The sequence below is a fragment of the Mya arenaria genome, chromosome 13 (assembly GCF_026914265.1).
Source record: "Mya arenaria isolate MELC-2E11 chromosome 13, ASM2691426v1".
Classification (NCBI taxonomy): domain Eukaryota; kingdom Metazoa; phylum Mollusca; class Bivalvia; order Myida; family Myidae; genus Mya; species Mya arenaria.
In genome coordinates this window covers 67,033,322-67,105,410 of record NC_069134.1, presented here as the reverse complement: position 1 = coordinate 67,105,410, position 72,089 = coordinate 67,033,322, and the positions used below count along the sequence as shown (strand labels likewise).

At 38.2% G+C, this 72,089-nt stretch overlaps 4 protein-coding genes across 5 annotated transcripts; 2 read left to right on the top strand and 2 right to left on the bottom strand.

Annotated features, from left to right (window-relative positions):
• Nucleotides 1-26,188: 26,188 nt before the first annotated feature.
• On the bottom strand, nucleotides 26,189-33,525 carry LOC128215493 (uncharacterized). The gene is made up of 3 exons (XM_052922176.1): nucleotides 33,344-33,525; nucleotides 33,156-33,208; nucleotides 26,189-26,829 (listed from the first exon to the last, which is right to left on the bottom strand). Exons 1-3 carry the CDS (start codon nucleotides 33,523-33,525, stop codon nucleotides 26,189-26,191), a joined length of 876 nt encoding a protein of 291 aa, XP_052778136.1.
• Nucleotides 33,526-36,395: 2,870 nt separating this feature from the next.
• LOC128214862 (uncharacterized) lies at nucleotides 36,396-43,556 on the top strand. 2 transcript variants are annotated; one of them, XR_008257984.1, is made up of 5 exons: nucleotides 36,396-36,451; nucleotides 38,388-38,467; nucleotides 38,887-38,950; nucleotides 42,541-42,668; nucleotides 43,427-43,556. XR_008257984.1 is itself a non-coding variant. In XM_052921550.1 (4 exons), the coding sequence occupies exons 1-4, from the start codon at nucleotides 38,361-38,363 to the stop codon at nucleotides 43,440-43,442; spliced, it is 315 nt and encodes a 104-aa protein (XP_052777510.1). In that variant the 5' UTR covers nucleotides 37,963-38,360; the 3' UTR covers nucleotides 43,443-43,556. The 2 variants fall into 2 exon arrangements, 1 of the variants encoding a protein (XP_052777510.1); XM_052921550.1 differs by lacking the exon at nucleotides 36,396-36,451 and having other exon boundaries at nucleotides 37,963-38,467.
• Nucleotides 43,557-47,293: 3,737 nt separating this feature from the next.
• LOC128215492 (uncharacterized) lies at nucleotides 47,294-49,131 on the bottom strand. The gene is made up of 3 exons (XM_052922175.1): nucleotides 48,649-49,131; nucleotides 48,258-48,353; nucleotides 47,294-47,896 (listed from the first exon to the last, which is right to left on the bottom strand). Exons 1-3 carry the CDS (start codon nucleotides 49,129-49,131, stop codon nucleotides 47,294-47,296), a joined length of 1,182 nt encoding a protein of 393 aa, XP_052778135.1.
• A 5,849-nt stretch (nucleotides 49,132-54,980) lies between these two features.
• Nucleotides 54,981-69,624, top strand: LOC128214433 (methyltransferase-like protein 27). The gene is made up of 6 exons (XM_052920903.1): nucleotides 54,981-55,149; nucleotides 56,022-56,181; nucleotides 56,539-56,667; nucleotides 57,093-57,228; nucleotides 60,516-60,608; nucleotides 69,025-69,624. The coding sequence occupies exons 2-6, from the start codon at nucleotides 56,077-56,079 to the stop codon at nucleotides 69,288-69,290; spliced, it is 729 nt and encodes a 242-aa protein (XP_052776863.1). The 5' UTR covers nucleotides 54,981-55,149; nucleotides 56,022-56,076; the 3' UTR covers nucleotides 69,291-69,624.
• The last annotated feature ends 2,465 nt before the right edge of the window (nucleotides 69,625-72,089 follow it).

Genomic DNA, 72,089 nt, shown 5'->3' with positions numbered 1-72,089 from the left:
CCCTACAAAAAGTGAATATAAAGATACTTATTTACGATTTTAATAAAAGGTTTTTAAAGACATACGCTTCCAATCACTTTCCAGGCATGTTTTAATGCCGAAACCGTCTGAGGGAAATGCATTTTTAACAATTTATTTCACTTTCTGATTCATGAAAATTACGTCAACAAATGACAATTCTACCACCATTTAAAGTTTAATAAAATTTTGACAACTGTGTGTTTGTTTTAATTTGGCTCCCGCTAAAAGTAAACGTATATAATTATACTGGGCAAGAAGTGCTGAATTTTATCGTGAATGACAGTGATTATCCAAAGTTTGAATTTGGTTCGGACATGTTTGACTACACGAGGCAACAACTGTGACACATGGCAACAACTGTGTAACACTGCAACAACCGTCACACATGGCAACAAATGTGTAACATGGCAACAACTGTGACACATGGCAACAACTGTGTAACATGGCATCAACGTGACATATGACAACAACTGTGTAACATGGCAACAACCTTGGCACATGGCAACAACTGTGTAACATTGCATCTACTCTGACACATGACATCAACTGTGAAACATGGCAACGACTGTGTAACATGGCATCTACTCTGACACATGGCATCAGCTGTGAAACATGGCAACGACTTTGTAACATGGCAACATCCTTGGCACTTAGCAACAACGCTGTCACATGGCATCACCTGTGACACATGGCAACAACTGTGTAACATGGCAACAACCTTGGTACATGGCAACAACTGTGTAACATGGCATCTACTGTGACACATAGCAACAACGCTGTCACATGGCATCAACTGTGACACATGGCAACAACTGTGTAACATGACAACAACCTTGGCACATGGCAACAACTGTGTAACATGGCATCTACTGTGACACATAGCAACAACGCTGTCACATGGCAACAACTTTTACACATGGCAACAACCGTGTAACATGGCAACTGTGAAACATGGTAACAACTGTGTCACATGGCAACAACTGTGTCGCATGGCAACTTTGTAACATGTAACATGGCAACAACTGTGTCACATGTCATCAACTGTATAACATGGCAACAACTGTGTCACATTGCAACAACTGTGTCAAATGGCAACAACTTTTACACATGGCAACAACTGTGTAACATGTCATCAACTGTGTTACATGGCAACTACGGTGTCACATGGCAACAACCGTGCCACATGTCATCAACTCTGTCACATGTCATCAACTGTGTTACATGTCATCAACTGTGTTACATGTCATCAACTGTGTTACATGTCATCAACTGTGTCACATGTAATCAACTGTGTTACATGTCATCAACTGTGTCACATGTCATCAACTGTGTCACATGGCAACAGCGGTGTAACATGGCAACAACGATGTAACATGTCATCAACTGTGTTACATGTCATCAACTGTGTTACTACAGTGGCCAAAGGCCAGAAGACCTTATGCGATGGTAATGTGTACGTAGTATGTGCATCCGTGCGGTCGTGCGTTCGTGCAACTGTAAACAATTGCTTGTGAACACGATACAGTCTTCAGTTTTGATTGTATCTCGATGAAACTTGTGAAGTATATAGATATCCATTAGAGCTCGGTTCCTTTCGAAAACTAGCCAGATCCGTCCATAAATGCCTAGATTATGGGCCATGAAAGTTTTAAAGAAATGCTTTCTATTTTTAGCCAGGTCTGCATGAGTGAATTCTATTTTTAGCCATGTACATGTTAATTCAAGTCTAGAGTCAAGGGAGACAATTTGCAAGTCTAGGATTTTGAGAGACAATTTGCTTTTTGCTTCTGTAGTTGATTTTGTGAATTACTCTGCCTTGTTCTTGTTGAAAGCCCAAAGGCCATTTTTTAGCTTTAAGTTCTGTAGTTTACACATTCATCTTAACAAAATTGGTTGTGAATGTTTAAGTTATGCACCTGGTGTCATTACTGGCCACACCCAGGGTTCACAGGTTTGGTAGACATAAATCTGGAAAGGTTTTAAAATCTTTTTGTGTGTTCGTGCATCCATCTCAGCACAATTGATTGTGAATGTTTGTTCAAATTGATCAATGTTGTCCTAGGATGCCCTTGACTTTGACCTTTTGACCAACTTATTTTAACTTTTAAAACTACGGAAATTTTTACTATGAGTACAGTTTTGAAAGCATTTTTATTTGTCAGATGACTTTTACTTGGCACATATTAAAATAGTTCATGCAACTAATCTGCTTACAATACTGCTTGAACGTTCTACGTTTTCAGGTAACCCAAACACAAAACATAAAGTATATGTCTGTTGCCTTTTACCCATGCATACATGCTCTGGATTGATATGACCACAAAAGCCATGCCAGTAGAGCATAGGCCCTTTTGGGCCTCTTGTTTAATTAACGTTATACATCTCACGCATCACTTCTAGTCAAACAAGACCACGATTAAGGATTGCAATTGTTTTCCACTCGCGACATGAACGGTCAACACGGTTACGGTAGAAATGCTTAGTTTGGTAAGCAACCAGTGTAGCACGGGTGTAATCTGCGACCTTGAATTGCTACGCTTCAGACGCTTCTATAGCGCAACAGCGAAGTATAGCGAGGACATTCCGGTTCCTAGCAGACCTTTGTCATCTGTATTCGGCTGATATGGACGAGTACCATATTTCTTCGTGCTCTAGCTTTTTCCAATGAAAGACTTGTCATTACAGATACGCCCAGAACTCCGAGCGATAGTTCAAACTTGATAAAGTTTAATTAAGAATTATGTCAAACAGATACTTTAACAAGCGATGTAAATGGTTCGCGGCTTTGAGAAATACGCAAACTCTTCTAGTATGCCTTAAGCAAATAGTACCAAATAACAATTGTGTATATTTTTGATAAAGCTCCTAGGATTTGTATGTATTTGTGTTAACTATAACAATGTAAAATATTATTGTTAAAAATTAAGTTAGTTCATACTAATGCTACGGTAATTGCCTTTTGAATAAGATTACTGATTGTCTGTTTTCATATATCTAACATACTTACTTACTAGTCTAGTTGGTACGACTTATATTAGAATCATGTTACAACAATGTATTAACTTCTTTTACTGTTTCTCCCCTGCACGATTAGATAGTTGTACTGTCGTTTTCTATCGACAGATACTAATACCAAAGTCCAAAATCGTATTATGTCAATGTAAAATACTTTTCTAAAACCAAAATTGCGCACTTTTGTGATGTTCTGTTTTGGCTAATGTCGACAATTACGTTTAAGTGACAGTCGCAAACTACACTATTGTTTACTCACATACACACACTTTATTTGAGTCCATGCCCATGCAATTTATATTAGTAAAATTGCATGCATATTTGACTGTTTTACTGAAACATATGCAGATGCTTACGTTTGCTGGGGTTATTACGGCAGTAGCCTGGCACAGGAACACGCCTGACACAGGGGTGGTTGGTTGAACGTAGGTAGCGCAATCACAGCTAGCCTGGCACGGGAATTCGCCTGACACAGGGGTGGTTGATTGAACGTAGGTAGCCAAGTCACAGCTAGCCTGGCACGGGAATTCGCCTGGCACAGGGGTGGTTGGTTGAACGTAGGTAGCCCAATCACAGCTAGCCTGGCACGGGAATTCGCCTGACACAGGGGTGGTTTGGATGAACGTAGGTAGCCCAATCACAGCTAGCCTGGCACGGGAATTAGCCTGGCACAGGGGTGGTTTGGATGAACGTAGGTAGCCCAATCACAGCTAGCCTGGCACGGGAACACGCCTGACACAGGGGTGGTTGGTTGAACGTAGGTAGCCCAATCACAGCTAGCCTGGCACGGGAATTCGCCTGACACAGGGGTGGTTGGTTGAACGTAGGTAGCCCAATCACAGCTAGCCTGGCACGGGAATTCGCCTTACACAGGGGTGGTTTGGATGAACGTAGGTAGCCCAATCACAGCTAGCCTGGCACGGGAATTCGCCTGGCACAGGGGTGGTTTGGATGAACGTAGGTAGCCCAATCACAGCTAGCCTGGCACGGGAATTCGCCTGACACAGGGGTGGTTGGTTGAACGTAGGTAGCCCAATCACAGCTAGCCTGGCACGGGAATTCGCCTGACACAGGGGTGGTTGGTTGAACGTAGGTAGCCCAATCACAGCTAGCCTGGCACGGGAACACGCCTGACACAGGGGTGGTTGGTTGAACGTAGGTAGCCCAATCACAGCTAGCCTGGCACGGGAATTCGCCTGGTACAGTAGTGGTTGGTTGAACGTAGGTAGCCCAATCACAGCTAGCCTAGCACGGGAATTCGCCTGGCACAGGGGTGGTTTGGATGAACGTAGGTAGCCCTATCACAGCTAGCCTGGCACGGGAATTCGCCTGGCACAGGGGTGGTTTGGATGAATGTAGGTAGCCCAATCACAGCTAGCCTGGCACGGGAATTCGCCTGACACAGGGGTGGTTTGGATGAACGTAGGTAGCCGAATCACAGCTAGCCTGGCACGGGAACTCGCCTGACACAGGGGTGGTTGGTTGAACGTAGGTAGCCCAATCACAGCTAGCCTGGTACGGGAATTCGCCTGACACAGGGGTGGTTGGTTGAACGTAGGTAGCCCTATCACAGCTAGGCTGGCACGGGAATTCGCCTGACAAAGGGGTGGCTGGTTGAACGTAGATAGCCCAATCACAGCTAGCCTGGCACGGGAACACGCCTGACACAAGGGTGGTTGGTTGAACGTAGATTGCCCAATCACAGCTAGCCTGACACGGGAATTCGCCTGGTACAGGGGTGGTTGGTTGAAGGTAGGTAACCCAATCACAGCTAGCCTGGCACAGAAATTCGCCTGGCACAGGGGTGGTTTGGATGAACGTAGGTAGCCCTATCACAGCTAGCCTGGCACGGGAATTCGCCTGGCACAGGGGTGGTTTGGATGAATGTAGGTAGCCCAATCACAGCTAGCCTGGCACGGGAATTCGCCTGACACAGGGGTGGTTTGGATGAACGTAGGTAGCCCAATCACAGCTAGCCTGGCACGGAAACACGCCTGACACAGGGGTGGTTGGTTGAACGTTGGTAGCCCAATCACAGCTAGCCTGGCACGGGAATTCGCCTGACACAGGGGTGGTTGGTTGAACGTAGGTAGCCCAATCACAGCTAGCCTGGCACGGGAATTCGCCTGACACAGGGGTGGTTGGTTGAACGTAGGTAGCCCAATCACAGCTAGCCTGGCACGGGAACACGCCTGACACAGGGGTGGTTGGTTGAACGTAGGTAGCCCAATCACAGCTAGCCTGGCACGGGAACACGCCTGACACAGGGGTGGTTGGTTGAACGTAGGTAGCCCAATCACAGCTAGCCTGGCACGGGAACACGCCTGACACAGGGGTGGTTGGTTGAACGTAGGTAGCCCAATCACAGCTAGCCTGGCACGGGAATTCGCCTAGCACAGGGTTGGTTGGTTGAACGTAGGTAGCCCAATCACAGCTATAATTAATGAAAATAAAATAATGATTGATAATGACAATAATATACACATGCTTCGAAATAAAAAGCTCACTCACATAGACAATTCTCAAGATGATGATTGTCTTGAGGCAAGAAATAAATGCCATGAATTTGCACCGCGATGAACAACAGGTTAGCAATGATAGACTGGTCGAATGAGGAAAGTTACGGCATCAGACTCCGGCGAAGCTTTTCGTAAACATCCGGTCGTACAAGACTTTGGTGGCACATACTGAAGAAGGACGGCGTCCTCGTAAATGTAGATGCATTACGGCGGTAGAGGGGAGAGGGGTGCGGGGGGGGGGGGGCGTATGCGTTCCGGTTTTCAACACTTGAAAATTAGACACTTTATTGACAGGGTCATAATCACTGAGCAGTGTGTGGCCATAAATATATATATAGTTGTGGAAAAGTTGTGCAAGCCTATAATCATGACTTTATGGTTATATTTATTTCATTTCTTACGTCGTTTCGTTGAGGAATAACGTACCGTTGTGTCAGACCTGTTATGACCTGTAATTACGCACTGTTTGTGCGAGATCAGTAGCATGTTGTATGTATTGTACTTTCCGATTAAGTTATTTGACGTCGTCCTCTGCGACATGGTAAATAACTGCAAATAAATTAATAGAAGTCCATTTTTACGTATGTTATATCACATTAAAAGGAGGTTCTTAGTAAAAAAGCGTTTTTACTAAATGTCGAAATTGTATGACTTTCTTTGATAATGACACAACAAATTTAACGTTCGCGTAAATCTATTAATGACGACAATAAGGTCACCTTAATGATTTGACAACAGCAACAACACAATTTTAAGAATGTTTGACGGAGTATCTACATTCATGACGTCAACGTCTGGCAACGTCTGTTAGTTAGTCTGTTAGTTAGTCTGTTAGTTAGTCTGTTAGTTAGTAATATGTACGTTGAGACACGTAGTCTACAAACTACGGTTATTAACAAAACTACGATTTCTAGCGCCCTGCCCAAAATGCGTGTGAAAGTCAATTGTTTGAATCCTGAATGAAACATCGAAGGGTGGGCGCCTGTGTCCGGTCTGATAATGGTTGTACATTGAAAGTGTATGTTAGCGCCACTGACAAACACAAAGTTGTCTTCCACGAGGTATTGGATGGATAATGAACAGTATATAAAGCCTATTTTTAAAGATGCATTCTTACTTTAAAAAAATATATTAACCACAATTAATACCATTGTTACAATATTCCAAAAATGATGAATAAATGTCGAAAACCATTGTTCTTTTGAAGAATACAGAGTTTAATTTACAAGAAATGCGCACAAAAAACGGTATTTCTACCTTAGGAGACTATAGCAGATCACAGTAAATCTTTTAGCATTTACCAATCATTTAATATTTTTTGCACTTTCTGCTATTAAATAAACGGTTACAATCTTGTGTAATTTTTTTTTTTCATAAATGCATTATTTAATAAAAAGTAAAAGGTTTATCAGTCAAAAATGATGTTTGTTATACATGTTTATGTATTGATTTTGAATAAGAGTGTCACTTAAACACAACTGTCCACTTTATTTTACAACTTGCAACGCCTTGCCACTAACACTAAATATTGCATAAACGAACGTAATCCATATTTGATGGAGCTACTTGTTTTAGATAATCAATTATGTCAAATAAAATGATCATTCGGAACTCTTCGGCCATTTTATCGAGAACAACTTCGGATGTGTTTGGACGGTTTACATACTCAAAAAGTGGTACGTTTAAGTCCGCTGCCAGTAGATCGCGTAGTAATTTTATTTAGCATGTAAACTTTGTGACTTAACTCTTCAGAATCTTAATGATGTTTGCAATAATTTACTTCATTGGCAATCAATTTAAACTTAGATCAATAAATGCAACTCTAAAACACTACATTTAATTAATGATATAATTCAAAAAATTACGAACTACTTCAACTGATGTACCGGCATACATCCGAGGTTGTTTTCGATAAAATGGCCGAGGAGTTCCGAATGATAAAATGATACATTCAAATAACCTCACAACCATGGTTTGGCTTTGCTGTTTTGATATTGAAATAACGTAGATTGTGTGTTGTGTGACTTTTTAACCAGAGCGTCACCTATATCAAGCATGTTTTAGACGCTGTAAATGGTAAATGAATATTATTTAACCTACATAGGGATGGTAATTATTTAGTTTAAAAGATGGATAAGTCTACCTATGTGCAAGTGCTACTGAAAATATATATGATTATATAATGTATGTTGAGCGCAATAATCCCTGAAAGAATCTCAAACCCCGGTCATTATAAAAAGTGACCCTGCAAATCAAAATATAGCGACACCCGGGTCATAATATAGCGACACCCGGGTCATAATATAGCGACACCCGGGTCATTATATAGACACACGGGTCATTATATAGTGACACCCGGGTCATTATATAGACACACGGGTCATTATATAGCGACACCCGGGTCATTATATAGACACACGGGTCATTATAAGCGACACCCGGGTCATAATATAGCGACACCCGGGTCATTATTTAGACACACGGGTCATTATATAGCGACACCCGGGTCATAACACTTTTATTCACAGTAAAATGCAATAATTTCGTAGGGGGACACTTTTTCTAAAGAACAATGACCGGGGTTCGTGATTATATGGGGTTTAAGATACTATATATGTTTAACTATGTTTACTGTCGCATAAGCTGTACGCATATTGATTCAGGCTCAGCAGAGTATATGGCACCTTGCTTAGTACATCAGCTAATTCTAGTAGTCCCCCCCACCCCAGCATGAAGCAGCGGTACACAATTACCACGACCTTGTAAGAGTATGTCAAACCAGTCAACGGTAACACTGCCATAGGTCTCAATGCCTAGTGTGACACGGCCATATTCTGCTCCATAGGTGACTTCACCGTTTGCACCTGGGTTGTGATTGACACACACTCTATGTCAGCAGTGTCCAAAATTTCTTTCACCGTAAAAACTACACAGTGTGCTGACGTGGACACAGACTGAACCATAAACTGTGTCAGCGGATTGTTTCATACCTGTATTGCTTGTAAATCTTTGCTTTCTTGTGTTTTAAGTTATCGTTATTATGAAACGGCAGTGTGGTGAAATCGTAGTAATGCCTTTTTGTGTGTTGTATTTTTTAACACAGCTTTGTGTAAAATAAAAAAAGCGATTTTTCCTACCTCAAATCCCTTTAGTTTGCCGTAATCCTACGCCTTAATCGTAGCATATCGCAGCTCAAAACTTTTGTGGTACGACGTGTTACACTGATTCATGTCTCGCACAGCATGACATTACGTGGCAGGGGTTCGTGATTGACGTAGCATACCGCAACACAACGTGTCAAGAGAAGCAACACAACTTAGCAACAGGAGGGAAGCCTTATATTCCCTTGTGCCACGTCTTTGCTACGCTCCAGCCACGTTGCAGCGCGTTCTTGTCACGTTGTTGCCATGTAGTGTACGTTATGTAGAAACTTAGATAACATTGGAACATCACCGGTGACAAGTAGGTACTGTGTCATAGACAGTGTACGACAGGCAATAAAACTGTTTCCATTATGTATTGAATGTGTAACATTGTGTTCTTGTGTTATTAGTTATTAACTTATTAGGCAATACTATTATTATATTCTTAATTATAGCTTAATAAGATATCAACCAAAATCAAATTGCATTTAAAAACAGTTTAAAAACAGATCCTAAACAAAAAAATTACCAATTATTCAATATTTTGGACAACCTAGATAAGTTTTTATTATGATAAGAACAACAAATTAAATTATATAGAAGTCGCCTTTTTCACACAGTTTTTATCTGTTCACTGTTTTGTCTACAGAGTGGAGATGGATGATGATGGGTCCCGTTGCTGCAGCCTTTTGACAAACACCCAGACCTTGTGAGTTTACACACTGTTTACCTCTATTTATAGCCGTGAATTAGTGCGAGCTACTAGGACATTTTATATTTTATACACTCGATATATGCTCTTGGTCCTTAATATACTTGTTTTTATATATCTATGCATAAAAAATATACCTATATTATAAACTAATGTGCATATATCATTTGACTCAATTACATTGTTTAAAGTTGGATCCCTTAGAGCATGCAAGAGGTATTTAAACTATGTTTGTAATGGAGGTCACTGGCAATACCATCCACTTCACATTTTCCTAGCTGAAGTGCATAAAAAAACATCAAAATGAAGTGCAGTATTTGTGTAACTTCAGTAACACAAAATATGTAAAAAAATCGTTTAATGTGTTTGGCAATTATTCAATAGACCACCTGAAGCTTGACTGTTTTATTCCATATATGAATATTTTGTGTGACTGATACAACCTGATTATTCCTGCAGGCTCAGAGAGGCATGAGGCTAAAGAGGAAAGTGAGGATCCCCTGGGTGGCGCCACGGAGAGTGAGGAGAGGCTGGTATTTGTGTTCCAGCTGCGTTCCTTCACATTCCTAGACCCCTACTGGCAGATGTCCCGACACCATCAGCCCCTTACTGCCATGGACCAGCACGCTCAGCCCATTCTCCCTGACAGGTTTAATTTAGATTTTTTAAGTGATAGTTTGTTAACCCTTATTGTGCTGAGTGCATCTACAACAAATACCTGCACTATATCAATACCATTGCTGTGAGTGACCTGTTGTCGTTATAAAGGGGTGTCCCATTTCAAAGCCTCCTTTCTATCGTGAACAAAGAAAGTTATATATATATATATATATTCGAATATTCAGTAATTCTGTCTATCAAATATTCTTGAGTACCAAAACAAATTTTGTAGTTAACTTTTTATGCCCCCCATCGAAGAAGAGGGGTATATTGCTTTGCACATGTTGGTGGGTAGGTCGGTCCGTCGGTCCTTCGGTAGACCAAATCTTGTCCGAGTGATAACTCAACAATCCCTGGACATATGGTCACCAAACTTGACATGAAGGTTGGGCCTGACCAGTAGATGACCCCTATTGATTTAAGGGCTCATCGGGTGAAAGATCAAGGTCACAGTGACCTTGAATGGTAAAATAATTTTAAAGCTTGTCCAAGTGATAACACAACAATGCCTAGACCTATGATCATCAAACTTGATATGAAAGTTTGGCCTGACCAGTAGATGACCCCTATTGTTTTTGGGGGTCATCAGACCAAAGGTTAAGGTCACAGTGACCTTGAATGGTAAAAGGTTGTCCAAGTCATAACTTTACAATACCTGCATCCATGGCCCTCAAACTTTACTTGGAGGTTGGGCCTGACCAGTAGATGACCCCTATTGTTATGGGAGGTCTTTGGGCCAAAGGTCAAGGTCACAGTGACCTTGAATGGTAAAAGGTTGTCCATGTGATAACTTGACAATGCCTGCACCCATGGCCCTCAAACTTGACTTGGAGGTTGGGCCTGACCAGTCGATGACCCCTTTTGTTTTTGGGGGTTATCTGTCCAAAGGTCAAGGTCACCGTGACCTTGAATGATAAAAGGTTGTCCTTGTGATAACTCAATAATGCCTGCACCCATGGCCCTCAAACTGGACATGAAGGTTGGGCCTGACCAGTAGATAACCCCTATTGATTTTAGGGGTCATTGGGCCAAAGGTGACTGACCTTAAAAGCAAACTCGACAATTCCTGGACCTATGGTCATCAAACATGACATGAAGGTTGGGCCTGACCAGTAGATGACCCCTCTTGACTTTAGGGGTCATTGGGCCAAGGTCAAGGTCACAGTAACTTTTAATGCAAAAAAGTCAACATATCTTCTCCCAGTGATATCTCAACAAAGCCTAAACATGGAAGTTGGGCCTGACCAGTAGGTGACCTGTATTGACTAAAAGATTTATCGGGTCAAAGGTCAAGTTTACAGTGACCTTGAATGCAAAAATGTTATGATTGATAACTCGACAATTCCTGTACCCATGGCCCTCAAACTTGACTTGGAGTTACATCTGACCTGTAGATGACCCCTTATAATTTTATGGGTCATCGGGTCAGAGGTCATGGTCACAGTGACCTTGAACGAAAAAAGCTTGTCTGTGTGATAACTTGTCAATGCCTGCATCCATGGTCCTCAAACTTGACATTTAGGTTTTTGGTGACCAGCTGATGGATTTTGAGGTCATAGAGTCAAGGGTCATGGTCATAACACTCTCTATCCTCACACTTTGAATGGTCCTAATCTTAAAACTGCCTCAATGGCATCCAATGTCAATGAATAATCAGCTGTCATTTCGGTCCATGCATATTTCAATCAATTGTCCATATAATCCTGACAACATTGCCCTCAAGGGGGCATAATGTTTTATCCTCTATAGTAATGTTAGGTTTGGAATTATATATAGAGAGTCCACACGATACGCGTTGTACTATGCCTTATTCTAATTTACAATGTAAATGCCAGGATGTTACTGTAGTGGCGCACTGCATACAATATGATCATTTATATACATGTATAACAAGTAATATCCATTTTTTTACCCATTGTTGTACCCGGTTATTGTGACAGACCCTGATTTCCACCCAATTAGCCTTTGAAATTCTCTATCAGAAGAAAATCCCTATAAAAAACCGAAATATTTTGCACAAAAACAAACAAAATTGAATTATTTCAATTCCATTGCATGTGTATTTGTAAAGTATGCGAAATTTGATCAACGAAGACTTTAAATTCCCGGTTGTAATGATGTACACAACGGAGGGTTGTTTTGTATGGCATGCAGCCTCATACTGGGATTGGCCTTAACTAAATCATGACTAAATATAACTATGGCAAGACCGAACCAAGTTGTGACTTAAGTAAAATAATAAAACGAAAAAAAAATGAAATTTGACACAACTATTGTAAAATAATTCCGGAAATATATCCTTGAAACATGTAAAACTGTTTATAGATCATAACTAGCACATGTCTCTCATTTGATCATTGCGATTTCAGCAATATTACACAGATTAATTGGTAGTCATTTTCATAAAATGGCTGAGGAAGAACAACATAGAATGAATGTTGATCAAGTTATAGACCTTATTTTTGAGGATAGTGATTTTAGTGACGAAAATAACGATGAATGTGGCGGAGCAGATGAAAATCAAGAACATATTATTGCATGAAACTGACATGCTACAAGCCCCTCGAAATGTGGATTTGACTCTGAGAATGAGTGGAGCTCACAAGATGGAGAAGCATTTGTCATGCCATGTCTGGCACAAGGTTGACTAACCTGCGAGTTGCAATGGGATGCAGACGCAATGGATTTGTTCAATATTATGTTTGACAATGAATATATAAAGATATTTGTCACCTAGACAAATTTATATGCTGAAAATAAGCTTACTACAACACTACTCAAACCACACAGCAGAATGCAAAAATGGACACCTGTCACAAGCAATGAAATAAAGGTAATTATTTTAATGTTACTTTGTAAGAATAATTGCAACTTGATTGATTTTAATTCAACAACAATTTTGGTTAAGCATGATAAGTGCTAATAGTGTACAATAACCTCAAAGTTATGGCCACTTCTCACATAAATTCTTTGCCATTTGTGGGTAGTTTTAAACATGGAGAAGTGAAACGTAAATATTTTTGAACATATTCATGAGCTCTACAAGTACAATTCAAGCTTCAATGTTTGCCTGGTAGCGTTTTACTATCTATTTTCTTGTATTCTTTTCAGGTAGGTTTTTAGCTTGACTATTCGAAGAATAGGTGGGCTATACTACTCGCCCCAGCGTCGGCGTCAGCATCCGGTTAAAGTTTTAGGGCAAGTTGGGATTTTCACTTATAAGTCCAATACCCAACATTCAATTTAGTTAATACTTCACGCAGTTGTTCAGGGCCATCACATGATGAGGTTAGATAACTCCATATTATTCTTTACACAGATTATGGCCCCTGATTGACTATGGAACTTGGGTTAAAGTTTTAGGGCAAGTTGGAATATTTATTAATTACTTCTATATCCTTTGTTCAATTGACTTAATACTTCACACAGTTGGTCAGGACCATCACACAATGAGGTTACATAACTCCATATTATCCTAAATACAAATTATGGCCCCTGATTGACTTAGGTTAAAGTTTTAGGGCAAGTTGGGATTTTCGCTTAAAACTCCAATACCATTCATTCAATTGACTTAATACTTCACACAGATGTTCAGAGCCATCACATGATGAGGTTAGATAACTCCATATTATCTCTTATACAAATTATGGCCCCTGATTGACTATAGAACTTAGGTTAAAGTTTTAGGGCAGGTTGGGATATTGTTTAATAACTTCTATACCCTTCATTCAATTGACTTAATACTTCACACAATTGTTCAGGACCATCACCCAATGAGGTTACATAACCTTAATACAAGTTGACTTAGGTTTAAGTTTAAGGCAAGTAAAAGGGCAAGTTGGGATTTTAATAAAAAAATCTTCTATACCGTTCATTAAATGCACTTAATAAAATTCAAAATTATTTATGACCATCTTACAACAAGAAATATAACTCCGTTTAAAGCCTTTGGCCCTTGATTTTTTTTTAATTTCCTTTGAAAAGCATATTTGTATATTCTTCACCACATTTTCATTATGGGAAATCAAGTTATTTGAATGACTTGCGTCATTGTTTGGGCGGGCTGGTGGGAGGGCAGCATCAAAGTCACCTTATGTATCAAATAATTTTAGTTAGGTTTGACATAAAGAGACCAAACTTGGTATTATTACATCGTTATTGTATTCTAAGTCAAAGCGGCGTAGTCGAGTGCGCTGTCTTACGACGGCTCTTGTTGCCATGATTATTGCTATGGGGTTCAGACTAAGATGACTGATATCTACGCGTATTGGACAAGCACACCATTCTTCAGCTTGGTTTATACTGTCAAATCTCAACATTTTTGACAATGACAAAGTGAATCCTTGCCATCAACTGGGACATGATGCCCTTCACAAACTTCGACCAATGATAACAATCATGAGATGCAACTTCATGAAATATGTGCCAGAGGAAGGTTTGATGAGGGTTTGTGCCTTTCATGTACATTTGTGAGTGTACAATCCGATGAAACCAAATAAATTTAAATATTTCCAAGTCTGCGAGGCAGCTTCTGGCAACTGTGACGGATTTGCTATATACCACGATACAACGGATTGTATCAAATATGTGGAAGCCCCTGAAACAGGTGATGAATCAACTTAAGAAGATCTTACGAGGACCTCAGAAATTGTGCTTGGAATGTTTGCCAAGTTTGGATTACTTTCCAACAGATACCAAGTCTACATGGACAATAATTACAATTCACCAGAGTTGCTTATGCAACTAGAATTATTGGGAACAATTTTGCTTGTGGTATGTTACGCATAAAAAAATGTTCCGAAAGCTTTTGGATTTGTAAAAAAACTCAAACATTTCCAGGCCATTTCCAGGACGAAGGTAAACCTTCTTGCAGTGACAAATGGGACGTCTATATGCTTACAACAATTCACAGAGCAAAGTTAGGAGTGAACAACAAGAATGACTGTCACACACAGCAGCCAATTATGAAGCTTACTGGCATCATCGACTATGAAGAAAATGGGGGGGGGATTAACACAAGCGACCAAAAGCAAAAACAGACTGCATTTGAATGCAAACAATGCATAAAACCAATGTGCCAATCTGTATGCTTTTTAAAAGGTTTCATACCTTGAAAGGCTATAAACTTATTCAGGAGGAGAAAAATTAGTGACTAAAACAACTAATAAAAACAACAACAGCACACACTATGTGGTAAAACTGACTCAGAGTTTCAGTGGATTGTTTATTTATATATATATTTGAATTTCATATGTGCTATAAAAAGCTTTATTCATTTCTTGTTGTTTATAACAAATGCTACATTGTTTATTGTAAAATTATATGGAATTTACAAGTATGAATATTTATGGCACCGCGCACCCCAGTTAAGTCGTGCAGCGTCGGGAACGGGCCAGTATATACACTCCGGTATAGTAGGGGTGGTCACCGAGCCCTAGCCACACTGTCTAAGGGGCACGTGCAGTTGGCCATTAATTTGGGGAATTAGCTGGCACAACTGCGAGTTACCGTTTAAGTTCAGATCAAGTCCAATTAAGATGTTTAAAAGTTGGTTCTTTATTAATTCCACATTTAAGTTGAATAGTTAACAAAGATAAATCCAAAGACTTATTTAACAAGAAACATTCAATAGTCCATGTGATATATTAAGTTATGAAAGTAAGTGAATTAATTATATAGTCACAAAAAAAAGTAGTTCAAAGATATTTCCTTAGTAAAAGAAGAAGTACAAAGTTCATAGTTTATATGTATCTCTAATTTATATATTTCTCCTCTTTTTTTCCTAAATGAAAAATATACATACTTATATACTAACTTAAAGAGTAGACGTTACCAATCAGAATTAAGTGATAAAAAGATAATGATCAAAGATTTTAGAAAGTGTCACTCAAAAATAATTATTGTCAAAATAGAATTTACAATTAGATTAAGTCTGAGATAATTGAGAAGTGTCAAAGTCTCAAAGAGTAAGGTTTATGATTATGATCTGAGATAACTAACTGATAATAATTAAGAAGAGGAAGCAGTAAAATCTTATCAGAAATGTCAAAACACTCAATTGCAATTAGAATGACTGACAAAAGTCTCTTTAGGAAATTATGAAAGTAAATATCATAGAAAAATAAGATGTAACCAAAAAAAAGAACAATAAATTTTCTAACAGAATTTGAAAGAGAAAGTCACACGGTGACAAATTCCCCCTTGCTCACAAAAAGTTCGTCCTGAACTTAATTAAACAGTTATATCATTATCATAAGTAGAATTTTTTTTTTTGATTTAACTAATTCTATAATTGAAGTTTAACATAACATGAAAATTATATGACGAATTTTCACCTATGTAACAATACAATACAAATGAAAAATAATGACAATACAAGTTGCTATAAACAATGATATGTACAGTGTGGATCCACATACAAAATAGCTTTAAAGAACATAGTGTACATGCGATAAAACAAACTTTTTGCGCAATAAAGTTGCAATATCTTTAGCATATTTTAGAATTTTGAGCGTTGACTCAAAAATTAAAAATTAACCCTTAGAAAATCGAAGACCAGAATATAAAAAAATAATAGTTAAATCAGCAGTTCTAAGATTTCTTTAGTGCAGCTAATATGTCCAAGGTTTTAGTAATTTTAGCACAATTTTCCAGCATACTTTGTATTACTTCTACCTGGTTGTAGCTTGCATGATTGTTATAGTGATCTTCTACCTGGTTGTAGCGTGCATGATTATTATAGTGATCGCAATCTTGAAAACATTCATTTTGGTTGGGTTCATCATAGTTGTCGTGGATTGGTGGATCATGGTAAGGTTCAAAGTTGTTGTGACATTGAGGTTCATAAGGAAAGTGGTTGTTGAAAGAAGGGTGTTGGTAGGTCTGGAAGTTGTTGTTGTAGTATGGTTCTTCGAAGGCCTGGAAATTGTCATCGAAAGGAGACGAGGCAAATGATTGTTCATGGATAATGTTAGCATATTGTTGATGATGTGGTTGGTTTTCGAAATGTGGTCTATTGTAGCTCCGGTATTTTTGGAAAGGCTGGTTGTAGTTTTGTTTTGATTTTTTCTTTCTATTGATTTTAGGGTTTTGCTGAAAACTTTGTTTTTGAATGTAATTAACTGTAGGTTTAACTTGATTGAAGAACTTGTGCTGGTGTTGCCGAAGTGGTCTTTTGCGTTTCTTTCCGTGCATTGCTTTGCTGGCGTGAAATTCTCGTTTGAGGTGTCCAGGAACTCTGCACTGAACATACCAAGCAAATTCCTTGTCTTGGAAACGAACTTTGTAGTAAAGGTTTCCATTTTGTCTTTTGCTAGCTTCAAGTTGAATTGTTGAAGTAGGTAGTTTGAGACAAACAGGTTCTTTGCAATCTGGGCATGTTGGAGTTTTGTTGATGTCACTCGGTCGTGGTTGAGGTGAAGATGCTTGAGGGTTACTGTGAATCTGATGCTGCTTAACATTAGGTTGTTTATCCTGGTTCTTGTTCATAGGTAGAGTAGCTTTAATGGTGTGCTGCTTTTGTTGAGGTTGAAATTTTGATGCAACAGTTTTGGTTTTGTCTGCTGTTGATGATTTGTTAGCTCTGGGTTTCATCTTTGGTTTCCCTGTTTTAACATTGATTGGATTTTGATTAGTTGCTGCATCTTGCAGTTGTCGTTGCTGTTCAACTTGATTGTCGGCTGTATGGTCATTTTGTTGAAGAGCTTGATTATTATGTTGAGGACAATTTGTAGCTGGTTGCTGCTGAATGTCAGAAGTATTGTCCGGTGCAGGATCAGTGTCTTCAATATCATCATCTAGGTTGTCATTTAATTGATCAGGATCAAGCTCATCTGCTGCATTATGTAGATCATCAGGAATATTGGTTGGCCTTTCTTCAGGATTGTAGTATGGTTTAAGCCTCTTGGCATTGACAAGGGACTGTACCTCTTTGTTAGTTGCCTGATGTCGCACTTTGTATGTATGGTTTGGTCCAACCAGAGTGATGCAGTAGGGACCAACCCACTTGCGGTGTAGCTTGGGTGCTTTTCCAGGTGGTACCTTAGTGCAGTAAAGCCAAACACGTTGAGCTGGTCTATAGCTGGGAAGTTTAGACCACTTGTCATACTGCTTCTTGTACTTGTCCTGTGACCGCTGTATGTTTTCGCCTGCAAGTTTGCGACATATCTTTTGGTTGTAACACAGTGTCGATAGGGAGCCTCATTTCTCGTCCAAATAACATGAAAAAGGGACTGTAATCCGTTGATTGGGTTGCAGGAGTTGAACGGTATGCCATCATAATTCCAGGAAGATATTCTGGCCAGTCATCTTGCCGATTTTTACAGTAGGCACGAAATGATTGAAGAATGAAAGAGTTTTTAGACTCTACCAGTCCATTGGTTTGAGTATGATAGGAACTGGTGTAGCTGCGCTTGATCTGGAAGAGTTCAGATAAGGCATTCACAAGATGGGACATGAAGTTCCTTCCCATGTCGCTGATAAGTGTCCTTGGAGCTCCGTATCTGGAAATGATTTCCCGGTAGAGGACAGCTGCAACTTCTGGGGCTTCTTGTGTTTTCAAAGGGAAGCACTCGCACCATTTTGAGTAGCTGTCAACCACTAAAAGAATGTGCTTATATTTCTCCTTTGTAGTAGGTAGTCCACTCAGAATGTCCATGTGCCAGCGACTGAAGATGTCATCCACTGGCTGTGGGTGAAGAGGAGGTGGCTTACTATTGAAAGCTCTCTTGGATTGTTGGCACACTTCGCAGGATTGAATATACTGCCTGACATCGGTATACATTGATCGCCAGAAGTATTTACTACGAAGGGCCTCATAAGTTCTCTCTGAGCCTTGATGTCCTCCTCCTATTAGACAATCATGGTAGGACTTGAGTAGGTCGTCGCGAAGTTTTCTTGGAATGGCAATGCATTTGACGATTCTTTCATGTTGTGGTCAATTCTTGTTGCGTTTTGTGTGGAAATGGTATAGAACTTGGTTTTCAATCATGTAGTTGTAGGATTCAGCTGCTACCGCTCTAGCTAGTTTTTCATTATCAGGGACTTCTCTGGTTTGCAGGTATTTGTAGAGGTGTTGAAGATCACAGCAAGATTGTTGAGCATTGGATATGGTGTCTTTGTTAATGTTGTCTGGTGGGTCTTGAATTGCTGTTATAGGTGAAACAACTACGTCTGGTTCATCAGGATACTGGAATGATGTTTGAATGTAGGTTTTTGTTGAAGCGCTTACAGAACCAATATGGTCTGCTAGGTCTGTAGAATACTTTGTTTGTTCGGAGCTGTATTCTTGACGTGAAAGGAAGTCTGCAGTGTGGTTGGCAGCACCAGCTCTGTGGCGGATTTCAAAGTCGTAGCCTTGTAGTAGAATGCTCCATCTCCCAAGGCGACCTTGACAGTCTTGGATCTTTTGAAGATATTTTATGCCAATATTGTCGGTGTAGATGATGAAATGTTTGTTTGCAAGGTAATGTTTAAAATGTTGTATTCCTTCCACTAATGCAAGCCCTTCTTTGTCTGTGATGTGCCACTTTAATTCGTTTTCACGCAGTGATCGTCCTCCAAAGCTGATGGGGTGCTCTTTCTTGTTGTATTCCTGTGTTAACACATATCCTATTGCATATTCTGAACTATCGGTTGAAAGTACAAATGGTTTGTCAAAGTCTGGGTATTTTAGGATTGGTGCACTAGTTAATTTTTCTTTGAGTGTTTGAAAGGCGATTTCACATTTTTGAGTCCACTGAAATTTTACATTTTTCTTTAGTTGATCTTGGAGGGGTTGAGAAAGTTTAGAATAGTCCTTCACAAACTTTCGATAATATCCAGCCATTCCTAAAAAGCGTTTGATCTCTTTGGCAGATTTTGGTGATTTAGCTTTCATTATTTTCTCAATATTTTCTGGAGATGTAGTTAACCTGTCTTTTGAAATAATATGCCCAAGATATTTAACACTGGTTGTTGCAAACTTACACTTGGTTGGATGAAGTTTCAAATTTGCTTGTCGCAGGTTATTGAAGATGGTGTCTAGATGATGGATATGTTCGGCAAAGGTTTTGGAGAAAATCAGGATGTCATCGATGTAGACCAAAGCAATCTTGTAGTTGAGGTTTCGGAGTACTTTGCTCATCCGGGCCTGAAAGGTCATTGGAGCATTGGTCATCCCAAAACTTAACCTATTGAATTCAAAGACGCCTCTGTGCGTGATGAAGCCACTCTTGTGTTTAGTTTCTTCCCCAAGAGGAACCTGCCAAAAGCCTGAACGGAGGTCCAAAGTAGAGTAGATGGTAGCCTTTGACTCAGCCAAGGTGTCGAAGACGTCTGTCATATGAGGAATGGGGTATGACATTGGCTCGGTGATTTCATTGAGTTTGCGATAGTCAATGCAAACCCTCCATTCCCCATTTGGTTTCTTCACCATGACAACGGGGCTATGCCAGGGTGTGTTACTCTCAGTAATGAACCCGTTCTTTTTCATCTCATCCAATTCACCATCCAAAACTTTACTCATCTCTGGAGACAGGCAGTATGGACCAGAGCTCACAGGTCGAGCTCCCTGCTTGGTGTAGATTTCGTGTGTATGAAGGGTTGTCTCACCAATTTCAGATAAATCCTTGGCAAAGATATCCCGATTTCTTGCTAATAAATTGTAAGTTTGTAATTTTTGGGGTTCAGTTAAATTTCCATTATTGTCCAGGTTGATTCCCAGTTCATTCACCAAGTTTTTGTCATATGTAAGATTTAAGTTTGAATTTGCTGTATCTATATTGGAAATGTTAATGTCATATGTTTCCTCTTCAAAATCAAAACACAAATCATTGTCCACTAATTGAGCTTTGCCTATTGCTAATTTACTGCTTAGAAATACAGGTAGTTCAGTAGGGTTTAAGACCCTAAATCGAGCTTGACCATTGTTTACTGTACAAAGTGTCTTGCATCCAGATAATTGGTTCTTTCCTAAAATGTTTGACATGGGCTCAATTAAAATAGTTGAACCATCTGCAAATCCATTGATTTTCACTTGAAATGAATGTTCACTGTGTGGTGGCACTATGTTTTGTGAAACTGGTCTTGCCAATTCAGTTTGTTGATGAAGCACTTTTTCTGTGGAAATGGTAGCACATGTAATTCCATTGTGATTTTCAATTGGAACTTGAACTTCACCAAATTTTACTGTCACACTATTCTTGATCAGAAAGTCCACGCCAAGTATAATTTTGGCTTGTAAATGTTCAAAAACGTGGAATATTTGCTTAAATGAGTGTTCCTCACAGTTGAATTCAAGCTCCACTGTTCCAAACACAGGGTGTCTTTCCCCACAAGCACCAACTATTGTCATCAAGGAGGACCGTTTAATCTCCACATTAGGTGCAATTGATTTTAGCAGAAACTTGCTGATGCAACTGATGTCAGCTCCAGTGTCAATTAAACATTCCACAGATTTGCTGTTTATTGAAATGTTTATCTTGTTTTTCACAAGCACTGGAGTAAATGGTCTTGTAGGTTGTTCTGTTGAATTAATGGCATATTTCTTGCAAATTTTCTTAGAGCATTGCCAAGAATGACCTATTTTCTTTCTGGAAGCCATCTTCTTGGAACAAAGAAGTGTGATTGGCTCAACCAGCAACTTAGAACTTGTACATTTTCCTAGAGTTCAATCAGCAGGATGGTCTCAGGATAAAACAGGAACACAGTGGTTACCAAACAACGTTTAATTGAAGGGTTGATGTCCAGTTTTGATGACGCAAATCAGCTGTTGTTGAAACTGAAGGAATTTTCTCACCAGGAACGTTGAATATTGAAGCTTTTATGGTTGATTGTGTAGATAAAATTAATCCATTTCATATTGAACACTTATATCACATTTAACTATTTAATTTAGCACTTGACACTCACTATACACTTAAATCCAGTAGAATTCTTCTGTTCAAGAAGACTTGTTTCTAGCTGAAATGGTTTACGTGAAGTTGTCTCAGCTGATGATGTTTCCGTTGAGTTGATGTCGGTGATCGAATCAATGTAGAAATTGATTACCAGCTGTTCTCCACCATATGGCACCGCGCACCACAGTTAAGTCGTGCAGCGTCGGGAACGGGCCAGTATATACACTCCGGTATAGTAGGGGTGGTCACCGAGCCCTAGCCACACTGTCTAAGGGGCACGTGCAGTTGGCCATTAATTTGGGGAATTAGCTGGCACAACTGCGAGTTACCGTTTAAGTTCAGATCACGTTTTATGGTTCACTTTGATTAACAACTCAAGTCCAATTAAGATGTTTAAAAGTTGGTTCTTTATTAATTCTACATTTAAGTTGAATAGTTAACAAAGATAAATCCAAAGACTTATTTAACAAGAAACATTCAATAGTCCATGTGATATATTAAGTTATGAAAGTAAGTGATTTAATTATATAGTCACAAAAAAAAGTAGTTCAAAGATATTTCCTTAGTAAAAGAAGAAGTACAAAGTTCCTAGTTTATATGTATCTCTAATGTATATATTTCTCCTCTTTTTTTTCCTAAATGAAAAATATACATACTTATATAATTAAAGAGTAGAAGTTACCAATCAGAATTAAGTGATAAAAAGATAATGATCAAAGATTTTAGAAAGTGTCACTCAAAAATAATTATTGTCAAAAATAAAATTTACAATTAGATTAAGTCTGAGATAATTGAGAAGTGTCAAAGTCTCAAAGAGTAAGGTTTATGATTATGATCTGAGATAACTAACTGATAATAATTAAGAAGAGGAAGCAGTAAAATCTTATCAGAAATGTCAAAACACTCAATTGCAATTAGAATGACTGACAAAAGTCTCTTTAGGAAATTATGAAAGTAAATATCATAGAAAAATAAGATGTAACCAAAAAAAAGAACAATAAATTTTCTAACAGAATTTGAAAGAGAAAGTCACACGGTGACATATATATATTATGATAAAATTACCAAATAAAACTGGTTTATGCATTTTCAATGTACATTTACTTCAAAATAGAAATAATGTGTTTAAACTTATATCATTGTTTTCTTCTGATTTTTATCTTTCCAAATAATATAGTTTATCTCTGGTTCAGATGTTAATTAATACCACTTTTTAAGCATCAAAGATGATCACTGTTAAAATAAACCAGATGACCAGTAGAGTACAGGCAGGGCTTATCACCAGATAGGAATGCAGCATGATAAGGGTTAAAACTGTGTTTATTAAATTCATGTGCACAGGAAATTGTACTGACTGAACAATCACTCTTTGTAATAGAATGATGAAATGTAATCAATCTTTTTAATTCTTTATTACTTCTTGATTTACAACAAGTTGTTTAATATGAACCTATGGGTTTTCTCGCATGTCTTGGTTCTTGATTTCAATCCTTTTGTTATACCTTATTAAACTCTAAATGATCAGTTATAAAATTGATTTAGCATTCACATATATAATGGGTACTAAGTTTATTTTCCTAATGCCCATATTGATGGCACTGTTGAGATAGCAGTCAGATGATTACTACTGTTTGCAAATGAACTAAGCAAGTTTTAAAGTATTGGATGGTCATGGTGTAAGACTTCCCTTATCCATCAAGTGAATCTCAAATCAAGTGCAAAATCTATGGCCGGTCAATCACTTTCAACATCAAAGAAAGCCATTATTCAACTGTTCAGCAAGTGGGAATAATGGTTTTCACCCATTTACTTAAGGCTGCTACTTTTTTCTAACTTATACAAGAAATTAATTAGCTATAATTTCTTATTGCCCAATTTCAAAACATGTTTTTGTAGCATTGCGGCATTTTTTCATTTTAACCAGATTTTCAACGAAAACCGGGTTATCAGAATGAGGTTGTCATTTTCGGGCGTCAAACATTGGTTTCTGTTCAATAACTTTAGCATTGATAGATATTGATGAAACTTGGTGTGTAGGTAGCTTATGGGAAGAGCTAGCTTAGAATTGCTTTTGAGGGGGGGGGGCTAAGGACAAGGTCGCCTGTTACTAAAAATAGAAAAATGGTTTCTGCCCAATAACTTTAGTTAGGATTGATAGATATTGACGAAAGTTGGTGTGTAGGTAGCTTATGGGAAGAGCTAGCTTGGTATTGCTTTTGAGTGGGGAGGGGCTAAGGTCAAGGTCACTGTTACTTAAAATAGAAAAGTGGTTTCTGCCCAATAACTTTAGTTAGCATTGACAGATATTGATGAAACTTGGTGTGTAGGTAGCTTATGTGAAGAGCTAGCTTAGAATTGCTTTTGAGGGGGGGGGCTAAGGACAAGGTCGCCTGTTACTAAAAATAGAAAAATGGTTTCTGCCCAATAACTTTAGTTAGGATTGATAGATATTGACGAAAGTTGGTGTGTAGGTAGCTTATGGGAAGAGCTAGCTTGGTATTGCTTTTGAGTGGGGAGGGGCTAAGGTCAAGGTCACTGTTACTTAAAATAGAAAAGTGGTTTCTGCCCAATAACTTAAGTTAGCATTGACCGATATTGATGAAACTTGGTGTGTAAGTTGCTTATGTGAAGAGCTAGCTTGGGATTGCTTCTGAGTGGGGAGGGGCTAAGGTCAAGGTCACTATTACTTAAAATAGAAAAATGGTCAAGGTCGCTGTTACTTAAAATAGAAAAATGGTTTCTGCCCTATAACTTTAGTTAGCATTGACCGATATTGATGAAACTTGGTGTGTAGGTAGCTTATGTACAGAGCTAGCTTGGGATTGCTTTTGGGGGGGGGTTGGGCTAAGGTCAAGGTTGCCTGTTACTAAAAATAGAAAAATGGTTTCTGCCCAATAACATAACTTAGCATTGATAGATATTGATGAAACTAAGTTAGCATTGACCGATATTGATGAAACTTAGTGTGTAGGTAGCTTATGTGAAGAGCTAGCTTGGAATTGCCTTTGAGTGGGGAGGGGCTAAGGTCAAGGTCACTATTACTAAAAATGGAAAAATGGTTTCCGCCCAATAACTTAAGTTAGGATTGACAGATATTGATGAAACTTGGTGTGTAAGTAGCATGTGAAGAGCTAGCTTGGGATTGCTTTTGAGTGGGGAGGGACTACGGTCAATGTCACTGTTACTTGAAATAGAAAAATGTTACTGATAGATATTGATTAAACTTGGTGTGTGGGTAGCTTATGTAAAGAGCTAGCTTGGGATTGCTATTGAGGGGGGTGGGGCCAAGGTCAAGGTCACTGTTACTAAAAATTTAAAAATGGTGTCTGCCCAATAACTTAAGTTAGCATTGATAGATATTGATAACACTTGGTGTGTAGGTAGCTTATGTACAGAGCTAGCTTGGGATTGCTTTTGAGGGGGGGTGTAGCTAAGGTCAAGGTCACTGTTACTAAAATAGAAAAATGGTTTCTGCCCAATATTTTTAGTTAGGATTGATAGATATTGACGAAATTGTGTGTGTAGGTACTAGTAGCGTATGTGAAGAGCAAGCTTGGAATCTCTTTTGAGGGGGGTGGGGTCAAGGTCACAGTAACTATAAATAGAAAAATGGTTTCTGCCCAATAACTTTAGTTAGCATTGATAGATATTGATGAAACGTAGAGCGAAGGTAGCTTATGTGAAGAGCTTGGGAGGTGGGGTCAAGGTCACTGTTCCTCAAAATAGAAAAATGTTTTTCTGCCCAACAACTTAGTTAGAATTGATGGATAGTGATGAATCTCAGTGTGAATATAGCTTATATGAAGCTGCAGATTGAACTTGCTCATACAACAAATTAATTGGCTATAATTTCTGATTGCCCATAACAAAAACCTGGTTTCGTCGCATTGCGGCGCTTCTAGTTTTTTACTTCAACCTAACAATTAAATGGTATCTTTAAGTAACAATTCTTTTTGAAAGCTATTTAAATGCTGTTCAAAGCTGCTGTAATGGCAGCGCAATTTGACCATATCTTAGATGCAAAATGGCAGTATGATCATGATTTATTTAACTGATTGACAAGTATGCTTTGCTTAGTGTATATGCAAACAGTAGTATATGCATCACTATCTAATAAGCAGTATTAGAATATTGTTTTCAATACAGACCCTAACTTAACCTGTTTTCTTTATGTTGCAGGATGGTGCTGAAGGCCCCCATTCAAGGGCGCATGCTGGAACTATGCCTGGGTCTTCCTGCTTAGGACTACCAGGTCTGCTTGGGACTTACAAGGTCTGCTTGGGACTTCCTTGGTCTGCTTGGGACTTCCTGGGTCTGCTTGGGACTTTCTGGGTCTGCTTGGGACTTCCTAGGTCTGCTTGGGACTTCCTGGGTCTGCTTGGGACTACCAGGTCTGCTTGGGACTACCAGGTCTGCTTGGGACTTCCTGGGTCTGCTTGGGACTACCAGGTCTGCTTGGGACTTCCTGGGTCTGCTTGGGACTTCCTGGGTCTGCTTGGGACTTCCTGGGTCTGCTTGGGACTTCCTGGGTCTGCTTGGGACTTCCTGGGTCTGCTTGGGACTACCAGGTCTGCTTGGGACTTCCTGGGTCTGCTTTGGACTACCAGATCTGCTTGGGACTTCCTGGGTCTGCTTGGGACTTTCTGGGTCTGCTTGGGACTTCCTGGGTCTGCTTGGGACTTCCTGGGTCTGCTTGGGACTACCAGGTCTGCTTGGGACTACCAGGTCTGCTTGGGACTTCCTGGGTCTGCTTGGGACTACCAGGTCTGCTTGGGACTTCCTGGGTCTGCTTGGGACTTCCTGGGTCTGCTTGGGACTTCCTGGGTCTGCTTGGGACTTCCTGGGTCTGCTTGGGACTTCCTGGGTCTGCTTGGGACTTCCTGGGTCTGTTTGGGACTACCAGGTCTGCTTGGGACTTTCCAGGTCTTCTTAGGACTTCCTGGGTCTGCTTTGGACTTCCTGGGTCTGCTTTGGACTTCCTGGGTCTGCTTGGGACTTACCAGGTCTGCTTGGGACATACCAGGTTTGCTCACAGCCACAGTCAACATTGAGAAGGGCATTTGACTCACCATTTGACTTCAGGAATCTGCTGTACTTACAGTCAAATTCCACATCTATAGGGCAAGTATCTCCTTATCTATTTGCTCAACTTTAAGAACACTCCTGTCCTCTCATTCAGTATTGCTGTTTTTCATATCAATTCTGCAATTAATGCAGTTTAAGATATGGCATATTGGACTAAATATTTTCAAAATCTTCAAAAACCATTAAAGGGTCAAAGTGTAGTAGAATGCCAAATCAATCTTTTTTGAATTTTTATTCATTATTATGTTTAACTCTTGATTGTAAAAACAAAAAATGTATGATTTATGTACAAATGAAAAATATACCAGTATTAGCAATATTTTGGTGCTTTCGTACATGGAAGTTTATGGCCTTGTAGTTATTGATTAAAAAAATTGTAATCGCTATTTTTTTCAAGTTGTTATAAAAAAGCGGCTCCCAAGACATAATGGCTTATATAAAAAGCTTGCTTACAAGACCATCATGTTGATGTTAAAATTTTTCCTGCAAGACAATGGTTAATATGATTAAACGGCTTAAAAGAACATGGTAAATGTAAAAAAATGGTTTATTCTGATAATCATACAGATATTTCCTACAAAATTTCTCGAAATTCCTTAAAAAGTAAATATAACACTTTTTATAGAACAACAGAAATAGTGAGATTAGCTTAATCCTGTTATAAGGGACTTAAGAAGTTTCAAGAAATTGGGGCCAGGTTATTAGAATGGGGATGTTATTTGACGGATGGGCATTCATTAAACCTTGGTTTACACCCCATTACTTTAGCTAGTATTGATGGATAGAAATGAAAGTTGTTGGTAGTTTTTGTTAAAGGGGCTATACACCGTATGATGAAATAGCGGAAAAAAAAGAAAAGAAAAGTGTCGAAAACTGACATAAACTTGGTATCGATGTGTACAATGCATTGAAACTAAGTAACTAAAGTACCACATAGTTTACAATTTATTTATTTTTACCGTTTTTTCATATTTTTTCATTAAAAAAGATTACTAGGTAGAATACCTAGTAGATTCATTCTTATGCGTGATTGGTTAGTCAATGTTATCATGTGATATTACAAAGTTAGGTATATTGAAATATTTCTGAATGTTCAGAGTAAACCTTTGTAGCACGGTGGATACGACACTGGACTGCAATTTTGTCGACACTGGTTTGAACACGGTCTCCAACTCATTTTTTTTTAACCTTTTGGTATTTTTGTACAATCATGATATCAAAGAATAAAACCTTTTATTAATTAATTGTCCAGAGATTCGTTACAGAAAAAAACATTTTTTTGGTGCCAATCTGGTGTATAGTCCCTTTAAGAGTTTATCTGAGAAAGCTTTTGAGGGGGCTGTGGTCAATGTCAAGGTCACTGCTACCAAAAGTAGAAAAATGGTTGATGCTTAAGTTAGAATTGATGAATAGAAACGAAAGTTGGTGTTTAGGTAGCTCATGTCAAAAGCTAACTTTGGATTGCTTTTGAGGAAGTGGGGAGGGTTCGCGGTCAGGGTCACTCTGACTAAAATTGAAAAATGGGTTCCTCCCGATAGCTTTAGTTTGTATGTATGTATGTATTTCTTTAGACCTTGCGGTCAAGGATAACCCTTGAAAGTGCAAGCACTTATTTCCAACGGGGTCCTTTGCTTTTGCTGAAGGGACAGCACACTGAAGAGACAGTGGTGGGATACAAGGAAGTCCGGGTGCGATACCCTAGTTCTTTTTCGAAGAGACCCCTTGGTTTTTTTTCGTGCTCGGTGTAAAGCACCGATACACGGGGTACAACTTTCCTGGGTTAAACCAGTACTGAGTACACCACTTTTCCAAGCACTACCCTTTAAATGCCGAGCGCCAGGCAAGGGAGCTACTTGTACCAATTTTTAACGTCTTTTGGTATGACGCGGCCAGGGATTGAACCCACGACCTCCCGCTCCGTAGGCGGATGCTTAACCACTAGACCACGGAGACTGTTAGAATTAGATGTATAGTTAGAATTGATGTATAGTGATGAAAGTTTCCAAAACTCTGTGTGGTCAGTAGCAATAGCAGAAAACGTCCCACACTTTCATATATGATATAGTAGGTGTTGCTATTGTGTCCAGCCACAGCATGTGAAATGCCTAATACTGAAGGTGCAAGCATTCAGTTGTGTTAAAAGATAACCAGAAATATGAAGCTGTTTCCAATTGCTGTCACTGGCCTGGAAGATGTCTGAAGATTTCAAAATTATTTCTCTGTTTGTGCTTTACCATTGTAATAAGAAGTTCAATCAATTCTATATATTTAAGGAATGAATTGCGGGGTTGATGTCATTATCGAGGTATGAACGCAATTGGGTTGGTCAATGTGTGTGGAGTCCAAAGGACTCCACGCGTACTTTGACCAACCCAATTGCGTTCATATCCCCGATAATGACATCAACCCCGCAATTCATTCCTTATATTTACACCAATAGTTAAAAAAAATACTTCATTTCATTTAAGAAAACCTTTCAGTAATCCGGTCTTACCCATTCTGTAACCGACCCGACTATAACCGGAAACATTTTTTTCAAATGACGTCACAATAACACGGGAAAAGATCAACCACTTGAAATCACTTTAAAACGTAAAATTAAAACAATTCTGGTACCAATGTATTTAAAATATAATAAACTTACACTTTTAAAAATGTTGATCTATATTTTACTGGACCTGCAGACACAATACAACCAATAACAAGATCAATAGCTTTCATGTACATTGTTATGCAATGAATTACGATCCGAACATATCCGAAGATGTTGCGTTCATCGATTGATGAACGCAATTGCCGAAAGGCAGTTCATTTAAGGAACGGAAGTTGAGGTGTAAATATATATATACATATAGGCTTAATAAACAAAAATAAATTTTTTTCTGCCCCCTGTGCAACTTGATATTATCTGGATGCATATTATAAAAAAAATTGAATGGTGAATCACAAGTAGAGAGTTCATTGTACAAGAATCATGACTTTTTTTTGCTTATTACACAGTAGTCGCCCTTTGTTACTTTTTCTTGTCTGAACCAAAACTATTTCAGCTAGTAACAGAGTTATTGCCCTTTTTAGCCCACCTGAGCACAAAGTCCTCAAGGTGAGCTATTGTAATCAGTCTATGTCCGGCGTCTGCCGTCCAGCATCTGTCATCCAGCATCAACAATTTCTTATAAATGTCATCTCCTAAACCACTTGGACAATCTTAATGAAACTTTACAGGAATGTTTGGGGTTGGTGCTCTTTCAAAATTGTTCAAATAAATGAATACCATGGAGATCTCTGGTTGCCATGACAAGGAAAAACTACAAAACTTTTCTTGACAAAAGCCATGAGGCCTAGAGCTTAGAGATTTGGTATGATGTAACATTGTAGTAGTTGTCTTCCAATTGACCTTACGCAAGGAATTTCATTGACGGGTCAATTGACCAATCAGATAGCCGCGCTGATAAGCCCTCTTCGGCTTTGTTACTATCTGCCATTTTTCCGACAAACAAGTTATATCCGTCAATAGTCGTCAATGTTTTTTCCGCTGCAAAAATGGTGAAAAGATGCAGTTATGGTACCTGCAACACAGACAGCAGATACATCAAAAGACTTGAGAACAATATAAAGTTCTATCCATTTCCAAAACTGGGCAGGAACCTGGAAAAGTGGATTAGATGGCTTCGATTATGTGGGCGTCCCAATGATCAGCTGAATTTGGAAAAATTGAAAAATCACGGGACAGCTAAGCATGTTTACGGGTATTCAAAGGTATTTTATTCTATAAGTTTTTTACTGTTCTGTAACCTTTTCAACTATATTAGGGCACAACATTCGTTTTTATGCAGTTGTCGTTCGTAACCGGAACAAGGAAGTATGCATTTCCTTTAATTTAATAAATTGTACAATGACAGCTAGCCTGAATATTCTAAACAAAACTCATTTATTATACTGGTCACCCTTTTTTCGACTCAAGCCAATGACTGAGGTAACTGTTATAAACATTGACAGTTCATGATACTGGTAGGAATTAATTTTTTCTGCGAACAATTTTGGTCTGCACTTGTTTCAACTTAGTTTGTATCTATATTTTTCTTCAGCACTTTGTTGATAGCCAACCTACAACGGCTATCCTGGTATGTTTAATCATCTGCTGTGTTTTTATATTTTCTTTGTTTGGCAAAGATAGATATGGCTTGAAATGTTTAATATAAAAAAGCAGGAGCTTTTTCAGCATCATCATCATTAATTTACATCTTTATCAGGGACCACTCTTTCTACGTACAGGTCTTGCCTGGTATATACAACAAAGTCACAAAAAGCAGCCCCTGAAATCATGAGCTGACCTTGCACTTGAAAGTAATGCTGATGATTTTGTTTAAGCCGGATTGTATCTCCCTCGTCAATCAGGAAAAAGCCCTTCAAATCTCTGACTGCTGCAGAAATTGTCATGTCTCTAGCTGAATATGGACACTTAACCTCCAAAATTTCACTTTCACCATCTTTGCAAATGATGCCATCTGGGCTGGCACCAAGAAATGGGAAGACTGGGTTAACAATAAGGCCAACATCGTGCAAGTGAGAATTTGTTTTGTTAATGTACATTTTTGGGGGCATTTTTCTCATTAACATGGCCATAGAAAGTAGGCTTGGTTTGCAGGTTTGGTCGATTGAAAGTGTTTTTCATGAATGACTCATTGACAGTCTTTTGCATTATTGCACCAAAATTTGAAGCAGTTATTCATTAATGCCTTTCTTTGTGCCATCGTATTGATTCTTGAATCACTCTGCGTTCGGGTTGTGTTTTCAATCAGAACTGCATCATCAAGTGAGACGGCAACATCTGTCCAGTTTATTTGCTTGCCCTGCAATGCATCCTGTATTTAGGTTTTTCCAAAAATGACTTCACTGTCTTTCAGTTCTTTCGGATAATTTATTTCCCCGCATCTGGAACATTGCTCTCTGGGTGTGTTTAGTGGCTCAAGGAGTGGCCCCTGTAATACATAACATTGACCTTACCTTTACATACATTTACATCTTACATTTAGAATGAGAGCCTGAAACAACACTTGGCCAAATTGATTCTAGAAAATGAAAAGTTGCAGCAGAGAAAGACCCATGCCAACAATTCTCATCATTCTTGATTTCTTAGTACCACCAAGAGTGCAAGAGTTGCCCTTTCATATGATGAAAAATATTGGCTGCCAGAAGAATATTGCAATGGAAGATCAGCTGCTTCTGGTCATGACAAAACTTCGCTAGACAAAACTTTGATTTTGTACACATTGGGAATTTGTATTTAATTTCTCAACAAGACGCGAGTGCATTGTTTAAAAACTGGATTTAGTATATGTTTTTACGATGTTCATCGGCTAAGATATGGCCTCATTGTGACATTATATTAAAAATGATGCCTGAAGGATATAGAAAAGAATTTCCAAATATGTTAGTTATTATTGATGGAACAGAAATAAAATTCAACGGCCTAGTTCACTGACTAGACAAAGCCAATGCTATTCTGACTACAAATCATGTAACACTGTCAAAGGGCTTGTTGGCATTGAACCAAGAGGTGGAGTAGTTTTCGCTTCAATGCTATTTCAATTTCTATTTCGTAAGGCTCAAATTCTAATTCTGATTTAACTGAAAAAAGTGGTTTTCTTGCTACTTTAGAAAACCTGAAAGCTGAGGGGAAAGTTCTGGAGGGGGATGGCGTCATGGTTGATAAAGGGTTCAGGATACAAGAACAAATAGAGAAACTAGGTTTAAAGTTAAATATTCCCCCTTTTGCTCGAAGTGGTGCACAGATGAGCTCAGCTGACATTCGATTGACTGAGAAAATAGCTCGACATAGAGTCCATGTTGAGTGAGTGATAGCCAGAATCAAGTCGTACAAAATATTAAGTCATCGCTTCGATTTAAGCCTTTTAGTTCAATTGATCAAATATGGTTTGTTTCATGTTTTGCAACAAATTTTATGAATCTTTTGATAAAACAGTGAAATATAATGTTGTACACCCCAACAATCTTGTGCATATACTTACGTGGTAGGATAAGACTGAACCCACAGGGACGCGGCCAAATAATGTGTCGATTTTAGGCGTATTTTGTGTGTTTTCCTCTATGAGATATGATATCGAACTTGACTTCAACTTCTTCAAAGCAGAGATATCATCCTTCTCAGCTGTGATTTTCCTAAATGTAAAGAATGCAATTTTGTTCTTATACATGTTATTGTATTGTATGAATTTGAAATATTCTAAATGCAAATAAAATCTTTCAAAAAAAGTCTGTTTAAATTTCGATAACATTGTCAAATTGTTATTGTACCTGTTGTCTACATATTGGGCCATGACAGGGCGTCGCTTTCTGTTCACATTTGTTGGTCGGGACATGACCATTTGGGAAACAGGCTCTGTGTTATTTTTTTCCCCACGCGGTTTGTCCCACTGCTGCGGCAGGCTGGTACATGTCAGCATTGATGGAATTTCTTTGTAACCCTGAACCTTCATCTGTTCTAAGGCCAAAATCACAGCAAGTACATGTGAACATGTTCCATTGTTCCTGAAATGTTAACATGTTAATTTTAAAGTAATAACACAATTGTATCTGTAAATAACAGATATAAAACTTACAGAATTAATATTAATCTTCACATAGTGTACAGCGTCCTTTGTTTCAAAAGAGAATATTCTATTAGTCTTTAAGTTGTTTATTAGACTTACGATTAATGAAAAAAAATATACATACCCTGGCTGACACTTGCAGTGGGCGTCTAGTATTGCTTTTTTTCAAAGTGTCAAATTCCAGATTGACTACATGGCAAGGACTTCACCTCGAATCATGACCGAATTCTCACTCCCCGCAAATACTTGTATTTCTCTAATGTAGCTGCCGGATAAAAAAGCAGAAGCTTTCTGTTTTTTCTTCAGCGATATTTGTTCTTTTACATATTCTAAGCTAATATTGTCAGGAATATCCCGGAGACCGAAACGCCTTTGTTTATCCACCATCTTTGGTCAGTGTCGGACATAAGCAGAGTAACTTCCCCTGATTATTGGGGGCGTGGCCTATCGAGCCATGGCGTAAGGTCAATTTTGTACAAATTATGCCCCTGGTGTCAAATTGGTTCCACCTTGTGGGTAACAAGTTCACTATAAATACATTTTGTTAAAATATTGATAGTTATGTAAGGTTTACTTTTGAAGCAGCCAGCAAATCCTGCTATATGGTCTCCCTTTCTGTTGAAGAGTGCATTGTCTATTTTTAGTTTTATCCAATGATGAATTTCATAATCATTGTTTTCCATTGAACAACATGTAGACCATTGTAATTTACAACCTTATCTTTTATATGGTTTAAGTAAAATTAATACACCTTATATAAACAAGACTTTAACTTTCTTTACAGATGGGAAGCCATGTTGTGTTGGATGGAAATTGAGACATTGGTTCTGTAGGCTGTTGTGTAGAGTTTTGAAAACAAATATCAATATTGTCCTCGGATGACCTTTACTGTGACTTTTTGACCTACTCTCATTTTTTTAAGGTGCAGAAAAAATATTTGAGACAGTTTAGAAAACAAATATCAATGCTGTGCTTGGAATACCTTTATTGTAATTTGTTGACCTTTCTTATTTTTGAAGCTTCAGTTCTGAAATTTGGATCATAATATTATGTACAGTTTGAGAACAAATATCAAGCTATATTGATTACAAAGGTTATACACTTTTACTCAGGTGAGCAATTTAGGGCCACCATGGTCCTCTTGTTTTCATGAACAAGATTGCTTTAAAAAGTAGACAAAAATGATACAATAATGTGATATTTAAATTTGCATCTTTAAGAATACCTCAAAAATACTTAAAGTAGTTTTTTTTTTTTCAAAACATAAAACTGGGGGAACAGACGGTGTACTTCGTCGACCACTGGCTTGCCCTTGACAAAGTTGATGGTTCAATCTGTAGAGGACTACCAGCAGTACGTAAAGGCACCCCTAGCCTGCCAGGTCTATATAAATATTCCTTGTACTTAAAGCTGCACTCTCACAGATATACCGTTTTTACAACTTTTTTATTTTATTGTCTTGGAAAGAGCAAATCTTTGCATAAATATCTGCATACCAATGATAAAAGAATGTTGAAGATCAAATCAGACTTTAATATTTCTGTTTCATGGCTTAAAGCGTTACTAACGGTTTAAGAAAAATGCACAAAACATCAATTTTTGAACTTAATATGAAAATCTGCGATCTATTTTTTTGTCAGGAGTCTTGCATAATTGGTTTCCATGCATTTTCGCAAAAAAGTGGCTCATTCCAAGACAAAAAATAAAAAAAAGTTGTCAAAATGTTCAATCTGTGAGAGTGCAGCTTTAAACTTCCCACATAATGTTGGGTATTAAGTACTGGTATTAATGTTAATTGCTTTGTATCAAGAAAGAATTCATTTGATTTTTTGGAGTTAGCTTGTGTCCTCTACTGCGTTTATACAGTATAAATGCTCAAACAAATCTTAAGTGTTAGTAAACAGGCATTTGTTGACAAGCCTGTTTGCGGTGAGTGAGACATAGTTATCACAATGGGGGTTCCGTGTTTTTGCGTGCATGCATGTGTGTCCATAGGTAAATGCAGACTGAATTTGTCGCAGCTGTTTCTTGACTGTGCATTATAGGATTTTCTAAAAACTTGCCATGAAGGTCCACCATGGTGAGGTGGTGTGTTTCGCGCACAAGAAGCAGGTCTGTATGTCAAAGGTCAAGGTCATGATTAGAGGTCAAAGGTTGAAATGATCCTTGTCTGGGCTGTATCTTGACCATGCATTATAGGATTTTCAAACAACTTGCCATGAAGGTACACCATGATGAGGTTGTGTGTTACACAAAAGACCAAGGTCTGTTCATTAAAGATTAAAGTCACACTTACAACTTAAATGTCAAAATGAGTACTGTTGATGGGACTGGTTTAGACTAATCCATATCAGGGCTGTAACTTTACCATTCATTATTGGATTTTCAAAAAAACATGCTGAGGCGTAGTGCCACAGGTCACATGTATTTTTCAACTCCATGTTAGTCTGTAATGCAATTGCATTGAAGAGAAATATCTGTGTCAAAGTTTCTTTCACATGTCGCCATTTAGCGTATAGTTGTTATCAGCCTGTGATAATTTTGATTCTGAAATTTAAACCATGACTTTCAGTGTTACGCTATGTGGTTGCTGTGACAACAGGAAGTTGGATGCTGGAGTGGACAGTGCAAATTTTTATACTCAATCTGATTGGTGTAGATGAAGATATTGGCTTGAGGGAGGGTACCTCACTGGAGCCATTTCTAAAAGTTGATTCCCTTGGCAACCTGGACAAACTGACATATTCATTGTTGAAGCCGTTTCTGTTGGGAAAAAAATGAAAATGAAGTGACCTTCGGCAGACTTGATCAGGTAACTACAAATGTATAGTTTAATATTCCTTTTTGAAAATAAAGTAATTAATGTGAGAAAGTGCTATGTACATCACTTTATTGGTGGATTCCTTGAGCTAGGTTGGTCTGATAAGATTTAAGCAGTATTCAAGATGACAAACATGAAGTGTTTATCCTGTCCAAGTTTAGCTCGACTATTCGAAGAATAAGGAGGACTTTACTACTCACGTCGGCGTCTGGTTAAAGTATAAGGGCAAGTTGGGATTTTCACTTAAAACTTCAATACCCATCATTCAATTCATTTAATACTTTACAAAATTGTTCAAGGCCATCACATAATGAGGTTAGATAACTCCATATTATCATTTATACATATTATGGCCCCTGATTGACTATGGAACTTAGGTTAAAGTTTTAGGGCAGGTTGGGATATTTATTAATAACTTCTTTATCCTTCATTCAATTGACTTAATTATCCCCCGCCTATGAAATAGGGAGGGAGATATTGAAATGGCGTTGTCCGTCCATCCTTCCGTCCGTCCAAAAATTTTTTTTGATTGGTCAATTGTCCTTGGAGTTATTGCCCTTGATTTTTTGAAAAATGCACATTCACAGCCATTTCTCAGTCACTAGCTGGCAGAATTTCATGAAACTTAAAATAAATATGAATTACTATACTGGGATGATGCCTGTTCATTTTTTTTTGGATTGGTCAATTGTACTTGGAATTATTGCCCTTGATTTTTTGAAAAACTCATTTACAGCCATTTCGCAGTAACTAGTTGGTAGAAATTCTTGAATCTTGAAATAAATATGAACCAACATACTGCGATGATGCCTGTTTATTTATATTTTGGATTGTGTAATTTCTATATGAGTTATTTGCCCTTGATTTATTAAAAGATCCATGTTGCAGCCTTTTCTATGCAAATAGCTGGTAGAATTTCATGACACTTCGAATAAATAAGAACCAACATACTGTGATGATGCCTGTCTATTTTTCTTTTGGATTGGTCAATTTTCCTTAGAGTTATTCCCCTTGATTTATTAAAAATGATTGTTTGCAGCCGTTTCTCAGTAAAACCAATGTGCTTATCTTATTCTTTTTGAGATTTTTTTTAACCTTCAAGCACAAACAAGCCATCAAGCACAAACAAGCCATCATTGGCGGGGGGATATCTTTTCACTGAAAATGCTTGTTAATACTTCAACAGTTGTTCGGGACTATTACACAATAAGGTTACATAACTCCATATTATCTTTAATACAAGTTATGGCCCCTTAAGGAACTTAGGTTAAAGTTTTAGGGCAGGTTCAAGTAGGGCAAGTTGGGATTTTAATAAAAAAAACTTCTAACAAGGTTACCTGACTACATTTTAACCTTGATTACAAATTATGGCCCTTGGTTGATCTTTTTTTTATTTCTGTTGCACATTTTCATATTCTTAACCAGGTTTTGACAAAGGGAAAACTATTTATTAAAATGACTTGTGTCATTGTTCGGGCAGGCTAGTGGGAGGGCAGCGTCAAAGTCACCTTATGTATCGAATAATTTTAGCTAGGTTTGGCATCTAGTCACCAAACTTGGTATATAGGAAGAGTTTATGGAGACCTTTGATGGGATTGCGTTTGAGGCCCCTAGGATCAAGGTCAAGGTCAAAGTTACTATTTATAGAAAAATGGTGAGTATTAAATAACTTAAGTAAGGGTCGACATTTTGCGACCAAACTTAGTTTATATATATATATATGAAGATTTTTCCAGAGACCTTTTAAGAGATTATGTTTTGGGCCCCAAGAGTTATGGTCAAATGCAAATTGTTTGGTGTACATTAATCCTATGGGTGAGAACACATCTAAATGTGCCAAGTACAAAAATACTTTTATTATGATATACCATCAATTTCTTGTGTCAGAGTTTAGACCCGTATGCTTTTGACCTTTGATACTTTTAAGATCAAGAGAGCATCATGGAGAAACACCAGAGAAAGGGAATTCAAGACAAAAAACACCAAAGGATGTGCTTTCAAAGAAAGGTAAAAAAAGATAAGCCTTTATTGATGAATTATATTAAGTTTCACGTAAAAAAATCCGGATTGTGCAAGAACTCCAAACATATTCTGGAAGTTAACGAAGATGGCTCTATAGAGATAATGAAATTATATTTTTATGAGGCCAATTCTTTGGATGCTGTTAACACAAATTGTAAGTAAAATGTTCATTTTGTGTTTTGTAAACCCTAAAACAAGTGTATTATTACTTCTGGAAGGTTCTTTAATCTTAAGTTTGTAGAAATGGTCTTGATTCAGGCACAAAATGTAAGGTGCCATGGCAATAAAAATATTTTTTATAAAAAATGATAATAATATTTGGATGATAAACAGTGAATAACATGGTTTGCCTCAAACTGTATTTGTTTTTGGTTGGTTAATGCAATTTAATATCTACCTTGCAGGTTGCAAAACATGAAAGAAAAGAATGAAACCCTAGTGCAGTTCTTGATGTCTAAGGAAGTCAAGGTAATGTAATTTTTTAGCTCACCTGTCACATAGTGACAAGGTGAGCTTTTGTGATCACAATTTGTCCGGCGTCCGTCCGTCGTCCGTCCGTAAACTTTTACTTTAAACGACATCTCCTCATAAACCGCTTAGCCAATTTCATCCAAACTTCACAGGAATGTTCCTTGGGTGGTCCCCTTTGAAAATTGTTCAAAGAATTGAATTCCATGCAGAACTCTGATTGCCATGGCAATGGAAAGGAAAAACTTTAAAAATCTTCTTCTCCCAAACCACAAGGCTTAGGCCGTTGATATATGGTAGGTAGGATCACCAAATGGTCCTCTACTGTTCAAATTATGGCCCTTGGGTCAAAATTGGCCCCGCCCCGGGGGGTCATGGGTTTTCTCTATATGTTTATAGTGAAAACTTAAAAAATCTTCTCCCCTGAATTAACTTGGCCTAGAGCTTAGATATTTGGCATGATTCATCGTCTAGTGGACCTTTACAAAGATTGTTCAAATTATGGCCTTGGGGTCAAAATTGGCCCCGCCCCGGGGGTCATGGATTTTCTCTATATGTTTGTAGTGAAAACTTCAAAAATCTTCTCCTTTGAACTTACTTGGACTAGAGCTTAGATATTTGGCATGATTCATCGTCCAGTGGACCTCTACAAAGATTGTTCAAATTATGGCCTTGGGGTCAAACTTACTTGGACTAGAGCTTAGGTATATGGCATGATTCATCGTCTAGTGGACCTCTACAAAGATTGTTCAAATTATGGCCCTGTGGTCAAAATTGGCCCCGCCCTTGGGCGGTCATGGGTTTTCTCTATATGTTTATATTAAAAAAAATCAAAAATCTCCTCTGAACTTACGTTGCTTAGAGCTTAGATATTTGGCTTGATTCATCGTCTAGTGGACCTCTACAAAGATTGTTCAAATTATGGCCTTGGGGTCAAAATTGGCCCCGCCCAGGGGGGTTAGGGTATTCTCTATATGTTTATAGTTAAAACTTCAAAAATCTTCTCCTCTGAACTTATTTGGACTAGAGCTTAGATATTTGGCATGATTCATCGTCTAGTGGACCTCTACAAAGATTGTTCAAATTATGGCCTTTGGGTCAAAATTAGACCCACCCCCTTCGGGGGTCATGGGTTTTCTCTATATGTTTATAGTGAAAACTTCAAAAATCATCTCCTCTGAACTTACGTGGCTTAGAGCTTAGATATTTGGCATGATTCATCGTCTAGTGGACCTCTACAAAGTTTGTTCAAATTATGGCCCTGGGGTCAAAATTGGCCACACCCCGGGGCTGATGGGTTTTCTCTATATGTGTTATAGTGAAAACTTAAAAAATCTTCTCCGAACTCACAAAGACAAGTAACGTCTTAATTTAAACTGGATAACATATTTAGTACACATACCAATTTTCAATATGGGCCACATACAACAATTAATAACAAATATATATATATACACACGTAAAATCAAGTAGTGACAAGAGCTTAGATATTTGGCATGATATATCATCTAGTTGACTTGTATTAATGTTGTTCAATCTTTGGCCCTGGGGTCAAAAAATGGCCCCACCCGGGCGGTCATGGGTTTCCTTATATATGTATATGATGAAAACTTATAAAATCTTCTTCTCCGAAACCAAAAGGCGAAGGCCTTATATATTTGGTATGAAGCATTGTTTATCGGACCACTATTAAGATTGTTCAAACTTTAGCTCTGGGGTCAAAATTGGCCACGCCCCGTGTTCATACGCAAGGCTTAGGTTTTCAATATTTTTATATAGTCTTATGAAATAAAACTTTAAAAATCCTCTTCTCCAAAATATAAGACCTAGAGCTTTCATATTTGGTATATAGTGTTACCTAGTGGACCATACCAAAGGTATTCAAATTATTGTCCCGGGGTCAAATTGGCCTTGCTCAGGGGTCATTTGTTTTTACATTGTCTTGTCACTTAAACATCTTTTCCTCTGAAAGTAAAGGTCAGAATGACTCCATACTTGATATGTAGCATTCTTACATGGTCCTCTCTCAACTTTGTTCAAATGGTTTTGTTTGGCCCCTTTTAGGGGTCACCAGAGCAAAAAATAGAATAACCTTTAAAACAACTTGATCTTATTAACTGCTTGATGGATCTTCAAGTCTGAAGCATCCTAGCATGGGCCTCTGTCAGGTCTTTTCAAATAATTTTGTTTGGCCCCTTTTAAGGGCCACCAGAGCTAAAATTAGTAAAAAAAACTTAACATTTTCTTCGCATGAACCCCTTGATAGATCTTCAGCAAATTTGGTTTGAAGTGTCCTTGCATGGACCTCTCTTAAATTTGTTCACATAATTTTGTTTGGCCCGGTTGCCATGGCAACCTAAAGGAAAATGTCAACAATTGGTTATGATCATCTTCTTCTCCTAAACCGCTTTGACAATTTTGATGAAACTTCATAGGAATGATCATTGGTTGGTGCTTTTTCAAAATTGTTCAAAGAAATTAATTCCATGTAGAACTCTGGTTGACATGGCAACCTAAAGGAAAAGTGTCAACAATTGGTTACAATCATCTTCTTCTCCTAAACCGCTTGGACAATTTTGATAAAAGTTCATTGGAATGATCCTTGGTTGGTGCTTATTCAATAAAAAATAATTCCATGCAGAACTCTGGTTGCCATGGCAACCTGAAGGAAAATATAGGCTGTCGTGTCCGCGCTGTGACTTACTCTTATATGGACAGATTTTAAAATGACTTGCCATATGTTTTCGACATACCAAGACAACGTGTCGTGTGCAAGACCCATGTCCCTACCTCTAAGGTGAAAGATACACTTAGTGTTTATTCACAATGGAATGCTGAATATGAGGACATAAAGAGTGTTGGCTGTCATTTAGTATGATTGTTTTTTTTCTATGCTCAGAGGCAATTTAATATAACTTGCAATATGTATTTGACACATAAAGGCAAGATCAACTTTTTATGTACTTGTTCATAGATCAATGTCACATTGGGGGCATTTGTCACATACTTTGACAGCTCTTGTTCAATATTCTTTGAGAAACAAGCTATATTAATAACAAAGGTTAAACTCTTTCAATCAGGTGAGCGATTTAGGGCCATCATGGCCCTCTTGTTTATAGTTTTACATTTCAACTCAAGCAGATGAATGTTGAACCAAGATCGTTTGATTTTACTGTACATACCATATTTATACATACATGTTTATTATACACTCTGCCCATTTGGCTGTTTATTGAATAATAATAAGTCCAATGTAACACCTGATACATGTGTACAGAATCTATATTATACTCCTGCTTAACATAGTGAATTATTTGAATCTAGTACATATCACATTGTCTTTCCCGGTTGCGAAATATTTAATATCATAATAGCCTTAAAGAAACAGCAATGAAACTTTGCACATATTTTATAGGAAAAAGGCCAGACAACAGTGCAGGGCACACAATGCTTCCAAAAATAGTATATGACACTTATGACTTTTAATTCAGTGTGGCAGGGATAATACTCCTATTCATTAATAGGTCTAGTTTACACTATCCAATGAAAGAGATATTTACAATAGAGTAATCTCATATTATTCATTTCAGGCCAACCTACTGATTATATGCAAGGCAAACAGGCAAGCAATCTTTACACTATCTTCACTGGGTTGTCACAGAGAGCCAAGAGAGCCATACAACATAGTGGATTTGGTCCTATTGATGATGATGAACAGGTACATTTGTTGACTTGGCTTACTGAATTTGATAACATTTATGTGTAGATTTGGCTTTTGTTATCCTTTATGTAAGAGTTTTTAGTTCTAAAATTATTAGGATAAATGCTATCTGATCCTTCTAAGGCAAATATATGTGTCTTATTAGTATCCTATTTTTAGCTCGTCACTATTCGAAGAATAAGGAGAGCTATCCTAGTCACCCAAGCGTCGGCGTAACCACTTATGTTAAAGTTTGCGTACCACCTCAAATATTTTCAAAGTCCATTGACATATGGCTTTGAAACTTTGCACACTTGTTCACCATCATGCCCCCAACCTGTACACATGAGGGGGTAACCCCATCAAGCATTTTGACAAAATTATGCCCCTTTTTCTACTTAGAATTTATGTTAAAGTTTGCGTACCACCTCAAATATTTTCCAATTCAATTTATGTAAATATCTCGGCACATCATGTATTGCATTGAAATCTAATCTAACAGTGATCCATGCATGTTTCGCCAAAACTTTTTAATCCATACACTGAAATTAGTATGTGGAAATAACTGTTTTGGTCTGTGTATTCCTTGGTCTTTAAAAATAGTGTGATACTAAGAAAGTTTTATTTGGTTAATTTTTTTCTATAAGATTTTGTAGGAAATGAAAATGCAAAAGTTATAAAGTAAAGATATGATTGTTATTGAATATTATTAATTATAACTGTTATGTTCTGAAAGTCTAAATTCTTATGTAATCTACATATTTTATGTCCAACAGGTGTGAGGTGCACTAAGGAGGAGATTGAGGTCATCATTCATAAGGAGTTTCAGAGCTATCGAAAGGACATACCAAAGTGAATCCATTTCATGATTAATGTCGTAATTTCCCTTTTTAACGGAGAGTAAAACTCAAGGTGTACACCATTTCACCACATTAAAAACGTATAAGTACGGACCCATGAACAGCACCATTTTAAACAAAAATGATAAGGCCCTTTTAAGGGGTATGAAGTGATGGTAATACTACAGTTGCTGATGGACAGACGGACAAAACGTTAATAGAATAATGCCATACATTTACTGACACCACACTCAATTACCACATTGTAAGAACAAATGTCCTCGGAAAACCTCTTAACTATCGAGTCAAAGATGAGCCTATCTAGACCTGCCTACTGCTTGTCGCCTTATTGAAAGCATAATAGAGACATTCTAGTCTTTGTATATGTAATGACCTCAGCTCTCTCCTGAGAAGAAATTAATGCGGACGATCTAGTCTCGAACTGAACAAATAATAACATCCGTCTACTGTGTCCCCCTAATAGGCATATGTACATTAAAGGGAAATACTAGACGTGAGCTGATCATAAAGTGACATCCACCTGCAGGAGACATACTTTTATAATGACATACCAGACCTCAGCTGAACATATTGTGACATCCGCCAATTGGTTGTCGCCTTGCACAATACATTAAAGAGACATTCCAGGCTTAAACTGTAAATATAATGTCGCATGGGAAGACTCTAATACGGAAGCTATAGTCTTTAACTAATTTCACAATGACCTCCGCCTACTGGTTTTTGTCCTAATAGGCTCATAATATGGACATACGAGACCTCAGCTAAACAATGACCTCCGCCTGCTGGTTGTCTTCCTAACAGCCTCATTATATGGGCATACGAGACCTCAGCTGAACAATGACCTCCGCCTTCTGGTTGTCTTTCTAATAGGCTCATTATATAGATATACGAGACCTCAGCTGAACACTGACCTCCGCCTACTGGTTGTCGTCCTAATGGGCTCATAATATGGACATACGAGACCTCAGCTGAACATTGACCTCCGCTTACTGGTTGTCTTCCTAATAGGCTCATAATATGGACATTAGAGCCCTCAGCTGAACAATGACCTCCGCCTACTGGTTGTCATCCCAATAGGCTCATTATATGGACATACGAGACCTCAGCTGAACAATGACCGCCTACTGGTTGTCGTCCTAATAGGCACATAATATGGACATACGAGACCTCAGCTGAACAATGACCTCCGCCTACTGGTTGTCGCCCTAATAGGCACATAATAAGGACATACGTGACCTCAGCTGAACAATGACCGCCTGCTGGTTGTCTTTCTTATAGGTATAGAGGACAATGACCTCCGCCTTCTGGTTGTCGTCCTAATAGGCACATAATATGGACATACGAGACCTCAGCTGAACAATGACCGCCTGCTGGTTGTCTTCCTAATAGGCTCATAATATGGACATACGAGACCTCAGCTGAACAATGTCATCCGCCTACTGGTTGTCGTCTTAATAGGCTCATAATATGGACATACGAGACCTCAGCTGAACAATGACCTCCGCTTACTGGTTGTCTTCCTAATAGGCTCATAATATGGACATACGAGACCTCAGCTGAACAATGTCATCCGCCTACTGGTTGTCGTCTTAATAGGCTCATAATATGGACATACGAGACCTCAGCTGAACAGTGACCTTCGCCTACTGGTTGTCGTCCTAATAGGCTCATAATAAGGACATACGAGACCTCAGCTGAACATTGACCTCCGTCTACTGGTTGCCACCCCAATAGACACATAATAATGACATACTATCCCTTGGCCGAACAAAAAGTGATCTTCGCCTTCTGGTTGTCGCCTTATACAATATATTACATGGATATTATAGTCTAAAACTGCATATCTAACGGCCTCCGTTTACTAGTTATCGCCTTAAACAATACATAATATGGACATTCTAGACTTCAACTGTATATTTAATGACCTCCGTAAAACGGTTGTCGCCAAAATAGGCACATAATAGGGACATACTAGACACCGGCTGAACATATAGTTACTGTCTACTGGCTGTCGCCTTCTACAATACATTAAAGGGACAATCTAGTCTTGAACTGTATATTTATTGTCCTCCGTCTACTGGTCGTCAAATTGGAAGATCCTTATACAAACGTTCTTGTCTTGAGTTGAACACATAATAACCTCCGTCTACTGGTTGTCGCCATAAAAGACACAGGGACATACTAGAATTCAGCTGAACATAATGTTACCTCCGTTTACTGGTTGTTGCCTTGAAAGACCCTAATACGGACGTTATATAGTCTTGAACTGAACACATAATGACATCCGACTTCTGGTTATCGCCTTGGCGGACCCTTATACGGACGTTCTAGTCTTGAACGGAACTCATAATGACCTCCGTTTACTGGTTATCGCCTTAGATATATAAATAGTGACCTCCGCCTACTGGTTGTTGCCTTATAAAATACATCATACGGACGTTATAGTCTTGAACTGAACACACACATAATGTACTCAGTCTACTGGTTGTCTTCATTTTACGGACCTACATTTTAGGGATATTATAGTCTTGAATTGTATATTAAATGACCTCCGCCTACTGGTTGTCACCTAAGGAGACACAAACATGGGGAACAAAGCCTGAGCTGAACATATAGTGACCTCCGCCTACTGGTTGTCGCTTTAAGAGACTTTTTGAGGGACATTTAAGGCTTGCGCTGAACATAATTATAGTGACCTCAGTCTAATGGTTATCGACTTAAGAGAAAACACTTGGACATATAAGGCCTGAGCTGAATATAAAAAACCTCGACCTGCTGATTGTTACCTTAGGAGACACTATAGGTTTGAGCTGAGCCTATATTGACCTTCTTCTACCGGTTGTTGTAACTTGTAATGGTTGTCCTTCTATACGACACTATAGGGGATACGATGACGAATATTGTTTTTCTACAGTATTGACAAAAAATCACGGTGACATTTTGTTATTTTACCTAGAATGCATTTTTTTAAATAAAGATGTTACGGGTTCCGAAATACAACGTAAATGGACTTTCTACGTTTAGCTATACGTCTATATGGTTATATTCTAATAAGGCCAATATGTACGCACAAGGGGCCGTATCTAAATTGGTACAGTACCTAAATATGGAACACCCATTATAAAAGTGTTTTTCCGATCGAGATCAGTTTATTTACAATTTCAATCAATAAAGAACATGATTAATAACACTTTCTAACATCAGGCCAAGAACAGTAACTATGGCAAAAGTTGAGTTAACATTTGCTACGTAGTTTTATAGTTGAGAATAACCTAACCACAATACAGTACGGCATCGCTTTTTCGCAATAAAATTTTATTATTCATAGCTCAGCCCAAACTACATATACTGGTAGTCCAAATAATTGTACGTTGGCGGATTTTTTTTAGATTTTTGATATGGCAAATCCTTCACGTACAAATTGTTTAGTATCAAAAGTGGGTAGTTGTTCCGATCAGGGGCGTAGCTGGGCCTATTACGAAGTATAGGCCCACTTACACGAGGGTTCGGGGTACCTCCCCCGAGATATTTTTAAACTATAGATCCAATATGGTTGGATTTGGCGTATATCTGGAGCCTTTTTAGTCATCAAAAATAGCTTCATAATGCACTTGACTAAAATTAATTTTTGTCTTACGTATAATGTTCAGTAAGAGAACTGAAATACAAAGCTTTGATATTACATGTTACCATAATCAAAAAGCTTCAAAATAGAAAATATGTATTTAATGGTTAAACAAGCGTGTCTAGTTGGTTTTGTTTACGATGATATATCGAGTGTCTTTAAATGAAATCCAAGTTCCTGCATTTAACTGAAGCAAAGGCGTTGATGATTTTATTAATGTCTATCTCAACATCGCGATGAATATGTAGGACGCCAAGTGAGGATAGCCTCTCGCCGGTCATTGTTGAACGAAGGTATGTCTTGATACGCCTCATGGAACTGAAGGAGCGCTCACATGAGGCGAATGTGGCAGGCATGGTCAGCAGTATCTGTAGTATAATGGATATGCAGGGATAAGCTGCCTCCGATGTCTTGTTGAGTGTCGCCAGCAGTGTCGAAGGCTTTGCATCATTCAGCTGCCATCGCAGATTCCACCTCCTTACTTCCTCGCTGAACTCTTGCCGAGTCTTGGGCAGGTCTGGTTCATAGGCCTCGTAGATCCTGTCCACATTGGCCGGCAGGAGACCTTCAAATTTGGTCGGAATTAACCATTGAGCCTGGAAGCGCTCTTCATTCTTCAGGATACGAGTATCCATTTCTTGAAGCAGGTGGTCAACAAAAACGTAGAAGACGGAGACCTTCCAATACCGACTCGGGTCCTGTACATCATAGTTCGCCCTGTTCCTCTGTCTGGCTGCTTGTCGTGGCACTGCTGGGTCAATCTAGGTAAAACAAAAATAAAACATTCGATCGATATCGTTAATTGCCGAATCGATTAAACCATTCGGTAGAAGAATGCAAAATACCTAATAGAAGTTTACCAAGTATATCTGGATCTTATTATATTTAAATCGAAATATAAAAGCAGCTAGCACATTTTTTTTTAAATTATCAGTCTGCAATCTGGAAAAAACACGATGCATTTCGAACTGTTACAAATACGTTTTTATCATTGTGTTCCGTTGAACTGTAAATTATTGCATTAAGACGCTTTGCTGTATGCACCAGTAGATCAATACATATATTTATCGGCAACCACATGAAATCAACATGCAAATACAGGTAATATGTGCACACATATACCTGGAACTCGTCAGCTAAGGTCACAGCTTCCTGATAAAGGGCATCCCTTATGACCACCTTCGTTTGCTCGATTGCCTCAAAGAGATCCATGTCCACCTAGATGTAAATGAGAGATAGGTATATATTATGTGTATGCATAAATTCACTGTTTCATCTTGTATGTAAAGGAAAGGAAAACAGACAGATACTTTTTACCTGAAGATTTACTTTTAATTATAAATTATCATACATAAATCTCAAGGATCAACACGTTTTGTTCTGAGAATAATTCTGAAATTCATGAAGTTATTATTTATTTATGTATTTGTTGTGTTTTTTTCCATTTAAATACGTTATCTTTTGTTTTAAATATTAACTTAAGTCGCACGTAGTAATAAGCACAAACTATTACCGATTGAAGAACTGCTGTAAGTCCTACTAGATTGCTCAAGATGTGCTCTGTTGCCACAAGAGTAACAATAAACTGGATCTGCAGAATAGCGTTGAGGTGATCGCTGGCTTTGACGTCACCATTTTCCTGCAGAGTTTCGAGCGCATGGACGACAACGCGGTAGGCATTCTTGAATGTACGAAGCGCATCTGCCCTGCTCATCCACCTTGTTTCACACAAGGTCTTCAACTTCTGTCGGCCTTCCATCGCTTGCTTTGTAACAACGTCTTCTGACAGTTCATCTACAAATTGTGTGAGGCGTTTCGCAGAGTAGTCAAACGCAAAGGCGATATCCTGCACTGTAGACATCATGGTCCTGACGCATGGAAGTTTGGAGCTGTGGACCAATGACAGGTTTAGGCAATGTGACTTACAATGGGTGTAGTGAGCGAGTGGAAATATTTCACGGATGAGCGCCTGAACACCATTGTACTTGCCCGCCATGTTTCCTGCGCCATCATAACACTGGCCCCGAATCTTCAAAATATCTAAGCCAGTGCCTTGCAGATATTCGAGTATGCCTTGTGCCAAATATACTCCCTTTATAGACTTGCAAGTGACAAACCCTAAAAACTGTTCGCGAACGACATGCTTCTCTTCTACATTTGAAACAAAAACGAAAGCAAACAGAAAGTTGTTCCTTTGTTGAACACTCAGTTGCCTCATCAGTCATAATAGAGAAGAAACCGGACAGTTTACAGTCATATATGATTGTACTGACAACTTGATCGGCACAGATACCCAACAGTTCGTTTTGAATGTCCGGCGAAGTGTACTTTGAATTTGATTGAGCATTTGACAGATGATCTGCCAGAATTTCGTCATTCCTTGCTTTGGACTGCAAAATTGCCATAAAATTACTCCTGTCCTCAGTATGTCCTCTTACAGCAATGTTCTGCTTTCCTAGGAGAACCAAGGTTTCAATAAGTTCATACACCACATGCCTGTTTCGCTCCGCTGTGCATTTAATAGACGATGACAATTGCTGATTAATGGAGAGAGTTTAACCAGTGGATACATCAACACAATTTTCAGCAAGAACTGAACAACCTCTGTGATTTGCAGACGATGCATGCGTTTTGACAAGTTTCGAAAAGTTCTTCCAGTCGTTAACAGGGGTCCTGATAAACGTCTTTTCCTTCTCACCTTTCGAAAACACCAGGCAACAAGCACAGAACACAGCGTCCTTCTTCAGGGAGTAGCGTAACCATGTGTGCTCGGACAACCAGCTAGCATTAAACTTTCTCTCCTTACCGCCAATATTTCTAAAATGACATGAAGCATTATAATTATACAACATAACATGCATAGCAGAATACTATGGTAGCATATAACTGCCGTAGGATAACCTGTGAACGTTCGCAATATTTTTCGTGTTAACCACTTAATTTTCGCGATAATTATCTAGATATCTAGTTAATATTCGCGAAACATTTTCGGTAACATAAATATCACTAAACTAAAACCTGGCTTGAAAGTGCCCAGAACTCCCACCTGTTACTTGTTTTAGTTGAACACCATTAACAGGTTAGCTACTTATGGTTTGTGAATTTCACTTAATAAGTGACAAAATAACTGGTAATGATAAGATTCGTATTACCACTTCTCTATTAATGCATTTTTGGCTTTAAGCAGTAACTGGTTATCTAGTTATGATTTGAGAATACCAATTAATAAGTAACATAATAACTGGTTATTTAACTAGATAAGATATCTATCTTACCAAAAAAGGATCCCGAATATTAACTAGATAGCTAGATAATTAACGCGAAAATTAAATGGTTAACACGAAACAATTCGCAAACACAGTCAAGCTAACTTACGGCAGTAGTATGCCATATAATATAGAAAAAAATGACAGTAAATCGTTAAATATTGTATTGACGGGCATGTATGCGGATGCATAGATGAATAGATGGGTGAACGAACGGACGATCTGACGATCTGACGGACGAACGGAAGGGCAAAGTAACAGTAAAACATAGTACTGAGCAGTATATATTTATACATTTTTCGTGACGGATGAAAAGGTGAATAGGCCATTGTGATAAAAGGAACGGAGGGATTGATTATTTATGAACTGTAAAATAGTGTACTGTAGCGTTATTCTTCTTCTTCTTCCAAATAGGTACATTCCACACTTTGGTGGGTCGTCGTACCGTGTTTACATAAATTGGCATAAGTTTATTTAAGTTTTATACACCTTTTGATGAGAAAATTGTCAAAAACTGACATAAACTTGGTATCGATGTGTACAATGCATTGAAACTAACTTACTGAAGTACCACGTACATGTAGTTAACAATTAATTTATTTTAGCAGTTTATTTTCGTATTTTTTTCATTAAAAAAACTACTAGGTATGTATACCTATTACAGTTCATTCTTATGCGTATTGGCTAGTCGATATTTTCACGTGATATTACCAAGTTAGGTATAGCTTAAATATTTCATGAATTAAGGGTAAGCCTTTGTAACACAGTAGATACAACGCTGGACTGCAGTTTTGGCGACACCGTTTCGAACCCTGTCTCCGAATCTATTTTTTTTACATTTTGGTATTTTCTTTACAATTATGATATCAAAGAGTAAAACATTTTATTAAATAATTGTCCTGAGATTCGTTACAGAGAAAAAACTTTTTTGGAGCCAATTTGGTGTACAGTATCGTCCTTTTAAACTAAGAAGTAACTACGAACATGATATATCCATACAGCAGAAAAATGCAAAATATCAAATATTAAGGTTACATTGTGTATAATGTAATTCTTTCCTACCATTTGTTCTATGATAAACTAAGACAATAATAATTTATTTTTGTCCGAAATTTTCGAAACTTTTCCGATTAAAGATCTGTCAGCCACACGTACCTCGATGGAAATTTGAAATCACTGACCAACTCCCACTTCTGTGATAAAAGTCTGAGTTTGAATTCATTATTCCACGAACCATCGGAATCTCCAGGGGAAACATGTTGAATGATATTCAAAATATGCTGCCGCTTCGAAACTTATATTGTAAACAAAACCGAGTTAAACAGACGCTCATTGAAATCACGCGCTTGCCGGTTGTTGTAGAAATATTATCGAATCGATTTGTTAAACGGCTCGACTGTCTTAAAAAAAGGCACTAAACTTGTTTGCAAAAAAATGCTTAGTTAACCTTGAGTGTTAACTTGAATGTAAAGTAGGCATAAGCTGTCACCCCCTTACCTTTCAGTTTTTATAGCAGATTTGGACTTTTTGTATTTTTCATTTTTGGAAACGATGTGTAGGCCCGGGCCTACCGTGCCTATTGGAGCTACGCCGATGCCGATCAGGATTCCGGGTTAAAGCATATAGAGTCTATAAAATATCATAAAAACAAGAAATATTACCAGATAATGTTATTTTATATTAGTTCCGTACACAAAAAAAATAAATATCCAACTTATAATTATGAGTTTGACGGCTTTTTTTCATTTCATTCTGTCAAAACATAACGATATATACATGAAGGGCACCTGCAAGGGTTCAAGGCACAGTTTAAAATCGCTCGGAACATTTCGGCCATGGCCGAGTTGTTACGATTGTATAACGAGGTCTATCTCGAAGCTTTGTCGGAGGAGGCCGAGTTATTACGATTGTATGGAGTTGTTCCCCTTCGCATAATTGTTTTCTGTGTCAGTCAACTTTCGTTTTATTGGAAAGGTAAACAACTTGTTTTAATGCATTAAATGCTTGTTTAGTGCAAAATAACATTTCACTTACATGGTAAAATATGAATTTAACTCTTTATGATCAGTTTCAACCATAAAATACTTCACTTAAAACAATTTCAATATTTTTAAAACACCCCCGTTTTTTGCACATTCCCGTTTAGACGTTAGGGATTGGAAGGATCCCGTATAACACGTCTATTATTTTAGACTACATATACTGGATGTCGGATAACACTGGCCGGATATTATGCGCCCGCTCATAGGGCATTCATGGTGACTTAAACTTTCTTAACACGCTTAGGCTGGCCGACATTGTCTCTGGATGTTGTCTCACTCTAAGTCTATATAGAAAAACCATTAACCCAATTTTAAAATAATTTTACATAAATGTTCAATAGGTGACCATATATCAAATTCCTTAACACCATTGTGATTCATAAAATAACATGGCCGCCAGGGTCGGGACTAATTTTGACTATAAGGTAAACATATACTTCAGAAACTATTGGCTCGATTCCTAAATAATGGTTTTAGAAATGTTCCTTGGGTGACCATTTTTTCCTTTTTTTATAATTATGTTATTGTTTTACAGTCATTGTAGATATAAACTTCAAATTTAGCGAACTTGTACGAAATAACACGTATTCACAGTTATAGTGTGTCCAATCATGACCAAAAGTCAAAATGTGTAAGAGCATAGTATCTTGGACAAGTTGTATAACCAGCCATATTGCTACAGTCAGTCAAGATTTATCGCCCTTTAATTATTAGAAATAACATATATAGGTATTTTCCCGTCACTGACTAGACTTCAGTAGGCTTTGTCTAATCATCACAAAGACTTGTCAGAATGTGTCTAATATCTTGAACAAGTCCGATAACTAGCTAAATCGCTACAGCCACCCGAGAGTTTTACCCTTTAATTATATAAATGTTTAGAGCGCCGTTTTCTTTTTAAAAAAATACTCAGATGAGCGATATAGGGTCATATTGGTGCTCTTGTTTTTCTTTTTACCCCTTGCCTTTTTTTTAGAGACATGCATTCCCATCTTGAAACTTTTACATGTTATATTTGGATTACGTAGACGGGTTACATGCTATATTTGGATTACGTAGACTGGTCTTGTGTCTACGCATATAAACTTTCAAATTCACACTGTTGAACGTACCATTAATCATGCATCACATTTTTGGTGATGATTTAGACAAACATTTCATGTGTTAAAGCTGCACTATCACAGATATACCATTTTTACAACTTTTTTATATTTTGTCTTGGAAAGATCAACTTTTTGCGTAAATATCTGCAAATCAATGATTTATGTTTGCTGACAAAAAATCAGATCGTAGATTTTCATATTTCCGTTCGAAAATTAATGTTTTATGGCTTAAACCGTTACTAAGGGTTTAAGAAAAAGGCATACAACACCATTTTTAGCTCGACTATTCGAAGAATTAGGAGGGCTATACTACTCGCCCCAGCGTCGGCGTCCGGTTAAAGTTTTAGTGCAAGTTTGGATTTTCACTTATAAGTCAAATACCCTTCATTCAATTGACTTAATACTTCACACAATTATTCAGGGCCATCACATAATGAGGTTACATAACTCCATATTATCCTTTATACAAATTATGGCCCCTGATTGACTATGGAACTTGGGTTAAAGTTTTAGGGCAGGTTGGGATATTTATTAATAACTTCTATACCATTCGTTCAATTAACTTAATACTTCACACAGTTGTTCAGGACCATTACACAATGAGGTTACATAACTCCATATTATCCTTAATACAAGTTATGGCCCCTGATTGACTTAGGTTAAAGTTTTAGGGCAGGTTAAAGTTTTAGGGCAAGTTAGGATTTTCACTTATAAGTCCAATATCCTTCATTCAATTGACTTAATACTTTACACAGTTGTTTAGGGCCATCACATAATGAGGTTAGATAACTCCATATTATATTTTATGCAAATTATGGCCCCTGTTTGACTATGGAACTTAGGTTAAAGGTTAAGGGCAGGTTGGGATATTTATTGATAACTTCTATACCCTTCATTCAATTGACTTAATACTTCACACAATTGTTCAGGACCATCACACAATGAGGTTACATAACTCCATATTATCCTAAAGACAAGTTTTGGCCCCTGATTGACTTAGGTTTTAGTTTTAGGGCAGGTTAAAGTTTTAGGGCAAGATGGGATTTTAATAAAAAAAATCTTCTATACCCTTCATTCAATGTACTGAATACTTCGCAGAATTGTTGACGACCATCGTACAACAAGGAACATAACTCCATTTTAGCCATAAATACAAATATTTCCCTTGGAACTTCTAAGTCAAAGCGGCATAGTCGAGCGCGCTGTCTTACGACAGCTCTTGTTAAACTTAAATATAAAAATTTGCGATCTATTTTTTGTCAGCAGTCTTATATAACTGGTTTCCATGGATTTTCGCAAAAATTGGCTCGTCCCAAGACAAAACATAAACAAGTTGTCAAAACGTTCAATCTGTGATAATGCAGCTTTAAAGTCAGTTTAACTTGTAAAACTGCGTATTTTATATCATGCATTGAAGCATAAAACAGAGGATGCATTAGATGTCAACATTTGCGGGTTAGCAGACATATACAGGCGGCCTGATCCTCCATGCGTGCTGATATTTTACACATGTAGAAGATACCACCTGGTGTTGTTGTGAACTATTATATGGTAGCGGTTTAGTTGTTGGATTGGATTCTGTGATAGTTTGATCTTCTGATTTGTAAGTTTTTTTCCTTAACACACTGATTTTGTATGTGTTATCTTATGCAGTTTGTGAATTCTAAGAACACCCGTTAGATCAGAGACGTATAGATGTTTGGATGCAATCTGAGAGTACATGTCAAGATTGCGATTGGTAACTAGAGTGAGTTTCACACATATATGATATTGATATAGCACCAGGGTGCAACAGTTTAACCTTGAATTAGCAAACATGTAAGGGGCCTATATACACCATATCATATTTGGGGCCTATTAATTCATGTAACTGGGGAGGGTTGCACGTCCAAACGTGATCCCTGGAGCCGCCCTAAGATTATTTATTGATGATATGGCATTTTTTTGTTTCTAAATCAATCACTTTAAAAAACGTGGAATATTTTGCTTTTAATAGCTTAAAACATTTATATGCACAATTCTCAACGCTGTCGTATGACAATGATGTTATCTGTTAACACTGAACCCCCGAAAAATAATGAGGAACTTAAGCAATCATTTATACACGGCTGAGCAGACAGCCTTTCGCTATTATTTTTAAAATGCTACTCTTGCCTTATAACGTGTGCAGTTGTTCAAGGTGGTTTAAACGATAGGAAATCATAAGTAGATGACGAAACTCATTCCGAACACCGCGGCTATTTACCATCGCAAACAGCCTCGTATGTATGCCGGTGCATTAGTGAAAGAAGTCATTGACAAGAACTCTGACATTGTAACGGTAAACCGCCTATAAACATACGCGGTTAATTGTAATCAATGGAACCAGGACGAGGTGTTCCCGACGCGCTGTACCATACCCCCCCCCCCCACACACACACACACACTAACAGTAGGATATAGTATGGAATAGGAATAAAACATTTTACCTTGTAGCTTTAGGTCTGGTGAAGAACTGTACGAGGGAGTGGAGAAGAAGACGCGGGAACACATGGCGGGGTACTTGGCTAACTTTCACGCCCACTGGAAGGGGATGACTCCGGATGAGGTCACTGACTACTACAGCAAGTGGGCGGACACACAGAAATATGATCAGGTTTGTATGTTTTGTGAGGTATGGCTCATAAAGCATGTTAATACATTAATGTATACCGACAGAGGTTTTGCTCTTGTTCATATACGAATGTTTCATGATCCTCCATCTGACCTGATATAAGAAAAGTCATTGACATTGACCTTGAACTGAAGTCGTACATTAGGCTTAAACATAGGAAATGCCTCGCACCACAGAAGGTTATTACAAAGTCTTACGTTTCATGTCTCTAGCTAGAACAAAGCCAAAAAATATTATCTCCGTATTGTACAGAGTAAGGTAAAATACATTTAACTTACTATTCTTGTTTTGTTTGTAATTATAAGCATAGTTACAAAAAATATTTTGACATGTTTGTAGGACTTAGAACCTGGTGTTTACAACGGACCAGTCATCATTGCCGACGAGATGGCAAACAGCTTTCTGGACGGTCGAGACAAGATTCGCATCATCGACATCGCCTGTGGGACGGGCAGAGTCGGGGTAGAGGTAATATCAGTATATTTTTTTCATATATATGATCTTATATGTCTACCAGAATTATAGTTGTCACCCACGGAACCCACGCTTTATTTTCCCCGATTTATCTACAGAACATACTGTGAGGAAAGTAGGCTAGCGACAAGGACAGCCCTACCCTCTGTTACCGGAGGTGTGTCTCGTGCGTCAAATGAAACGTCCGATGTTCACCTCATTAATTATTCATGGGTACGAGGTAGTCAGTATCAACGGAGATATACGTTGGGTTATATAGTCGTTGACCAAACTATGCATACCGGCTATGAAATAAAAACACACATATGAACCGAATACATTTGTGCCTTTTGGTATGTATACGGATGTCACAGCATTAATGATATATATATATAAACAATATCACACTTTTAAAACCACAACATCAACTACTTTTTCAGCTTGCCCACTACGGGTTTGAGCAGATAGATGGCCTCGATCCGTCGACGGGAATGTTGAAACAATGCCAACAAAGGGGCATATATAAAAAGCTGTACCAGGAATTTTGTTCCGACAATATCCTCCCCATCGAAGACGGTACGTATACAAACTAGGCTCCGTCACATTCCTAATTGAGAACAGATGATCGTCACAAGATTGGTAGTTCTCTAGTTGAGTGCCAATAGCAAGTCTAGATTGCACAATTTATTGATGGTTGGTATTTAATTTTAATCGATGAATTAGAATTTCTGCTTCTTGTATACAAGAGTACGTGTTACTCAGTCAAATGACAAAGAAGTGAGATCACGTTGCCGCCGTTGTTTTATGATACATACATACACATACTGGTCCACTGTACTAGTTCATTCAACTGCTAAGTTTAGTGTCAAGGTCAACCGAGTGCGTTGCGACATCTTATACGTGACTGGTATAAATATTAAATGCCAAAGTACAGAGTTGCCATACAGAATGTCTATTAATGACAACGTTCAATCACGTACGCTATACAATTATTTCATTGTGTCAGAAGCATAGCTGTACGTTCTAGTACGAAATAACTTGTGCTTTATTTATGTTTTGATCAGTAGAAGGGTTCGATATAAATTCATCTCAATAAGCGAAAAAACCCGAAATTCTATTAAAAGGTCAGCTATTTTGACAGATAATTTCCGTCATCCATTTAGCACGCAGTCAACAATTTCCCCAACGATTTTCCTCCTGAACCGCTTCGCCAATACTTCTGTCTTTGGCTGGTCATTTTAATTTATTTAGTCTTCCTAATGTACACAACTATGATTGCCATGGTAACACACCTTTGAAAACAACATTAAACTTGCATTATCCTGTAGTTGAGGAAAGCAGATACGTGACTGGGTGTTTCTATTTCCTGCGTGTACATACGTGACTGAACGTTTCTATTTAAAGCGTGTACATACGTGACTGGGCGTTTCTATTCCATGCATGTACATACGTGACAGGCGTTTCTATGTCATGCGTGTTCATATATGACTGGGTGTTTCTATTCCATGCGTGTACATACGTGACTGTGCGTTTCTATTCCATGCGTGTACATACTTGACAGGGCGTTTCTATTTCATTCGTGTTCATACGTGACTGGGTGTTTCTATTTCATACGTGGCAGGCGTTTCTATTTCATGCGTGTTCATACGCGACTGGGTGTTTCTATTTCATGCGTGTACATAGGTGACAGGCGTTTCTATTTCATGCGTGTATATACGTGACAGGCGTTTCTATTTCATGCGTGTATATACGTGACAGGCGTTTCTATTCCATGCGTGTATATAAGTGACAGGCGTTTCTATTCCATGCGTGTACATACGTGACTGGGCGTTTCTATTTCATGCGTGTACATACGTGACAAGCGTTTCTATTTCATGCGTGTTCATACGCGACTGGGTGTTTCTGTTTCATGCGTGTACATACATGACTGGGCGTTTCTATTTCATGCGTGTACATACGTGACTGGGCGTTTCTATTCCATGCGTGTACATACGTGACTGGGCGTTTCTATTTCATGCGTGTACATACGTGACTGGGCGTTTCTATTTCATGCGTGTACATACATGACTGGGCGTTTCTATTCCATGCGTGTACAAACGTGACTTGGCGTTTCTATTTCATGTGTGTTCATACATGACTGGGTGTTTCCATTTCAAGTGTAGACATACGTGACAGGCGTTTCTATTTCATGCGTTTTCATACATGACTTGGTGTTTCTATTCCATGCGTGTACATAAATGACTGGGCGTTTCTATTTCATGCGTGTACATACATGACTGGGCGTTTCTATTCCATGCGTGTACATACATGACTGGGCGTTTCTATTTCATGCGTGTACATACATGACTGGGCGTGTTCATACATGACTGGGCGTTTCTATTTCATGCGTGTACATACATGACTGGGCGTTTCTATTTCATGCGTGTTCAAACATGACTGGGCGTTTTTATTCCATGCGTGTACATACATGACTGGGTGTTTCTATTTCATGCGGGTACATACATGACTGGGCGTTTCTATTTCATGCGTGTATATACGTGACTTGCGTTTCTATTTCATGCGTGTACATACATGACTGGGCGTTTCTATTTCATGCGGGTACATACATGACTGGGCGTTTCTATTCCATGTGTGTACATACATGACTGGGCGTTTCTATTTCATGCGTGTATATACATGACATGCGTTTCTATTTCATGCGTGTACATACATGACTGGGCGTTTCTATTTCATGCGTGTACATACATGACTGGGCGTTTCTATTTCATGCGTGTTCAGACATGACTGGGCGTTTCTATTTCATGCGTGTACATACATGACTGGGTGTTTCTATTTCATGCGTGTACATACGTGACTGGGTGTTTCTATTTCATGCGTGTACAAACATGACTGGGTGTTTCTATTCCATGCGTGTACAAACTTGACAGGGCGTTTCTATTTCATGCGAGTACATACGTGACTGGGTGTTTCTATTCCATGCGTGTACATACATGACTGGGTCTTTCTATCCCATGCGTGTACATACATGACTGGGTGTTTCAATTCCATGCGTGTACAAACGTGACTGGGCGTTTCTATTTCATGCGTGTATATACGTGACAGGCGTTTCTATTTCATACGTGTTCATACATGACTGGGTGTTTCTATTCCATGCGTGTACATACATGACTGGGCGTTTCTATTTCATGCGTGTATATACATGACTGGGTGTTTCTGTTTCAAGTGGAGACATAAGACCTTGTGACAAAGGCTGTAATCTTATCAACGAGCGTACACCAGACTAGTGGAATATCAAGACAGTATGATAAATACTTGACCACTGTCAAATACAATGTTAAGGTGCAACTTCAAATAAGCCCAATGTAACCATTGTTTGAAGTTTAAACATATATCTTGCTACAATTAAAACAAGTGGCCGAATGTTTCTGTATCATCATGTGTACACAAGTGGCCGAATGTTTTTGTTTAAATTAATCTGTATAAATATCTAGACGTTTCCATTTACGCATGTACATAAGGCATACACTATATGTGTTTTAGATTGTCTGTTTAAGGCAAAACATTAACTATCACATGATTAATGATTGGTCGCTGTCCGCCACTATGCGGCAATCTCCAGAAGACGTCGTTAGTTGTTCTATGCTGACGTGAACAGCAATTTCCACACAGCCTGCTCCCTAATAGATCAAGACTATTCCGTTGTCAAAGAAAAAAATATAAAATCAAGATGGCGGTGATTTGCTTTCAACGGCGATATGTTAAGCACGTGCGTTTATTCACTCGCCCATTACGGAACCACTCTACGCGCTGGCTATATATTTAATGAGCGTTTTTAGTTTTTTACGAATCTCTGTCTATTTTAGGTGTGTATGACTGTGCAGTTGTTTCTGGGGGGATGGGTGAAGGCCACATTCCGTGTAGCGGGCTTCAAGAAATGTGCCGCATTGTGAAACCAGGTATTGTTATTGCACATAGCTTTGCAAACCAACTGTATCTGCATAAATATACCTTACCTTGCACTGATGTTATCGTAAAGAAACACACATTTAATTGGCCTTGCACAATCAACCCATCCTAGCTTGAAACTTGTCCCGATTGATATCGCCAGTTATTGCTTACAAAGTGCTACAAGATACGCATTTCATAGGCCATAACTTCCATGCCTGAATAAGTAGCTTTGTCATGAAAGCTATTTGTGGTTTCAAAAACTAGAACATAAAATAATTATGTATTAATGGTTAAAACAGAATGTCATGAGATGTACTCAATATTTAACAACGAATGTGCTTGCTTATGTGGCATATGTGTGGCACATGTCTTAGAATGCATGGACAGGACCATAGTTATACACCATGCATTTTTCATAGATATTTTTTTTCATTACAAAATATAAGAAATATATAGATAGTTAACAGGCAACGACATATTGAGAAATCGATTTCCGATCTCCGGTCATTATTTTATATAGAATAGTGACTCCCGGGTCATAATATTATGACTCCCCCACACGTTGTAAATGACCCTCACATATAATTGTGACTCCCTATAGAATAACGACCCCCTAACCTAAACCCTAACCCTAATCCATCTAAGGTACACTTACAACATAATTAACCCCACCGAAAGGCATCGGAGGAGAATATGGTAATGGCACCCGTCCGTGCGTGCGTACGTGCAACATTATTTTTGTGACCGCAACTCTTCATTCATTATTGGACGGAATTGATTAAAACTATCAGGGATTACTACTACCGATGCCTAGTTGTGCAGAAAGATAAAATGGATTTGCTCCACCTATTCGGGAGTTATGGCTCATAAATTCGAACAACATCTTCTTGTCATTTGCGGTATAGCTGTTTTTATGCCCCCGAAGGTGGGCATATTAAAATCGCACCGTCCGTCCGTCCGTCCGTCCGTCCGGCTCTGTAACTTTCCCTTGTATGGACAGATTTTAAAATAACGTGCCACATGTGTTCGACATACCAAGACGACGTGTGGCGTGCAAGACTTGTGTCCCTACTTCAAAGGTCAAGGGCACACTTAGTGTTTATTCACAATGGAGTGCTGCATATAAGGACATAGAGTATAGGTTGTCGTGTCCGGGCTGTAACTTTCTCTTGTATGGACAGATTTTAAAATAACTTGCCACATGTGTACCACATACCAAGACGACGTGTTGCGTGCAAGACCCGTGTCCCTACCTCAAAGGTCAAGGTCACACTTAGTGTTTATTCACAATGGAGTGCTGCATATAAGGACATAGAGTACAGGTTGTCGTGTCCGGGCTGTAACTTTCCCTTGTATGGACATATTTTAAAATAACTTGCCACATGTGTTCCACATACCAAGACGACGTGTCGCGTGCAAGACCCGTGTCCCTACCTCAAAGGTCAAGGTCACCCTAAGTGTTTATTCACAATGGAGTGCTGCATATAAGGACATAGAGTATAGGTTGTCGTGTCCGGGCTGTAACTTTCTCTTGTATGGACATATTTTAAAATAACTTGCCACATGTGTTCCACATACCAAGACGACGTGTCGCGTGCAAGACCCGTGTCCCTACCTCAAAGGTCAAGGTCACACTTAGTGTTTATTTACAATGGAGTGCTGCATATAAGGACATAGAGTATAGGTTGTCGTGTCCGGGCTGTAACTTTCCCTTGTATGGACAGATTTTAAAATAACTTGCCACATGTGTTCCACATACCAAGACGACGTGTCGCGTGCAAAACCCGTGTCCCTACCTCAATGGTCAAGGTCACACTTAGAGTTTATTCACAATGAAGTGCTGCATATAAGGACATAGAGTATAGGTTGTCGTGTCCGGGCGGTAACTTTCCCTTGTATGGACAGATTTTAAAATAACTTGTCACATGTGTTCCACATACCAAGACGACGTGTCGCCTGCAAGACCCGTGTCCCTACCTCAAAGGTCAAGGTCACACTTAGTGTTTATTAACAATGGAGTGCGGCATATAAGGACATAGAGTATAGGTTGTCGTGTCCGGGCTGTAACTTTCTCTTATATGGACAGATTTTAAAATAACTTGCCACATGTGTTCCACATACCAAGACGACGTGTCGTGTGCAAGCCCCGTGTCCCTGCCTCAAAGGTCAAGGTCACACATAGTGTTTATTCACAATGGAGTGCTGCATATAAGGACATAGAGTATAGGTTGTCGTGTCCGGGCTGTAACTTTCCCTTGTATGGACAGATTTAAAAAAAAAAACTTGACACATGTGTTCCACATACCAAGACGACGTGTCGCGTGCAAGACCCGTGTCCCTACCTCAAAGGTCAAGGTCACACATAGTGTTTATTCACAATGGAGTGCTGCATATAAGGACATAGAGTATAGGTTGTCGTGTCAGGGCTGTTACTTTCCCTTGTATGGACAGATTTTAAAATCACTTGCTACATGTGTTCCACATACGAAGACAACGTGTCGAGTGCAAGACCCATGTCCCTACCTCTTAGGTGAAAGATACACTAAGTGTTTATTCACAAGGGAATTCTGAATATAAGGACATAACAGTGTAGGTTGTCAAGTATGGGTGGTATTTTTTATGTTCAGAGGCAATTTAAAATAACTTGCCATATGTATTTGACACGTAAAGGCAAGATCAACTTTTCATGTACTGACCTTGTTCGTAGGTCAATGTCACATTCGGGGGCATTCGTCACATACTGTGACAGCTCTTGTTTAAGATGCGTTGTTATGCTATTTTGTACGATTCAGATCTTTTATATTCCGTTTTTGTTTATCAATTGTTCGTACAATGAATGAAAAAGGAAAAATGGCTTATTTCTTTCGCTGCATTAATTTCAAAAACAACATTCGGATGCTCTTGACAAGGGAAACAGAATGATTTAAGTCAGTGTTGTCAATCGGAAATTTCAGAAAATGTCAATATTATGGCCGTTAAATGTTTTTAAAAAATGCACAATACGATTTGGTCGACGAAAAATGATTCAATTTAGAAGTAAATATTTGCATCGCGTGCATCATTGAAGTAGCCATAACGTCATTTGACGTAACACAAGTTCCAACGTTACAAAATCTTAATGTAATTGCTGTTTGTGAAAAACTGACGGTAATTTTCTATCTTAGAGGGGCCTCTAAGTTATACTGCTGTTGTGTCAGCTGTAGACACAGCAGCAGCAGCAGCAGCAGCAGTAACAACAGCAACAACAAATATAAGCAATAGAAACACGACAGCGACTAGAATTGATATAGAGTATGTTAGTGATAGGTTATGTGGGGGTCAATATTTTATAGATAAAATCGTTGGGTCATTATTTTATAAGGGGTGTCAGTATTTTATAGAAAGGGGTCATTATTCTATATAAAATATTATTTTATGGGGGTCATTTTACAACGTTACACCGGTTGGAAAAAGTGTAAACAGAGAAATGCTAAGTGTACGTGTACGTATGGGGTTGTACGATGGCCTAGTACAGCGTCATCAAGGCATGTGCTAACTGAAATGACACAGAGCCACCCTAATACAAACATACTGAACTATCAAACCAATGAAGGGACTTACTCAGTGTGTGTATACCACGTGATTAATTGCGTCATAAATGCTACATCGGAAGGTAGTATTTTGCTTCGAATGAAGACTTTAAGCTTTAAATATAACTTCACTATTTCTTCACCATTTTATTTCCACTTTGTTTCATTTAAAATAGAGTAGTTAAAGAAAAGTTATCTTTATTTTAAGCAAAACGTAGCATATATTACGTAATTTATCACGTGGTATACACACACTGTTAATAGTCATTTGGCAAACAAATGCATCTGGAATTGGATTCACAATATATTCATTAAATTTCGTTGAACACAGTGGCAGGAGTGGGCAATTATCGAGGGATGTGTCAACGTCCTATAAATAAACAAGACGCGAATGGAAGGCGCTTCCCACCTGGTCACTTGCCGTAGGTTATATGTCAGAGGTGGTCAAGGAAAGTTATTGGATTGTACTTAAGTTAGAGAAACATCCCTTTATTGGTCGGTTGAATGGTTGAATGACATATTGGGTCGTGTTTATTGTAATGCCATGACCACGAGGAAATCATTGAATGCGAGTGAACAAAACAGAACAGACAGTCTGCATCGTCTATAATACATACACTGTTCAGATAATTGTCAGTTAACATATACAGGTACCACAAGAAGAACTTCGCAAACATATTATGAAGGAAATTGTACCTTTTATTCGCAAGGGCTACACTTACAAGTACACGTACAAGTTACAGTGTTTTTCAAGGGCTACACCTACAAGTACACGTACAAGTTACAGTGTTTTTCAAGGGCTACACTTACAAGTACACGTACAAGGTACAGTGTTTTTTTTCAAGGGCTACACTTACAAGTACACGTACAAGTTACAGTGTTTTTCAAGGGCTACACTTACAAGTACACGAACACGTTACAGTGTTTTTCAAGGGCTACACTTACAAGTACACGTACAAGTTACAGTGTTTTTCAAGGGCTACACTTACAAGTACACGTACAAGTTACAGTGTTTTTCAAGGGCTACACTTACAAGTGCACGTACAAGTTACAGTGTTTTTCAAGGGCTACACTTACAAGTGCACGTACAAGTTACAGTGTTTTTCAAGGGCTACACTTACAAGTACACGTACAAGTTACAGTGTTTTTCAAGGACTACACTTACAAGTACACGTTCAAGTTACAGTGTTTTTCAAGGACTACACTTACAAGTGCACGTGCAAGTTACAGTGTTTTTCAAGGGCTACACTTACAAGTACACGTACAAGTTAGAATGTTTTTCAAGGGCTACACTTACAAGTACACGTACAAGGTACAGTGTTTTTCAAGGGCTACACTTACAAATACACGTACAAGTTACAGTGTTTTTCAAGGGCTACACTTACAAGTACACGTACAAGTTACAGTGTTTTTCAAGGGCTACACTTACAAGGGCACGTACAAGTTGCAGTTTTTTTCAAGGGCTACACTTACAAGTGCACGTACAAGTTACAGTGTTTTTCAAGGGCTACACTTACAAGTACTCGTACAAGTTACAGTGTTTTTCAAGGGCTACACTTACAAGTACACGTACAAGTTACAGTGTTTTTCAAGGGCTACACTTACAAGTGCACGTACAAGTTACAGTGTTTTTCAAGGGCTACACTTACAAGTGCACGTACAAGTTACAGTGTTTTTCAAGGGCTACACTTACAAGTGCACGAACAAGTTACAGTGTTTTTCAAGGGCTACACTTACAAGTGCACGTACAAGTTACAGTGTTTTTCAAGGGCTACACTAACAAGTACACGTACAAGTTACAGTGTGTTTCAAGGGCTGCACGAACAAGTACACGTACCAGTTACAGTGTTTTTTAATGGCTACACAAACAAGTACACGTACAAGTTACAGTGTTTTATTCAATGGCTACACTAACAAGTACACGTACAAGTTATAGTGTTTTTCAATGGCTACACAAACAAGTACACGTACAAGTTACAGTGTTTTTTTTCAAGGGCTACACTAACAAGTACACGTACAAGTTACAGTGTTTTTTTCAAGGGCTACACTAACAAGTACACGTACAAGTTACAGTGTTTTTTTCAAGGGCTACACTAACAAGTACACGTACAAGTTACAGTGTTTTTTTTCAAGGGCTACACTAACAAGTACACGTACAAGTTACAGTGTTTTTTTCAAGGGCTACACTTACAAGTACACGTATAAGTTACAGTGTTTTTCAAGGGCTACACTAACAAGAACACGTACAAGTTAGAATGTTTTTCAAGGGCTTCACTAACAAGTACACGTACAAGTTACAGTGTACCTTTTACTCACAAGGGCTTCTCCTACAAGTACGCGTACACTTTGCAGTGAACCATTACCCACAAGTGCTGCACCTACAACTACGTGTACAAGTTCTAGTGTTTCTATTTCCCGCAAGGGCTACACCTACGCGCGTGGTTTGGAACCTCTCTTCTGTTGAAAATTGAGGTGTCCTCTGCTATTTGTTTAATAAGCGCATTTGCATGCATTAAAAACACCAGGCAAACTAAACGTTAAACGTTAAAACGTTAAACGTGTTTATTTGATTAAACGCCTATTTTTATACATAATATTCAATGGCGTTGTACAATACATGCATACTCTACACATATATCATAATATTTGAACATATTTTGATATAAGACAATATAAAGCAGTTAAACAATAATATATTAAAACTTGCAACATTCGTTAGATTGTAATTGACTAAAGTAGTAATATATGTACATGAAGTAAAAACATAATTGGTCAAAGCAACCGATAAAAAATGGAAAATAAACAAACTCTAAGACTCTAAAAAATCAAATATAATATCAGACATTTCTTATCGGAGTCGGTTTTAAAACAAGTCATAAAACTGTGTAAAATAGTGAGTTTTGAGGTTTTTCTTGAACACATCTATAGACACTGACTGCTTGATATACAATGGCAGACTATTCCATAGTTTTGGTCCGATTGTGCAAAAACTTCTATCGTTAAACCTTGTTCTCTTGTTAAATGGTACATCATACTTGATACCAGGGTCACTAGCTGATCTTAATCCTTGTCTACGACTTACACTCTCAGACAATAACTCAGTCAAATAAGCAGGAGCCCTACCAGTGCCACAGTTGAACATAACTGTCAATATCTTGAAGTTGATTCTAGCCTTTATTGGCAGCCAGTGCAGATCAAAGAGAGCTTGCTTGGCCCCGTCATAATTGCCTCGGTTAAGACTAAAATGTCTTATCCATTGCAAAGTTTATCATTCTCGGTAGTTCTACCCGTTATTCACGAATACAAAGATCATTCAAAGAAAAGTTTTATTATTCGTCGCGAACCAAAGTTTTCGGGCGGGGAATATTGTATTAATGTTGTTAGTCCGTTTGTTCATTTTTTTCGGAACCATATCTTGGTAATAATTGGTCTGATAATGTTTAAACTTGGTCAGAATGTTCCCCTTGATAAAACCTCGACCGTTTCTAAAAATGTGTCATATGGGATACAAATCTAGGTAAATCCTTAGAAAATGAATGTTTCCCCTTGATTAACTCCTAATAAAAGCATGGGTCACATTGATAAATCTTATGTTTGTTTAGAACCGTAGCGTGGTAATGCTTGGTCAGATTATGTTAAATTTGACCGACTGTAACCCTTGATAAAATCTCACCGCATTTTAAAAGTGGATTGAAAGAGGTTAAAAACAAGGTCACTAGGTCAAATCTTGGGAAAATATAAGGAACATATTAGAGGAATATATCTGGTCCAATATTTATGAAACTTAATCAGAATAATTTTCTTGATATAATTATTTACTAGTTTGAAACTCTGTCACATGAGGTCAGACACTAGGTCATTAGGTCAAATATGTGGAAAAATTTCATGTCCAGAACCAAATATTAGTATTGATTGGCCAGACTGTTTTTAAACTGTGGTCAGAATGTTCCTTTTGATGTTATCTTGTTAGATTCTGAACGTGGGTCAAAAAGTAGGTCATTAGGTCAGATCTAAGAGAAGGCAATATATCCACTCCAATCGTCATGAAACTTAATCAGAATATTGTCTTCGATGAAATTTTTGCATTATTTAAACTACGCCAAAGGGTAGAAAATCAGGTCACAATGTCGGATCGTAGAAAAACATTAAGAACACTCTAGAGGCTATATTCTTGCAATATTGCAGGTCCAATTTTCAAGAAACTTAACCAGAATGCCTTCCTTGAGAACACATTTTATCAGTCTGAAATTGGGGTAAAAAACTGGGTTACTATGTCAACTCTAATTGCTGCACTTTATACAACATTCTATCAGATCAGCCAGTTGCAAACCAAATCATATCTGATGTTAACAAGAGGCCATCACTCTGCAGCCGTCTTGCATGTTTCGGTTGGAATATTTCACCAATATGTGATTTCCATGCTATATGCTTTTCCTTATTTGGTGGGAGATATCAAATCAACGAATTTGCTTGTACATGTATATCTATTTGTTCTGACAGAGCCCTCTTGGATATTTATTCTATTGACAAGAAACATGGTTCCGGTTCAGTATTTATAAAACATCTTAAGCAATTTCTTATCTTAAGTAAATTTCCTAATTTTTTCCGTAGTCAATTTAAAAGAAAATGTGTGTTTTTTTAACATAAAAGAATGAACATAAAGTATTTCAGATATTATGAAGCGATTATATCATAACTAAGATACTTTTCTTATTTATTTTTAACTTTAGTTAGGAAATGACTTAAAAAATGTTATGAATGGCGACCCAGCTGATTATAGGCACTTCTTATTATCTTTTATATACTAAACATGTAATATAAGGTATTGTGCAACTTATAAACTTTTTTGTTTCAGGGGGTATGGTGCTGATCGTGATGCGAAAGGAGTACCTGAAGTATGTTGGCGAATACACGGAACGTTTGGAACCTTTCATCGAGAAAATGGAGCATGAAAACAGATGGGAACTGCTGGAAAGTCGCGAAGTCAGCAACTATTCATTCAACCGTGACGGAGTACTCTTTAAGATGAAGGTGAAAATGAACACTGTCGACCGCATTCCTGTACCGGAATCTTCCGAAAAGGATTCCAGCATCATAGGCGCTTTGTCTAACAAAGAATAAGAAAAGCAACACGGTTGACAGCCCATCGGACATTGATGTACGCTGGCAGGAAACACTTGAATGTTGAATGTGATATTGTGTCATTTTTATTATTATTAGTAGTAGTATTAGTAGTAGAAGTTTTATTCGTGCATTATGTCAATAACAGTACATTTTACATCCATATAAGATATATCACATATTATATTTGCATGATATTTAGAGTCCTAATAAGTTATATCACAGAAAGTTTAACATGAAATACATAATACTAGATCTACTAAAACAAGAATTACTTCTGGTGTTAATGATAAAGCTATCTAATTTATGACCAAATAAAGTTTTACCAAATAAAGTTTAACATAATAAATGACATTGCACAGGATAATCCGTAAAGATTTGCACAAGTGCAAAACCTTATTTCCAACGCGGTCCATGTCTAAGGTATTAAAGTTGGCATTGAATGATTTAGTGAACAGTATCATATAATATCATATCATATACTCAGATGAATTAAATTAATATATGACATTCATCACAAATAAACTACTATCAGTATCACCTAATTGTATAATATACCACACAATTATACAAATAGTTAAGGAATATTGAAAACATACCAAAGCAACTATATAAAAATCGTGCGTATTCTTAGAAAGCGCACTTATATTTATCTAATACATAAAAATTATGAATACAAAAAGACAGACTTTTCAGACTTCTCCATTATTTGTTAATCATTTTGGTTTCCGACGCTCGACGAAGCGATTTCTGTCGGTGTTCTTTCAATGAACAAGCTTATCCGTGTGGCAAGGGTTTTAACTATTTTATAAGTATCATATACATTTCGATTGCTGTGAGCGATTAGTATAACAATAAGTTATATATTGATTGACACTGTTATATAATGCCTGATGTGTGGTAAAGAATAATTATAAATTTCTGTATACACAATACTCAATAGATCTTAGGAAAATTATGCATGTCATGAAATATTTTATGATATCTGTATGAAGTCTAGACACATTATTGAAAGAGAAAAACACATTCATTTCACAAGTACGTACTTGCGATGTACGGTCGGCTTGCGATGTGAAATTAAGTCAGTTTTTTTCATAATACATCGTACAATGAACGACTTCATTATTAGCTTAATCGCTCTTTTCTGAATATTAATGATTTTTGTGGTATCTGAGGAATGTGTAAGTCCCCAGACACTACAACAGTACTCAATGTTTGACATGATATAAGCATTATAATACAAGAGTTTCATCTCATCTGTTAGATAATATCTAATCTTAGAAGTGCCAATTTTGAATTAAGCTTATTCACTACAGTATTAACATGTGTATGCCATGACAATGTCTGATCAACAGCACCCCGAGGACCTTTTGACATTTTACGTTTTCTACTGACAATCCATCTATTGATAGTTCAAGTTGCAATGCATGTTTTGCCTTATAATTAGTACATAGAATCATACATTTGGTTTTTGATGGATTGACATATTTTTTGTCTTACACCAACAGTTCACACTGATTAAGACTTTTTTTGTAGATCTGATTAAATGCTCAATATACTTGGAATCATCTGCATATAAGTCAATACATGAATTGGAAGAAATTAAAGGCATATCATTGATGTATAATAGAATAGAAGTAAGGGTCCGAGTATTGATCCTTGAGGGACACCCGATATAGTTTCCATTATCTCAGAATTAATGAGAAGAAGAATTAATGTTGTTCCCTCACAAATTGCATCCTGTTGGTCAGATAGGACCTAAATAATTTCATAGACCTTTCTGTGAAGTGATAAAGTGTAAGTTTGGCTAGCGTCGTCCGCTCCAAGACCGCGGCTCTCGCTGTTAAGCATGGTTTGGCTAGCATCAGCAAATGCGTGATGAGAAGCCGCCTTATGACCCTAACGACTGGCTGTCAGACAGTGGCCGGAAGACGGAGCGCCCAAGCCCCCTGTATGGCGCCAACGATTGGATGGAAACAGGGAGTTACATGGACAGCGGGCCGTTACTTCGAGAGGAAACTGACCATGCCATGAACAGGTCTTTATATAACATATTTTTTATATCGTGGTATAATTTTCTTTTCCTAATCGGAAGGGCTGTTGATTATACATAGATGAGATTGCGATGTTCAGTTTCGGATTGAAACATCTTTTTATCGATTCTTCAATATCCGAATCACAAGTTTGTCTTTCAAGTACAGATCATAAGGATTCATAAGGCTTACACTGTTTAATGCACCAGGGATGTGCTACGTCTAGAAACAGCGGGTCACGGCGAACGGAAGTGGCCCTGGCTAACCAGGTAGCCCTTCCCTTCGCCCTTCTCCCACCCCGCCGTTACTCCTGACCTCCCGGTATCCACCTGTATATTGGAGTCTGTGTTAGACCGGATGGGGTGGCTCGACCAACCGTCCGTCCTTGAGGTGTCAGCGGCCACCGGAGAACTGCAAGCGTTTAAAGCCAAGGTTGCACATCTAGAGGGAAAACTATAGAATAAGGTTTAAATGATCATTATCATAGAATGGCGATATAAGTTTCAAGAAGTGAAAATGAAATTAGATGAAATGTTCAATGCACATGGAGCATCTGGGAAGATATGTGCTCGGCACTGCTTGCATTAATTTATTTAAGCATTTATTGCATTAAGTGGTCTAAATGATATGCATGTTTGAATACACACTTAATGACGGCGACCCGTGCATTTCGTTCCATTCGGAATTGCGGCCCGGTTAGCCGCGATGGTAAACGAGAGGAGACAGAGGCGGAGGTGAGTCACTCCGAGAGCAGGTGAAGCGTAAA

What these genes read in the sequence shown, in the direction of transcription:
- LOC128215493 (XM_052922176.1), bottom strand. Translation starts at nt 33,525, where the DNA reads ATGAAGGTTCAGGGTTACAAAGAAATTCCATCAATGCTGACATGTACC. An exon ending in GCCCAATATGTAGACAACAG is followed by an intron (nt 33,209 to 33,343) that starts GTACAATAACAA and finishes CTTTACATTTAG; the next exon opens with GAAAATCACAGCTGAGAAGG. An exon ending in TTTGAAGAAGTTGAAGTCAA is followed by an intron (nt 26,830 to 33,155) that starts GTTCGATATCAT and finishes AGTCCCAAACAG; the next exon opens with ACCCAGGAAGTCCCAAGCAG.
- LOC128214862 (XM_052921550.1), top strand. Translation starts at nt 38,361, where the DNA reads ATGCTTTTGACCTTTGATACTTTTAAGATCAAGAGAGCATCATGGAGA. An exon ending in GGATGTGCTTTCAAAGAAAG is followed by an intron (nt 38,468 to 38,886) that starts GTAAAAAAAGAT and finishes TCTACCTTGCAG; the next exon opens with GTTGCAAAACATGAAAGAAA. An exon ending in TGATGTCTAAGGAAGTCAAG is followed by an intron (nt 38,951 to 42,540) that starts GTAATGTAATTT and finishes TATTCATTTCAG; the next exon opens with GCCAACCTACTGATTATATG.
- LOC128215492 (XM_052922175.1), bottom strand. Translation starts at nt 49,131, where the DNA reads ATGGCGGGCAAGTACAATGGTGTTCAGGCGCTCATCCGTGAAATATTT. An exon ending in TTACAGCAGTTCTTCAATCG is followed by an intron (nt 48,354 to 48,648) that starts GTAATAGTTTGT and finishes ATTTACATCTAG; the next exon opens with GTGGACATGGATCTCTTTGA. An exon ending in CCTTAGCTGACGAGTTCCAG is followed by an intron (nt 47,897 to 48,257) that starts GTATATGTGTGC and finishes TGTTTTACCTAG; the next exon opens with ATTGACCCAGCAGTGCCACG.
- LOC128214433 (XM_052920903.1), top strand. Translation starts at nt 56,077, where the DNA reads ATGGCGGGGTACTTGGCTAACTTTCACGCCCACTGGAAGGGGATGACT. An exon ending in CGGGCAGAGTCGGGGTAGAG is followed by an intron (nt 56,668 to 57,092) that starts GTAATATCAGTA and finishes CTACTTTTTCAG; the next exon opens with CTTGCCCACTACGGGTTTGA. An exon ending in GTGCCGCATTGTGAAACCAG is followed by an intron (nt 60,609 to 69,024) that starts GTATTGTTATTG and finishes TTTTTGTTTCAG; the next exon opens with GGGGTATGGTGCTGATCGTG.